At 40.0% G+C, this 71,658-nt stretch overlaps 5 protein-coding genes and 1 pseudogene across 8 annotated transcripts in view; all 6 read left to right on the forward strand.

Moving 5' to 3' along the window:
• Positions 1-5,618: 5,618 nt before the first annotated feature.
• Positions 5,619-7,954, forward strand: LOC132144717 (GTPase IMAP family member 5-like). The gene is made up of 4 exons (XM_059555308.1): positions 5,619-5,717; positions 5,830-5,889; positions 6,071-6,465; positions 7,772-7,954. The coding sequence occupies exons 1-4, from the start codon at positions 5,696-5,698 to the stop codon at positions 7,952-7,954; spliced, it is 660 nt and encodes a 219-aa protein (XP_059411291.1). The 5' UTR covers positions 5,619-5,695.
• A 12,116-nt stretch (positions 7,955-20,070) lies between these two features.
• On the forward strand, positions 20,071-23,335 carry LOC132144804 (trichohyalin-like). The gene is made up of 3 exons (XM_059555400.1): positions 20,071-20,176; positions 21,551-23,190; positions 23,303-23,335. Exons 1-3 carry the CDS (start codon positions 20,071-20,073, stop codon positions 23,333-23,335), a joined length of 1,779 nt encoding a protein of 592 aa, XP_059411383.1.
• Positions 23,336-23,352: 17 nt separating this feature from the next.
• On the forward strand, positions 23,353-25,050 carry LOC132144895 (golgin subfamily A member 6-like protein 24). The gene is made up of 3 exons (XM_059555494.1): positions 23,353-23,550; positions 23,611-24,471; positions 24,886-25,050. Exons 1-3 carry the CDS (start codon positions 23,353-23,355, stop codon positions 25,048-25,050), a joined length of 1,224 nt encoding a protein of 407 aa, XP_059411477.1.
• Positions 25,051-25,072: 22 nt separating this feature from the next.
• On the forward strand, positions 25,073-53,307 carry LOC132144962 (interferon-induced very large GTPase 1-like; annotated as a pseudogene).
• Positions 53,308-56,988: 3,681 nt separating this feature from the next.
• LOC132145024 (GTPase IMAP family member 4-like) lies at positions 56,989-57,789 on the forward strand. The gene has a single exon (XM_059555758.1). The coding sequence runs from the start codon at positions 56,989-56,991 to the stop codon at positions 57,787-57,789; it is 801 nt and encodes a 266-aa protein (XP_059411741.1).
• Positions 57,790-60,009: 2,220 nt separating this feature from the next.
• LOC132155357 (sterol regulatory element-binding protein 2-like) overlaps positions 60,010-71,658 on the forward strand; it is an 11,992-nt gene continuing 343 nt past the window's right edge. For 2 of the 4 annotated variants that reach the window (XM_059564281.1, XM_059564255.1), the window contains exons 1-20: positions 60,011-60,222; positions 64,081-64,295; positions 65,452-65,590; positions 65,658-65,803; positions 65,884-66,036; positions 66,878-67,153; positions 67,225-67,339; positions 67,966-68,117; positions 68,654-68,852; positions 68,941-69,116; positions 69,197-69,446; positions 69,720-69,886; positions 69,966-70,137; positions 70,212-70,317; positions 70,467-70,576; positions 70,649-70,781; positions 70,858-71,020; positions 71,145-71,321; positions 71,400-71,496; positions 71,620-71,658. The exon at positions 71,620-71,658 is cut by the window's right edge. In XM_059564281.1, the coding sequence (XP_059420264.1) occupies positions 60,144-60,222; positions 64,081-64,295; positions 65,452-65,590; positions 65,658-65,803; positions 65,884-66,036; positions 66,878-67,153; positions 67,225-67,339; positions 67,966-68,117; positions 68,654-68,852; positions 68,941-69,116; positions 69,197-69,446; positions 69,720-69,886; positions 69,966-70,137; positions 70,212-70,317; positions 70,467-70,576; positions 70,649-70,781; positions 70,858-71,020; positions 71,145-71,321; positions 71,400-71,496; positions 71,620-71,658 (3,064 nt within the window). In that variant the 5' untranslated portion in view covers positions 60,011-60,143. Of the gene's footprint in view, positions 60,223-64,080; positions 64,296-65,451; positions 65,591-65,657; positions 65,804-65,883; positions 66,037-66,877; positions 67,154-67,224; positions 67,340-67,965; positions 68,118-68,653; positions 68,853-68,940; positions 69,117-69,196; positions 69,447-69,719; positions 69,887-69,965; positions 70,138-70,211; positions 70,318-70,466; positions 70,577-70,648; positions 70,782-70,857; positions 71,021-71,144; positions 71,322-71,399; positions 71,497-71,619 lie in introns of all 4 variants that reach the window. The other 2 variants (XM_059564353.1, XM_059564322.1) reach the window with 2 other exon arrangements.

A 71,658-nucleotide genomic window follows, 5' to 3' on the forward strand; every position in this document is an offset into this window, starting at 1 on the left:
CTTACAAAATACTTACAGTATAAATGATTTGTAATTTTACAACCCCTTTATTCCCCAAATGTTGCACATTATTCCCCTGTACTGTGAGTAAACCCCTGTTTGCGTACGCTGAATGTTGCGGGTTGTAATCTAAAGCGTTACCAAAGATGGAAAAGAAGCCCTTCAGGATCTGTCTCTCTGATTGTTTGTGTAGAACAAGGCTCCAGACGGGGACGTGCGCGTGCGCGTGCGCGTCATTCATGCTCTTTCGCTTTCGAAACCATCAAGGCGTTGGAGAGACACTGCACAGATCGGGTAAGATCCAGCTTTACTAATTAATCAACCTTTCAAATATCCACCAGAATCTAACCACGTCTCTTATTAAATTCTGTTTCAGAACTGACTTGAAATCGCAACCCTGAGAAGGTAATATTTAATTTAGAAATGTGTTTTTAATAGAATATCTTTAATCATTATTATTTTATTTTCTTAGGTAAAGAGTTTTTAATTTCGTTATTCAAATGTGTAGCCTTTTATTGGCAATGGCAATGAAAATGAGTCAGTTATAGAAATTGCCATAAAAAAAAAATCGCTTTAGTCATAAAAAATGCTGATTCAAAAATTGTCAAATATATATCATATGTATGTCATATAGCTTACATAGATGTGTGTGTGTGTGTGTGTGTGTGTGTGTGTGTGCGTGTGTGTATGTCTGTGGGTGTGTGCGTGTATGTCTGAATGTTACTTTTTACTCCAGAATTATTATATGTGTCGTTATCTTATATGAAAATGTTATTATTTCCCCTCCTCCAGATAATATTAATATATAATATATAACATAATAGGCTACATATTTGAAGCTATTACTTGGTTATGTTACATTGTGCCCCACCCTATGGGGCATGTTGTCACATTTCACAAACTAAAAATGAAAAACAAACAAAGTGTCAGGTTGTAACGCCTATCTGAAGTGGAACTCATTCTGTAAAGTAGAGACTGTGTAACCCGTTATGGAGGACGATTATTGCATGATAGAATGACTTTGTGACTTTTGTTTTTTATTATTCGTCATTATTTCGTACAGTAGTCAGTACTATTGTTTGTCAAGGTTGATTTCAGATAATGTCTGATTATTGGTTTTGTGTTGTTGTTTTAAATGAAAGAATGAGTTTGTGCAGCCGCTCCTCACTGAAGCTCTCAGACACTGCACACATCCATCCATCTGTAACTCGAGACATGCACATGCAGGCGGCTGCAGTGAGGGAGGAGTGAAATAAACACAGACAAGACCAACAGTTCTGACCTCTCGAAGTAGAACAGATACCCACGAGATCAAAGGCAGATATCGCATTACTCACGCTCACGTGCTGTGTTGCTAAGAAACATGATATCATTTCAGTTCTGTTGCTTTTATATGAACATACATACGATGAAAAAGACACTCAAAGTGCTTGCTATTTAATTCTATACGAAAGCTGTATTTATATTCTACTTTTACTTTAATACAAACATATATTTTAGATTTTTATAGAAATATGCCAACAATCACATCTCACACAGAAAGCACTGTCAAAGTGTTTGGGAATATACATGCTGAATTTAAGACAGCATCACTGTTGTCTGAACCAATGAGTAAATAACAATGTTTTATACTTTGAATAATTGTGTAAGTAGTGAAACAACACACACAGGGCAAAAGTGTGTGATTGTGCAGTCAAGCGCTGTTGCTCTCCACCGACTGCGCTGACTAAAAGCATGATGGGTAATGGCTGACTGACCACACAGCTTAATGCTATAGCGTTGTGTTTAATCATACTTTTAGGGTGGACAAATTTCAGATGGGGGATGAGAAATTAGCCAAGATTGAGGTAGAGAAGCTTCTAAACACTTATAGACAGCGTTTATTTGTGGTTTTAAAGAATAAAAGATTCTGCACCAAATTTGACTTTTGGGGGATGAATAATTTTGACAATGAATGTTTATAGCCAATTTTATTTTTTTACTTTTTTATTAATCAACGTACGTTCCCAGAATTATTTACAGGTACATCTCAAAAATTTTGAATATCATGGACGAGGTCTTTATTTTTGTTTGTAATTTTATTAAAAACAGCAAACTTTCTTATATTCTTGATTCATTGCACACAAACTGAAATATTGCACTTTTTTTATCTGATGGTTATGACTTACAGCTTATGAAGATTAAAAATTCAGTATCTCAAGAAATTAGAATATTCCATTTTGGGCTTGATTAGTTTGAAGTATTATGAGTATAAATACTGGGTACCTCTTGAACTAGTTTAGAACATGCAACCACAATTATGGGAAAGACTGGTGACCTGACAGCTGTCCAGAAGACGATCATCAACATCCTCTACAAGGAGAGAAAGACACAGAAGGTCATTGCTGGAAGGACTGGCTGTTCACAGAGTGCTGTATCAAATTATAGTAATAGAAAGTTGACTGGAAGAACAAGGTGTTGTAGGAAAATGTGCACAAGAGGAAGAAGCACGGAAAGCATGTAAGGAGGTAGAGAGCAGTTGATTTAAAAGCTTCTTTGAACAACAAATGACAAAAATATAAACATCACAGGAAAGAAATACTGAACTTAACAAGGCCTTCTTTAAAATGATCTACATGGACTGTGAGCCTCTCTCCAAAGGGAAAAGAGAAGGGATGCGATATTGTGTGCACATTGCACAGCCTGGCTACATCCCACCTTGCTACAACACAAACCGTGACACAGTTGAGTTGAGTGCTCTGCTGAAGCACTGCAATGGACTCTCAGTGGCCATTGATATTTGGACAAGCCAACAGGGTAACAGTTTTCTGAGTATTGTGGTCAGTTTTCTAATGAAAACTTTAAAGGTTTTACTGTTCTGCAGAGCTGTGAACACATCCAGGGACACCACACAGCGAAGCACATTTATGAAAAATACGAGGAGGTCCTGAGACGCTGGAATGTCCAGCATGGTGTGATCAGAGTAGTTACTGCCAGTAATATGCTGAAAGCTTTCAATCTGCCTGGGTTCAATGAATTTGAGGATATGCTGGACCGAGATGTCAAGGACGAGGAGACAGATGTTGAGGATGATGCTCCAGATGATGATGCACTCCTTCAAGGCTTGGTGAAAGTACTCACACCATTTGCTGAACTGACAGACAGCTTACCAAAGAAACTGGGAAACCTGGCGATGATCCTGCCGGCAGTCGCAGAAATACACAGAATGATGGCTGATGTCTCCAGTCCACTGGAAACAGCTGCATTTGCAGAAACTCTAGTGGAGAACTTTTCAAATCGTTATAAAAGGTTTTATGATGGTTTCATGAAAGGCAAGTAATTCACTATACAAAGCCACATTCGGAAATTAACCATGGTTTCATTATTATAAAAGTGTAATAACAATGGTTTAAATAAAAAAAAAATAGTAAAACATTGATTATTGTATTAACACTGATGAGGATTATAAATAATAATAATCAAATAATTAAAAAAGGTACAATGATGGTGTACACTAACATTGTTTTGTTCTTGTAGGTTCAAGGCAAACAGACTGAGATCAGAGAGTTGTTAGTTCCTCAAACACAACTTCTCTGCAGCGTGATTAAAAAAGTAGCATTCTCTCTCCTTCTCACTGACCCTTAATGAAAGAAAGAAAAAGTCGTCAATGTTCCAGTCTTACGTAACTGAGACAAATTCATCTGCAGCACTAGAAGTAAAAGGAGAAATCGAACAATACCTCATAATAGCAAGAATGAACCACGATGTGACGTTCTTCGCTTCTGGAAGGACAACTCTGTTATACTGCCCCAACTTTCACACATTGCAAGACGCATATTTAGCATCCCCAGCAGCACGGCCAGCATAGAAAGGGTGTTTTCTGTTGTTGACCTGATGTCCAACACTAATCGCCTGTGGTTGACACCTGCCACTCTACTTCTGAAAGTGAATGCAACGACGGACTCCAACTGCGACGCTGGAATCCGTTACCATGGGTGCATAAAAATATATGAAATGCATACGCACTGCAGACGGAGTATGTGTGGAACAGGCGTAATGCAATGTGGAAATAGTTTACTGTAGGAGTTCTTCCAGTCTCAAGTAGCCTTAGCTAATGCAGAAGATGCCGGTCCAAGCACTGAGGTAGCGCAGGTGAAGAGTTGTCAAACTACTATGTTTGAGTGCAACCGAGGCAAGCCCGTCAGCACAGCTCTATCACTACTAACAAGTACATCTTATTGAACATAATATATTTTCATCACCAATTATTATAGTAGAACAGCTTTCTCAAGCATTTTGTGATGCATTTTGGAAACAGGAGATGAGCCCCTGGTCTAATGCGCCACCTGGCTTGAGAAACCCGTTCATTATTTGGGTAGCACACATATTCTGAATGCCTTCGGCAGATTTCAAATTAGCCATTTGAGCCATACAATGCAGTTTTCTTTTCACTGCCTTCTTTGATCATATTTACCAAGGGTGCCAATAATTCTGACCACAACTGTATACACACACACAGACACACACATACACACACACACACACACACATACAATATGAGTCAACGATAAGATGCGCAAGTCAAAAAATTTAAAGTGCGGCTAGCCTTGACTGTGTATTTTCTAAAAGAGGCTGGCTTGACCACAGGCAGACCACAACAAGATTACCCCAACAAAACAAAAAATAACTATGTTTTTGCTGTTGTTGTTGTTGTTACAAATCTATGGAAACACATACATTATGTTCCCTATTATTCCATAATACAGTGATTCTTCCCTATAAGGGGTCAAGTGGAGCCAAACCATGTCAGCAACATGTCCCCACAGCATAACAGAGTGACAAGATAATCCAAATTGTCTTTTATTTGTCACCCATCTGTATATACATATGGGTGTATATACATGGGTGTACATACATATGTTAATGTTCATTAGATTCACTAGCTTATGTTTGTATTTTGCAGGAAGTCCTGGTTTCCATCTACCCAACAGTATGTCCGTTCAATGATTTGACATTTTTTAATAAAAGAACTGTTAACTTTTTTAATTTATTTTTTTAGTCATGGAAGCTTAAAGTTTTCAGAACACAAAGTTTGATATGCTTTTCTCCAATGGCAGGGGCGTCCAAAACTATTGCTAAAAAGGCCACTGACCTGCAGAGTTTAACTCCAAACCTTATTAAACACAACTGAACCAAAGTCATCAAGGTCTTCAGATGCACTAGAAAATTCCCAGGCACCCTCCAGGAGCAGGATTTGACACCCACTTCCTATGCTGAATTTTTAAGTGCCATAACCGAGAATTTATCTATCTGTGTGTGTGTGTGTGTGTGTGTTTCAGTGAGTGATCTGAGGATTGTTCTAGAGGGACTACATAAACACCTCGAGTGTACATTATTTTTCTAATAATTCAATGGCCAGTCATCAATTGTTCCTTATTCACATAATTCAGAGAGTGTCTTATTTCTGTCATTTATGAGAGTGTGTTCAGTGTGAATCAAACCTGTGACTCACAGCAGTTTTGCAGGACGATCTTCATGATCTATAGATTCCCAACAGAAAACTGAACAAACTACAGACAGAAGAGTGAAGGAGCTTCACATAGTCTGTATGAATGAACATGAAAATACCTACAATTTCTTACAGGACGATGAAGAGAGACGTCAGGAGTCAGAGAAGAAGATCAGATGAAGACTGAAGAAAGAAACGAATATCAACATGTCCACCACAGATACCAGAGGTGAAAATCACAGTCAAATCAGAGATTCCAATTATTCTTCAGTCCATTCTTTCAAGAGAATTGATGATTTGATGAGAGTCAAATATAAATGTAAGACTTCTGTTTCATACAGTGATTGTTTCCCACAATCCTCCTCGCAGGAGAAAAAAGAGCAAAAGCCCACCTCCTCTGAGTAAGTCTTTAAACAGATGAACAGATACTTGAAGTGATGAAGAATGTGTGGAAACTGTGAACAGTTTATTAACCTTCAAAACTTGACTTAAACTCAACCTCATATACCTCTTACTGGTGCATTCTATTTTATTTTTACTTCTGTGATGTTCTGTGATCATGAAGTGTTACGTGTGTTTCAGTGAGTGATCTGAGGATTGCTCTTCTGGGGAAGAGTGTGTCTGAAAACAGTCTGGTGGGGAACTTCATCTTAGGACGAGCAGCGTTTGACAGTAAAGCTCCTCCAGATGTTGTAGAGAGAGTCGGAGGAAGACTGAAGGACAGACACCTGATCATCATCAACAGTCCTCAGCTGCTTCAGAGGAACATCTCAGATCATCAGATCACACACACAGTGAGAGAGTGTGTGTTTCTGTCTGATCCAGGACCTCATGTCTTCATACTAGCACTGCAGTATAAAGACTTCACTAAGAAGGACTTGAGTAGAGTGAAACAAGTGCTGAAAGAATTCAATGAGCATGCAATTAAACGCACCATAGTGCTCACAACTGACAAAGCGACACATAGAGGAGCATCTGTGAAAGCTAATGAATTCATTCAACAATTAACTGCAGAATGTGGAGGAGGACATGTTCAGCATAACAATGATAAAAAAAATTGCTGCTCTGAGATTTTTAAAAGAATAAAGAAGTTACTGAAAGAACAAGAAATACATGATGAATATCTCAGATGTGAGACATTGAAGAAAAAGTTTTGCTCAACAGTTGACAGAGAATACAATGGATCGGTGCATTCTGAAGTCAAAGAGAAAAAAGAGGAACAAAGCGGTGAGATTCCCAGCACTGTTAGGTCTCCATCATTGTGTTTGTCTTATATATAGTGAGCTCAAAAGATAGTAGACACTTATGTCACAATTAAAATAAAAAAATGCATTAAATAGCAAAATATAATAATAATAATAACAATAATATGTAAGAAAATTTACATTTCTAAATCATGTAATAATAATGTTAAATTATTATTAATAGTGTTATTATTATTATTTACAAGACAGTGAGTGACTCAACGAAAATCATGTCTTATATCACAGTACAAGTAATTTTATATAATCTCAACATGTCACAGAAAAGTTTAAATTACTGGAGGTTTAAATATTGAAGTCTAAATATTTAGTTTATATTACTGATTGTATACTGTGTGTGTGTGTATGGGTGTATACACACACACACACACACACACACACGAACACACAGGTACATCTCAATAAATTAGAATGTTGCGGAAAAGTTAATTTATTTCAGTAACTCAACTCAAATTGTGAAACTCGTGTATTAAATTCAGTGCTCAAAGACTGAAGTAGCCCAGGTTTTCTTTCAGTCGGTCACTCTCGACGCCACGTCGATAGACCAATCTACTTCGTGTGTAAACTAAACAAGCCAATGCACATTAGCATGCAATTATTGCATTCAGCTGCTGCTGATCACAGAGTGAGTATAAGAAGGTGCAATGCATACCAGCTTTTCGCTTCTGAGCCGAGCGTTAGTATCGTTCTGTTCAACTGTGCCTGCTGTGAACTGAGTTCAGCACGCTCTCAGAATCTTTGTGTGTTGGTGAGACGGCGCTTCAGTGGCAGTTGTTCCTGTGTTGAGTGGATTGCACACTTCAGGCTGCACTACCCCTGTTGTGTTGCAAGTGGCCAAGCCACCTCAGCACAAAAATTTCCTAAAGAGCAAATTTCTCTAAAGGAGCTTCACGGTTGCGTCTTTGTAAAGATGACAGATCATCCTTATTAGGATGCAGTTTCACCCGTGCGTTTCTGGGTGTGGTCATTACCTGGCAACGGATGATGTCTCGATCGCTGCCTCACGTGTCTGGGCATCGAGCATGTGGAGGTGGCCTTCGTGGATGAGTCATGTTCCCACTGCGGGAAGATGACTATCTCAGAAAAGCGAACCAGACTCTGCTACCTTCAGGGGGCAGAGTCCTGTTGCCGCTGCCATGATCTGGGGCTGGTTCTGGCGGCCGACAGACGAGAACCACTTCCGGCAGTAGCATGGGTGGTTTGAGGATTACCCCCGACCAGATGTTGATCTCAGCATCGGAGGGAGTGCTCTCTGATGAAGATTTGTCCGCACTGCCGCCCTCTGGGATGGTGGCAAAGCCTGAGTCAGATCAAGAGATGACAGCTATGCTCTCCTGGGTCGCTGAGATGGTGGGGCTCGAGTGGGGTCCTCCACCGTGTCTCAAGTCATCCAGGCTGTATGATCGGGTCTAACCTGCGGTGCATATGTGGCTTGTGTCGGATACCTGCTATAATAGCAGCAACAGTCACAAATGTTTATAGAACAAGCAGGAACCAAGTGTGCCTGTAGCTTTCTCTATTTCAGTTTTATCATGTGCTAGAAAGTCTAAGGCCTTCTCAAGCTGAAGGGCAAACTCATCTAATCTGCGGCCTATTATGCATCAAACTAAGATTGATTTAAAGACACAAAGCACTGCCATCAAGTTAGCGTCTTTAAACATTCGCTCACTAAAAAATAAATCATTTCTAATCAATGACTTTATAACCACAAACAATCTGGATTTTAAGTTTCTAAACGAAACATGGTTAGAAGACAGCTGCAGTGCAACAGTCCTCAATGAAGCAGCCCCTCCTAACTTTAATTTCATGAGTGTCTGCAGGACTTTTAGGAGAGGTGGAGGTGTAGCTGCTCTATTTAAAGATATCTATCAATGCAAGCAAGTGTCATTTGGTCAGTATTTATCTTTTGAATATCTAGGGATTGTGCTGAAAGGTGCTCCACGCATTCTGTTTATTATTATTTACAGGCCTCCAAAACACTCTCCAGCCTTTGTTGAAGAGGTCACAGAAATGTTATCAAATATTTCCTCAGAGTTTGACTGTTTTGCTATTGCAGGGGATTTTAATATTTACATAGATAATGCAGAAAACAAAACTACAAAAGAAATGATAACGATTATAAAAAAATTTGACTTGACTCAGCATGTGCATGGACCCAAACACAGGTGGACACACTCTAGATCTAATCATCAGTAGGGGTCTAAACATTTCATCCATTGTTATTAAGGACGTAGCACTATCTGATCACTTCTGTATTTTCTTTGATATATTGATCTCTGCTACCACTGAATCTAGATCAGTCTCTGTCAGAAGCAGATGCATTAACGAGAACAAAAGTGTACTACTTATGGAGGCTATATCTTTAACACCAAGCATCTCTGCAGACTGTTGATATTCTCCTTGATTCTTTCAACTCAAAAGTTAAGAATGTTATTGATGATATTGCTCCAATAATAGTCAGTAAGAAAACAAACAGACAGAAATCAGTATGGAGAAGATCAACAGCAGTTCAGACTATGAAAAGCCGAGTGGATGTGGTGGAAGACAAAACTTGAAATTCACTATAGCATCTATAAAGACAGCCTTGATGCTTTTAACGTGAAACTAGCCACAGCTAGACCAAATTTCTTCTCAAACCTTATAAACAGTAACTTAAATAACACTCACACTCTTTTTGCCACTGTTGAGAGACTGACAAACCCCCCCCAAGTCAGATTCCCAGTGAAATGCTCTCAGACAGCAAATGCAATGAGTTTGCTTCTGTCAGGATGGACTCGGAACACAGATGGTTGGTGAATTCAGAACAGTGTTTATTTTAAAAGGTACAAGTGCTCTGCGAATTTTCAGTTCTTTGAGTGCACGATGAAACTCCGTTCTTAAAGTTCATGCTGTATGGTAATCACATGGATTGGGATATCACATAGATGAGTCCGCTCTGAACATGGATGTCAAAGCCACAGTCACTGATCGCTCACTAATGTTCTCTTCCTTCTTAGAAGCCAAAGTCAGTACCAGCTCGGGATAATCACAGGAGACTACAGCGACCATCGAATCACTTGACGTTCCACGGAGATCCGAGGTCCTGGGAACAGCAGAACAAGGACACAGTTTAGCGTAACACAAAGGTGAGTATACGTTACGTCTGGCTTGCAGGAGCTTAGGAGACAACTTCTAGGAGACTGTTCCTGTTGGAGGCTTGACTGGGAACTGAGGTACGGGTGAGTGCTTTTATAGTGTCATTGATTGGCTCTGTGATGTGGGGCAGGTGTGGCTGGTTAATAATCAGGGGATTGTGAGCGTTGGTGATTGGTGGAGACTGGGCTTGCCAGATCCCTGACACTACCCCCTCTCCAGGGTCCAGGCCAGCGGACCTAACTCTCTGACGCTGTGGGGGTCTGCCTCTGGGTCGTGGAGTGGGTTTTTTGGGATGCTGAGTATGAAAGTCTGTGTGCAGGTTGGGGTTGAGGATATCTTGATGAGGTACCCAATGATGATACGTGACAGGGTTAATTTGTCGTTCAATGGGAAAAGGTCCAATGTACCTAGGGCTGAGCTTTCTGCAGGGTTGTCTCAATTGGATCTCTCGGGTGGAGAGCCACACCAGCTGGCCAAGTTGGTATGTGGGTTTCAGCCTTCGGTGAGTATCGGCAAAGCTCTGGTGATGATTCACGGCCTGTTGGAGATGCTGGTGGGCCTGGTCCCAAACCCTCTCACGGTTTTCGAACCAGGTATTAACAGTAAGGACTTCTGAGGGCTCACCTGACCAGGGAAACAGCGGAGGTTGATAACCTAGGATACATTGAAATGGGTTAGGTTAGTGGATGATTGACGGAGAGAATTTTGAGGGTATTCGGCCCAGATGAGGTTATGGTTCCAAAGATTTTGGTTCTGATGGTAAAATGTCCGTAAGAAGCAACTGATGTCCTGAATTTTGTATTCAGTTTGTCCATTTGCCTGGGGAATATAGCCTGAAGTGAGACTGACAGTGACATTGAGTAACGAGAAGAATGCCCGGAAAATGAATTGTGGTCCTCAATCAGACACGAGGTCTTCTGGGATTCCAAAGTTCCGAAACACGTTCATAAGGAGTTCAGCAGTCTCAAAGGCTGTGGGAAGAGCTCATAATGTGATTAGTTTGCAAGCCTTGGGAAATCTGTCAATGGCTACTAAGATACATGTCTTGTCATCAGAAACAGGGAGGTCAGTGACAAAATCTACCCCGATGTGAGACTAAGGACGCTGTGGAACTAAGGTAAGGGAACTAACTTTCCTGTGGGTAGCTGTCGTGGAACTTTGGTCATGACATAGAGAACACATCCCCGGATTAACTCTTGGACGTCCTCGATCATTCTTGGCCACCAGTACTTGCGCTGCAAAGAAGTAAGAGTTTTATTAACACCGGGGTGACCTGTTCCCACTGAGGAATGTACCTGGGAGATTAGAGCCTTGCGATGATCCTCGGATACAAAAACCTTACCAGGTGGGCATGCGGGTGGAATGGGCTGCTGCTGAGCTTGCTCGCAAAGCATAAGATGGGCTCTGGCTCCTCAGCGGTTCCCTCCAGGGCGTGGAGACGAGACAGAGTATCAGCTCTGGTGTTCTTTGATCCTGGACGATAAGCGATCTGAAAGTGAACTCTGGTGAAGAATAAAGCCCACCTGGCTTGAGGATGTTGAGTCTCTTGGCATCCTTTAGATATTGGAGGTTCTTATGATCCGTCAGCACAAGAAACGGTTGTCGGGCCCCCTCCAGCCAGTGTCTCCACTCTTCTAACGCAAGTTTTACTGCCAGGAGTTCTCAGTTGCCTATATCGTAGTTTCTCTCCGCAGGAGACAGCTTCCTGGAGAAAAAGGCACAGGGCATAGGCTTAGCTATATTCTCTGAATATTGGGCGTCCACCTCAACTATGACTTTTTTCTCGGGATCTGGATGTTGTAGCAGGGGTGCTGTGGTAAATGCATCCTTCAGAGCTTGGAAGGCTTTTTCAGCTTTGCGGGTCCATTGGAGAATTTTGGGTTTCCCTTTTAAGAGAGAGGTAAGGGGTGCAGTAATCATACTGTATTGGTTAATAAATTTGCGGTAGAAGTTAGCGAAACCCAAAAACCTTAGTAACTCCTTGATGGTCTTGGGTGTTGGCCACGATGTAATGGCTCGAGTCTTCCCATCATCCATCTTCACCCCTTCCTTGTAGATTGTGTACCCTAGGAAGAATCTACTAAATGGATTCTTGGTGAAAGACACTTCTCAGCTTTAACAAAAAGAGAGTATTTACATCCCGTGGTAACTAGGATTTACACAAGCTCCCGTCTGGATCCAGAACACCTGAGAAGAGATGATGCTGACCCTCAGAGGACCCCAGATGATCCTAACCTTGAATCAACAAACAGAACTAACAATTATTGCTACATGTGTGACTGCATCATATAATAACTATTAATTAATAATATTGATAGTTCATCGTCTAGCTGAATACGTCTTGTATTATTATTATTTTTTTTTTTTTCTAAAATCCTGTCAAACGTGCACAAACTACTAGGTACTACTAAATATTGTAGAAACATAATTTTCTGTAAAGTTGCTTTGTAACGATTTGTATTGTAAAAAGCGCTATACAAATAAACTTGAATTGAATTGAATTGAAGTATTTTTTGAGACGTTGGAGTACTTGGGCAACATTATACTGGTGGTCCTTTTCAATTGGTGAGTAAATGAGGATGTCATCTATATAAACGAGAGCAAAATGGTTCAGGTACTCACAGAGGACTTCATCCATGAAGCACTGGAAGACAGATGGGGCATTTACTAGACCATACGGCATCACCAAGTATTCGTAGTGTCCAGCAGGGGTGATAAAAGCCATTTTCCACTCATCCCCCTCTCTAATCCTGACCAGGTTGTATGCACTCCGTAAGTCCAGTTTGGTTAAGATACGGGCATCCTGGAGCTGTTCGAGGAAAGATGGGATAAGTGGAAGAGGATAGCTGAACTTTACCATTATTTTATTTAAGGCTCTGTAGTCGATGCATGGTCTCAACCCTCCATCCTTCTTTGTAACAAAGAAGAAACTAGCCGCTGCTGGGGACGTGGATGGCCCTTGTCTTAGGGCTTCTTCCACATATTCTTTCATTGCCTTCTGTTCAGGGATGGAGAGGGAGTAAATTGCCCCTTAGGAACGGTCTCTCCTGGAACCAGATTGATAGCGCAATCCCATGGACGATGTGGCATAAGCTTGGAGGCTGCTAAGTGGATGTAAACATCTGCAAAGGAGGCATAACAAGATGGAACATTGACAGACTGGTTTTCCTTGGGACTTTCAATGGACATGGAATTTACTGGCATAGCAACAGGCTAGTTATGAACATAGGGCATGGGATGACTTACTTGGGCTTTCTGACAGTTACAACCCCACTTAAGTATTTTTCCTGTGGTCCAATCTGTGAAGGGCTGGTGCTGAATCAGCCAAGGGCGGCCCATTATCAGTTCTTCACGGCTATTTGTAAGTATGAGTGGAGTGAATAATTCTTGGTGTTCAGGTTCAACACTGAGAGTAATTGGTGCAATCTGAGATGTTACATACCCCTTGATTCCTTCTCCTGTGACTGCGTAGATGGAATAGGGTGTTGAAGTTCTAGTCCTTTGGAGCCGATGAGTTTTAACGAATTTCCCTGAAATGAAATTTACAGCTGATCCGGAGTCAACAATGGCAGGAGCCTCGACATTGAGACCTCTAAACTTCAAATTCACAGAGATGGTTTGTGGGGTTGAAACAGAGGATTGAGGAAGGACCGAACTCACCACTAAACGTGGAAGATGAGATGGACAGGTGCGTATGAAATGGTCTACTTTCCCGCAGAACAGGCACAATCTTTGCTCTCTACGACGATTTCGTTCCTCTGGAGATAATTGTTGGGAATCTACTTACATCTCTTCTGGGGGTGGCCCAGGAGTTTTCTCAGGTACATTTTGGTGAGGAACATTATCCACTGGGTGTGCTTCTCGTTAGCAGGACTGGGACCTTAGGTGAACCCGAAGAGCTTGCTGCATGAATTTTTCCAATCCCAGATTGTCATCATATATGTCGACAGTGAGTAGGGCCTTTTCATTCCATCCACTTGCTGCGGCGACCCAAGTGCGAAACCCAAGGGAATACTCTGAGATGGTCCTTTTTCCCTGTTGCAGATTTAATAGCTGATCGCTGACCGAAGAATCCCCCACTGGATGTCCAAAAATTTCCATAAAATGGCCAATGAAATTCTGTAAGGAGGAGGTGATTGTGGATTATTGGAACCATAGTGCTTTGGCCCATCTCAGTGCTGGTCCAGACAATTGCTGTATGATAAAAGAGATCTTGATCTTTCCGTAGCGTACTGGTGTGCGTGCTGCTCGAGAGCAAGTGAACATTGTAGCAGGAACCCATTGTAATCTTCCTCCCTACCGGAGAAGGGCACTGGTTGGGATATCGAGCTTGCCATATACACCAACGTGGGAGTGGGACTAGCAGAAGCACTGTCCTCCAGCTGCGCTGAAATCATCCTTGTTGTTGTTAGGTCAAGCCTTCTGTCAGGATGGACTTGGAACACAGATGGTTGGTGAATTCAGAATAGTGTTTATTTTAAAAGGTACAAGTGCTCGGTGAATTTTCAATTCTTTTAGTGCACGGTGAAACTCCGTTCTTAAAGTGCGGGCTGTATGGTTTACACATAGATGAGTCCACTCGGCACAAGGATGTCAAAGCCACAGTCACTGATCGCTCACTAATGTTCTCTTCCTTCTTAGAAGCCAAAGACAGTACCAGCTCGGGATAATCACAGGAGACTACAGCGACCGTCGAATCACTTGACGTTCCACGGGGATCCGGTGATCCGCGATCCTGGGAACAGGTACAGGTGAGTGCTTTTATAATGTCGTTGATTGGCTCGGTGATGCGGGGCAGGTGTGGCTGTCAGGGGATTGTGAGCGTTGGTGATTGGTGGAGACCGGGCTTGCCAGATCCCTGACAGCTTCCTTCTTTTCTGAGAAGATTATCAATGTCAGGAAGGCGATTTGGACATCCTCAAGTAATGCAGAGGTCAGACAGATTCAGCCACAATATCAAAAAGATACTATGTCTATTTTTGAAGCAATTGATAGCAAAATTCTGGAAGACTGTTTAGAAGCAGATCTTTTAGAAGTGGTGAATGCCTCACTTCTTTTTGGGACATTTCCAAACTCCCTGAAAACTGCAGTTGTTAAGCCCTTCCTGAAAAAGAGCAATCTTGATCTTGATAACACCATTTTGAGCAATTTTAGACCAATATCTAATCTTCCTTTTATAGGCAAAATTATAGAAAAGGTAGTTTTTAACCAGCTGAACAAATATTTTAACTCAAATGGATACCTGGACAATTTTCAGTCTGGTTTTCGACTGCAACACAGCACAGCACAGAGACAGCACTCATTAAGATAATAAATGATATTTGCTTAAATTGTGATTCTGGCAAAATATCGGTGCTGGTATTGCTAGATCTCAGTGTTGCGTTTGACACTGTCGATCATAACATACTACAAGTGAGACTGGATAACTGGGTCGGGCTTTCTCGGATGGTACTCAAATGGTTCAGGTCATACTTAGAAGGGAGAGGCTATTATGTGAGTCTAGGAGAGCATAAGTCTAAGTGGATGTCCATGACATGCAGAGTCCCACAAGGGTTAATTCTTGCATCGCTCTTGTTTAGCCTGTATAAACTTCCACTAAGTCCAAAAATAACCAAATTGGCTATCACAGCTATACTGATGATACCCAGATTTACCTAGCCTTATCTTTAAATGACTACAGCCCCATTGATTCCCTCTGCCAATGCATTGATGAAATTAATAGATGGATGTGCCAGAACTTTCTTCAGTTAAACAATGAAGAAAAAAACTGAAGTCATTGCATTTGGAAACAAAGATGAAGTTTTCAAGATGAATGCATACCTTGACTCTAGGGGTCAAACAACTAAAAATCAAGTCAGGAATCTTGGTGTGATTCTAGAGATAGACCTTAGTTTCAGTAGTCATGTCAACGCAGTAACTAAATCAGCATACTATTATTTAAAAAACATTTCAAGAATTAGTTGTTTTGTTTCCAGTCAAGACTTGGAGAAACTTGTTCATGCCTTCATCAGCAGCAGGGTGGACTATTGTAATGGGCTCCTCACCGGCCTTCCCAAAAAGACCATTAGACAGCTGCCGCTCATCCAGAACGCTGCTGCCAGGATTCTGACTAGAACCAGAAAATCTGAGCATATCACACCAGTCCTTAGTAAAGTACTTTTAATCGTATATAAGTCACCAAATGACCTAGGACCGAAATATATTGCAGATATGCTCACTGAATATAAACCTAACAGACCACTCAGATCATTAGGTTCGAGTCAGTTAGAAATACCAAGGGTTCACACAGAACAAGGGGAGTCCTCATTTAGTTACTATGCCGCCCGCAGTTGGAATCAAGTTCCAGAAGATATCAGATGTGCTAAAACTCATCTGTTTAGCTGTGCATTTCTTGAATGAGCACTGTGCAATGTCCGAACTGATTGCACTGTATTTTCACAGTTTTTTTTAATGTAAAATAATTTTCTGTTTCTAAGTGTTTTTAAATTCACTTTATATTAGTACATTGTTAAATCATTTTAAAAGTTTAAAAATCACTAATTTTATTTTTGTTATTTTTTTTTTTCATGATTATTTTCTTATATGTAAAGCACTTTGAATTACCATTTTCTACGAAATGTGCTATATAAATAAATGTGCCTTGCCTTGCGGGGAAGCTGCTTCCACCTTACATGCCATGGCGTTATTGCAGGTGCACCAGGCTCAGGCACTGAACGACCTACACAAGGGAGGTCACGATCCAGCGGTTCTGGAAGAACTCTAAACTGGCACCGACCTTGCGCTTCGAGCGATGAAGGTCACCGTGAGTTCGCTGGGTTGTGTGATGTCCACATTAGTGGTCCAGGAGCGCCAGGTGGAGAATCTGGAAATCTCGATGAGAGAGCAGTTTTCTCACTCTCTGAGTCCCTGGGGGGCACGGAGAGCTGTGGACGGCCAAGCACCGGACCTCACTCATTCTCCTCCTTCGCCAGATGGCAGCAGTGGGCAGTTTGAGAGCGTAAACAAAGGCCCTACTTAGGAACCCTCTTCCAACCTGTGGAACCAGGTGAGCTTTGCACCCCACACTCGCACAACACTCCGGCCTTCTCACAAGCAGCCCGAGTTGGGTCCCCATCTCGGTTACATATGGTAACCCTCGTTCCCTGAAGGAAGGAACGGAGATGTCATGTAATGTCGCTATGGTTGCTGTACCACCTCTGAGCTGCCGGGTCTCCGGCTCCTCGGCTAAAACCTGGTATGCATTGCACCTGCTACCTTCTTATACCTATGATGTGATCAGCGGCAGCTGGATGAAATAATTGCATGCCAATGTGTATTGGCTCGTTTAGTTTACATCTACTTACAAGTAGATTGGTATATCGAAGCAATATCCCATTCTCGTTGGTCACCGATGTGTCTCCGTTCCCTCCTTCAGGGAATGAGGGTTACCATACGTAACTGAGATGTTTCTTTGACAGTGGCCTTCAGCTCATCTGCATTGTTTAGTCTTTCTCTTTCTCTTGACAATAGCCCATAGATTTTCTCTGGGGTTCAGGTCTGGTGAGTTTGCTGGCCAGTCAAGCACAGCAACACCATGGTCATTTAACCAATTTTTGGTGCTTGTGGGCAGTGTGGGCAGGTGCCAAATCCTGCTGGAAAATGAAATCAGCATCTTCAAAAAAGCTGGTCAGCAGAAGTAAGCATGAAGTGCTCCAAGATTTCTTGTTAAACGGGTGCAGTGACTTTGGTTTTCAAAAAAACACAATGGACCAACACCGGCAGATGACACTGCACCCCAAATCATCAAAGACTGTGGAAACTTAACACTGGACTTCAAGCAACTTGGGCTATGAGCTTCTCTGTCCTTCCTCCAGACTCTAGGACCTAGGTCTCCAAATGAAATACAAAACTCGCTTTCATCTGAAAAGAGGACTTTGGACCACTGGGCAACAGTCCAGTTCTTCTCCTTAGCCCAGGTAAGATGCCTCTGGCGTTGTCTCTGGTTCAGCAAATTCCTTGACACGTCTGTGTGTGGTATTGATGCCTTGACCCCAAGCTGCGGTTCCCTCAGTTGGTTGTGCATCTTCCACACTTTTTGCTTGCACTCAAATTTCTGTTAACATGCTTGGATACAGCACTCTGTGAACAGCCAGCTTCTTTGGCAATGAATGTTCGTGTCTTACCCTCCTTGTGAAGGGTGTCAATGATTGTCTTCTGGACAACTGTCAGATCGGCAGTCTTCCCCATGATTGTGTAGCCTAGTGAACCAAAACTGAGAGACCATTTTGAAGGCTCAGGAAACCTTTGCAGGTGTGTTAAGTTGATTAGCTGATTGGCATGTCAGCATATTCTAATTTGTTTAACCAAATTGGTGGATTTTTGTTAAATGTGAGCCAAAATCATCACAATTAAAAGAACCAAAGACTTAAACTACTTCAATCTATGTGCATTGAATTTATTTAAAACACATTTTACAATCACACACACACACACACACACACATATATGTATGTACATATATATATATATACATGTATGGTCATCAAAGCTTGGTAAACACAACACAAAGATCTACTTTTAATTTCACCAAGCTGATTGCTCACAGTAAACCACAGTCATCATGTTTTTAGGCCATTTCATGCTTGATTGTGACTAGACATAAAACAGTGACATAAAACAGTGGTTGAATTTAATTTATTTTCTTTTTAATTTTAATTTTTTGAGATATTGGAAGAAAGTACCCCTGATATATATGATATATACAGGGTTGGGAGAGTTCGTTTTAAAATTTATTCTGTTACAGTTACAAAATACTTAATTAAAAATGTATTCAGTAGCATAATCCAAGAACTACGATAAGAAAGTAATGTAATCTGATTAATTTTGGATTTTGTCAAGTCACATAAGTAAAACAAACAAACAAACAAAAAACAATATCAGAGTTGTTTTATAATTGTATTTAATTATGACTTAACACCCCCCTCCCGAAGGTGTGAACTCACGCCACATAACATCCTGCTCTGGAGGTACCTCAGAGCAGACCTGGGTCTCCAGATCGCCCACCCTGCTCCCCATTGGATGTACCCATTCGTGTGCAATGGTGGATCTGGGGACTCAGAAAACCATGGCTGGAGTCTTACACCCTTCAAAAAATTGCACCTTAGAAATGTTATGTTTATTGTCCTCCACCAACTGCTAGATTAAATTTACGGCCCTGGTCGTACCTGCAAATGTTCAAGTTGGTTGAGTATAGCACTTTGTTGAGTATAGCAGGATTTACAATCTTGTTTTGACCTCAATGATTGGAGTGTTTTTGAAGCTGCTACCACTGATCTGGACGAACTCACAGAGACTGTAACATCCTATATTAGTTTCTGTGAGGATATATGCATTCCTACCAGGACTTATTTAACATTCAACAATGATAAGCCATGGTTTACAGTAAAACTCAGACATCTTCGTCGGGCCAAAGAGGATGCCTACAGAAATGGGGACAGAGGATCTCATACCCTAGCTAACCCAGAACTGGCTTGTCCACTTTGCAGCCCCCAACACCCACCACAAAACAAACTGATACAGTATGTGTCATTGGGCTAAAATCAAATTACAACTAAATAATGTTACCTAAACTTACACAGCTTTAGCCTACATCAAAACATGTTGGAAACGCTTGTGTACATTGGACATCTCGTTACAATCTAGTGTTTACGAAAGAGTCACAGTTAATTACTTTGTCATTTTGGTCAAGAAGTGTCTGCTAAATGCAATGTAATTACAACACGCTAAAACGCATGTGAAGAAACTTACTTTGGCCAGTACAACGCTGTTTTCACCACCTGGAGGCTTGTAGATAGACCCAGCCACAGCAGAAAGCCTCGTTACATTCCAAAGTCTTGTGGCTTTTAAACTCCTGCATTGTGTAGTAACGTACACCAAAAAAAGATAATTCACAATGTCCATATATGTGCATGGAGGTATGGTCCAGGTCTCTGTGCCATTCGGTTGCAGTAAAAGCTCGTATGGGTCTATATTTTGGATGCCTGAGAGCTTCTCCAAATACCGCTGTTTTATTCCTGTAATGTCCCTTTTCTTTCGCCTTATCTTTTTGCATTGCTTTACTTTTTTCCTTTTCTTTCTCATATTTGTAGACCCATCTCTGTCTTGCCGTTACAATAAATAAATGTGCAAAAATTAAAGCACTCTGGAATGTCGTGCCTCCGTGAGGTTCTGAAGGCGTTGCCCCTGGCAACCGATAGCGTCTCCTACCGTCATGGCCGACTGGCTCAGACCCCGCCCAAATCAACCCGAATCGGCACGTGACTCCTCACTGTCAATAGGTTCACTTTTAGTATAAATTCAAGTCCAAACTAAAAGCATAGATGTAAACCAGTTATAAAGTATACTTTTATATACTAGAAAGTGAGTATTGAAAGTGTATTCAAAGTGAGTATTGAAACAGTTACACGTTGTTAAATTGTTAAGTATTAAAATTGTCCCATTCTACATCGCTGCCACCACAAGTTTTCTCAGTCCTCCTAAAGTGTTCACAGCCATGGGAAGAAAAGGCACAACAGACACAAAATCTGAATATACCTTCACTTCAAATCTTTATTGTTTTACACTGAGTATATATAGGATAAAAAAATGGTGGTACCATCTTTTCAACCAATTGGATATAGATTACATACCTGTTGCATATATGCCTGAGGTATGTATATATATTCAGCAAACGCTGGACATATATCGAATAATATTGGCGTGGAACATTTCAACTTTCAGTAAAGGACAAACTAAACCCTGAAACCTGGGCCTAAAAGGGTCCCCCACCTTTCTTCACCGATTCAGCTCTATGTATCATCTGCGCATGCACGTATACATTGAGGTAAAGAGATACAAAACTAGAGAATAGAGAGAGAGAACACAGGTGGGAGGAGGGAGAAAAACAAGGAGAAAGAAAGAGAGGGCAGGAGTAAGAAGACAACAACACTCACATCCAACCTTAAAAGGAAACATCTGTGGGGAGGAGCGAGTAATAAGGGAGGAGGGATTGCAAAGAGGCAAACTCACAATAATATCTGACAGGGATCATGATATAATCTAACACAAGTATACTTAAAAATATACTTGAACTTTACTTAAGTATAATTAATAAATTAAACTTGAAGTATACTACTTCTTGGTAAGGGTATATCTAATGTTACAGACCTGATGTCGATTAGTTGTTAGATGTTCTCCCAGATGAAGCTTTTCAAAATAATTTGCTTTTTCAGCCCTTTGTTGCCCCCATGACAACTTTTTTTTTTAGACCTGTAGCAGGCATCAAATTTAAAATGAGCTCATTTAGTGGATAAAAGTGTACAATTTCTTAGTTTAAGTTGTGAATAAAATATTCTGGTTTTATTAACTGTGTTTCTATTTGGTATCACTCCCCAATTTTTCTATCATTATTTTTTTTTTAATGAGCTCAGGTTGGAATATTTCCCTGTTATGTTTCTTGTGTTGGTGAATAATTTTCTTGACACAAAATATTGCATTTATAGTGTTAATTTAAGATATTGACATAATACTACATACCTATGCAAAAGGAAAGAAACACAACAATTTAAAGTTGGAATTGTATTATACATATATTAACAATTTTCCATGTGTGTGTTTTCTTTTTTTCTTTTTTTTTTTACAATTTTAGTTTCAAAAGAAAACACAGATGATATGAGGATTGTTCTGCTGGGAAAAACTGGAGTTGGGAAAAGTGCAACTGGAAACACAATCTTAGGAAGAAAAGCATTTACAGCACAAACATCTCAAGAACTCAAATCTATTACTAAAGAAAGTCAGAGAGAATCATGTGAAATCAACAGTCGACGTGTCACTGTGATCGACACTTCAGGACTGTTTGATACTGAACTCAGTAATGAGGAGATCCAGAGAGAAATCACTCACTGTGTCTCCATGATCCTGCCTGGACCACATGTGTTTCTCTTACTGGTTCCACTGGGACAATTCACTAAAGAAGAAGAAACATCAGTGAAGATCATCCAAGAGACCTTCGGTGAAAACTCATTAATGTTCACCATGGTGCTCTTCACCCGAGGAGACTCTCTGAAGAAGAAGACCATCGACCAGTGTTTGGGAAAACCTGGATCTCCTCTGATGAAGCTGATCGAAGCGTGTGGAAACAGATATCATGTGTTCAATAATAATCAGCCTGAAGACCGAACACAGGTGACTGATCTACTGCAGAAGATAGACGACATGCTGAAAGAGAACGGAGCGAGTTTCTACTCATGTAAGATGTTCAGAGAGATGGAGAGAGAGAAACAAGAACTACAGATCAAGATCCTGATGGACAGAGTCACAGAAAGAGAGGAGGAGATGGAGAAACTGAACAGAGAAAGAGAGCAAGAGATGGAGAAACTGAATAGAGAAAGAGAGGAAGAGATGAAGCAACTGAACAGAGAAAGAGAGGAAGAGACGGAGAAACTGAAGAGAGAAAGAGAGGAAAAGATGGAGAAACTGAACAGAGAAAGAGAGCAAGAGATGAAGCAACTGAACAGAGAAAGAGAGAAAGAGATGGAGAAACTGAAGAAAGAAAGAGAGCAAGAGATGAATAAACTGAACAGAGAAAGAGAGCAAGAGATGGAGAAACTGAAGAGAGAGAGAGAGGAAGAGATGGAGAAACTGAAGAGAGAGAGAGAGGAAGAGATGGAGAAACTGAACAGAGAAAGAGAGGAAGAGATGGAGAAACTGAAGAGAGAAAGAGAGGAAGAGATGGAGAAACTGAACAGAGAAAGAGAGGAAGAGATGATGAAACATGAAGAAGAGAAAAAGAGAGTGAAGAGAGAAAGAGAGGAAGAGATGAAGAAACTGAACAGGGAAAGAGAGGAAGAGATGGAGAAACTGAACAGAGAAAGAGAGGAAGAGATGGAGAAACTGAACAGAGAAAGAGAGGAAGAGATGATGAAACATGAAGAAGAGAAAAAGAGAGTGAAGAGAGAAAGAGAGGAAGAGATGAAGAAACTGAACAGGGAAAGAGAGGAAGAGATGGAGAAACACGAAGAAGAGAAAGAGAGAATGAACAGAGAAAGAGAGGAAGAGATGAAGAAACATGAAGAGGAGAAAGAGAGAATGAAGAGAGAAAGAGAGGAAGAGAGGAAGAAACACGAAGAAGAGAAAGAGAGAATGAACAGAGAAAGAGAGGAAGAGATGAAGAAACTAGAAGAAGATAAAGAAAGAATGAAGAGAGAAAGAGAGGAAGAGATGGAGAAATTGAACAGAAAAAGAGAGGAAGATATGAAGAAACACAGAATGAAGATGAACATGGACAGAGTCAGAAAAAGAGAGGAAGAGATGAATCTAGAAGAAGAGAAAGAGAGAATGAAGAGAGAAAGAGAGAATGAAGAGATACAGAAACACAGAATGAAGATGATGATGAACAGAGTCAGAAAAAGAGAGAAAGAGACGAAGAAACTAGAAGAAGAGAAAGAGAGAATGAACAGAGAAAGAGAAGAAGAGATTAAGAAACACGAAGAGGAGAAAGAGAGAATGAACAGAGAACGAGAGGAAGAGATGAAGAAACAGGAAGAGGAGAAAGAGAGAGTGAACAAAGAACGAGAGGAAGATATGAAGAAACACGAACAGGAGAAAGATAGAATGAACAGAGAACGAGAGGAAGAGATGAAGAAACACGTAGAGGAGAAAGAGAGAATGAAAAGAGAAAAGGAGGAAGAGATGAAGAAACACGAAGAGGAGAAAGAGAGAATGAACACAGAAAAGGAGGAAAAGATGAAGAAACACCAAATGGAGAAAGAGAGAGTGAACAGAGAAAAGGAGGAAGAGATGAAGAAACACGAAGAGGAGAAAGAGAGAATGAACAGAGAACGAGAGGAAGAGATGAAGAAACACGAAGAGGAGAAAGAGAGAATGATCAGAGAAAGAGAGGAAGAGATGAAGAAACACGAAGAGGAGAAAGAGAGAATGAACAGAGAACGAGAGGAAGAGATGAAGAAACACGAAGAGGAGAAAGAGAGAATGATCAGAGAACGAGGGGAAGAGATGAAGAAACACCAAGAAGAGAAAGAGAGAGTGAACAGAGAAAGAGAGGAAGAGATGAAGAAACACGAAGAGAAGAAAGAGAGAATGATCAGAGAACGAGGGGAAGAGATGAAGAAACACCAAGAAGAGAAAGAGAGAGTGAACAGAGAAAGAGAGGAAGAGATGAAGAAACACGAAGGAGAGAAAGATAGAATGAACAGAGAAAGAGAGGAAGAGATGAAGAAACACGAAGAGGAGAAAGAGAGAATGATCAGAGAAAGAGAGGAAGAGATTAAGAAACACGAAGAGGAGAAAGAGAGAATGAAAAGAGAAAGAGAGGAAGAGATGAAGAAACACGAAGAGGAGAAAGAGAGAATGAAAAGAGAAAGAGAGGAAGAGATGAAGAAACACGAAGAAGAGAAAGAGAGAATGAACAGAGAAAGAGAGGAAGAGTTGGAGGAACTGAACAGAGAAAGAGAAGAAGAGATGAAGAATCTAGAAGATGAGAAAGAGAGAATGAACAGAGAAATAGAGGAAGAGATGAAGAAACACAGAATGAAGATGATGATGAACAGAGTCAGAGAAAGAGAGGAAGAGATGAAGAAACATGAAGAGGAGAAAGAGAGAATGAACAGAGAACGAGAAGAAGAGAAGAAGAAACATGAAGAGAAAGAGAGAATGAACAGAAAAAGAGAAGAAGAGAAGAAGAAATATGAAGAAGAGAAAGAGAGAATGAACAGAAAAAGAGAGGAAGAGATGAAGAAACATGAAGAGAAAGAGAGAATGAACAGAGAACGAGAGGAAGAGATGAAGAAACACGAAGAGGAGAAAGAGAGAATGAACAGACAACGAGAGAAAGAGATGAATAAACATGAAGGAGAGAAAGAGAGAATGAACAGAGAACGAGGGGAAGAGATGAAGAAACATGAAGAGGAGAAAGAGAGAATGAACAGAGAAAGAGAAGAAGAGATGAAGAAACATGAAGAAGAGAAAGAGAGAATGAACAGACAACGAGAGAAAGAGATGAATAAACATGAAGAAGAGAAAGAGAGAATGAACAAAGAAAGAGAGGAAGAGATGAAGAAACATGAAGAAGAGAAAGACGGAATGAAGATGATGATGGACAGAGTCAGACAAACAGAGGAAGAAGCATGAAGAAGAGAAAGAGAGAGTGAAGATGATGCTGAAGGTGAGTCTACAGAGAAACGCGGAGGTCTATTAGGGCCTCTTTTATAAAGTGTGTGTACACACAGATTTGATCTTAGAGTGTGTTATGCTGAAATCCACGCCAGCGCTCATATTTATAGAAACAGTTTTTGACGTGGAAAAGTGCTTAGCTTCGCGTCAGGGTTTGAGCAGATGTACACTCTCTTTCATGTCAGAGTACCGCAGGTGTTTGGAAATATAAGCTGTTCTTGCGGCTCACTGTTCTAAATTAAAGAATTTGGACGATGACTTGTCATCTTTTATATCATAATGCCATTAACTAGGAGTTGTTTACAAGACAGAGAGCTGAAACCATTCAGTTTGTGAAAGTTCAAGATCATTTTAGGCAGCTGCCTATATGAAAATAAAACATCTAACCCTAAAAAAATTCTAACAAAAGGTTCCTCAGCTGTTTTTTGTAGTATTACGTGTCCTTAATAACATAATAAAGGTTTACCAAAGTTTGACCAGTAGAAAGGTATAATTTTCAAGATGGTGCACAAGATGGGCAGGGAGCCCTTAAAATATCCTAACTCCATTATTTGACTTAGTCAAGTAATCTTGGTGTCTAACCCCATGTTTTCTGGGTCTATGAATTCATTTGACTTGTCTAAATTGCACTGACATGATTAAATACTTATGAAATACATGGTTTTGTGTGAATAATGTAAGGTTTTATCATTGTTTGGGGTGAACCAGAGATGTAAACAATTTAGCCTATGTCATGTAACTCCTACTTAGTACCTGTTTTTTTGCTAAAACACAGACTTTACATTCGATGTAAAAGTTATTGCACCCAAAAGTAATTTAAATTGGAGTTGTATAACTTTGATCATAACTTTGATCATAAACAACCCTGTATTAGCCCGAACAGAGGCCTGTGTGTGAAACCTCTAAAATGGTCACTCATTTCGATTTTAATAAAGTAATACATATGTAATGCATCCTCTATAGATGTTTTAAGTATAAAGGTGGCATTATACTAAATGATGTTCTCGTTAACAAGGTTCTGGAGGAGTGCATCAGATACTTAGCCTAATCAACACAGGTGGACCACAATCTAGTAATCAATCCCAGAGTATAAATATCGCTGACTTACCTCTATCCATTGACGGTTAATCAGCATTCGATTCGCTCTGTCTGTCTTCCTATCACAAACCCAATCTTCCAATGAAGAGATCTGTGCCGGGGATTTTTCAGATCTGCTACTTTTTCCGGGCCCACAATCACTCCTACCTCGCCAAACATGGCCGCCGAACACCATTAAGCATTATCGCGACAGCTGCTCTTCTCGCAAAGCCACAGGTTGTGGCCAATAGACCGTGCAAAGCCCCGGACCTGAGCTCACCTCGCTCCTGCTTAAGACCGGGCTCTCCTCGAGCGCTGGATCGCAGCAGCAGCAGGCATTCAACCAGCCTGGGCCGCACCCCAGTTCTCACCGCAGCAAGTCTCTCTCGCTTCCCGTCGCGGCTCAGCCTTTTCACCACGGATTTTCCGGCCTCCTCTAGCGGCGCAGACCGCCTGTCGTAAATCAATACATTCTTCAGGTGAAGACGCTAACGCAGGTTTCGCGGCTAAAGTTGTTAAACGACATCATGACGTAATTCTGTCGGGTGACGATGCCATTTAACCACGAAGTCAAGGCATTTTTTCAAGGCAAGCCATCCACGCCGAAATGTCTGAAGACATTACATTTGCCCTACCTTGCATGTTTAAACCTCACTGAGATGATACAGACATAAGTTACATGCAATTATTCTGGCAGGACCAATTTATTTAGGTAAGGCAAGTTTATTATATAGCACATTTCGTACACAATGGTAATTCAAAGTGCTTTACATAAAACAAAAGTAAAATAATTATGATGGAAAATAATAATATAATAAATAAATAAAACAAGCAATATTTAAACTTTTAAAATGATTTAAAAAAATGTACTTATTTAAAATGAATTAAAAAACTGTTAGAAACAGAAAATGATTTTGCCAAAAAAAAAAAGTGCAATCAATACGCATACCATACCTCAGCTAATGATATATGTAAGAGTGAACTTTTGAAACCCAACAAAACTAATTTCACAACTTTCTACTTAAAAAAAGAAAAGTTCTTTATTTTTTTGTAATTTAATTCAATAAAGTAAACTTTTGTATATTCTAGATTCATTGCACACAAACAGAAATATTTCATGAATTTTTTGTTTTAATTCTGTTTGTTACAAATTACGACTTATTCAGCTTAGGAAAATAATAAAAAAATCAGTATCTCAAAAAATTAGAATATTCCATTTTGAGCTTGATTAGTTTTATTAATTTTGAGTAGAAATAATGGGTACCTCCTGGGCTAGTTGAGAACATGCAACCACAATTATGGGAAAGACTACTGACTTGACAGTTGTCCTGAAGAAAATAATCAACATCCTCCACAAGGAGAGTAAGACACAAAAGGTCATTGCTGAAAGGGCTGCCTGTTCACAGAGTGCTGTATCAAAATATATTTATAGAAAGTTGACTGGAAGGAAAAAGTGTGGTAGGAAAAGGTGCACAAGCAACAGGGATGTCCACAGACTTGAAAAGATTGTCAGGAAAAGCAGATTCAAGAACTTGGGAGAGCTTCACAAGGAGTGGACTGAAGCCGGAGTCAGCGCATCAAGAGTCACCATGCTCAGACATCTTCAAGAAAAGGACTACAGCTGTCACATTCCTAAAACCATGCCACTCCTAAACCAGAAAAAAACCATCAGAAGCATTTCACCTGAGGTAAGGAGGAAAAGTGGTGGTGTTGGCACAGTGGATAAGACACATGCCTTTGGTGTGAGAGACGCGGGTTCGAATCCACTGTGAGACACCAATGTGTCCTTGAGCAAGACACTTAACCCCTAGTTGCTCCAGAGGCGTGCAACCTCTGACATGTATAGCAATTGTAAGTCGCTTTGGATAAAAGCATCAGATAAATAAATGTAAAAGACCTGGACTGTGGCTCACAGCCCTCTTTTCAGATGAAAGTAAATTTAGCATTTAATTTGGAAATCAAGGTCTGGTGTTTGGAGGAAGACTGGAGAGGCACAGAATCCAAAGTCCAGTGTGAAGTTTCTGAAGTCAGAGATGATTTGAGTGCCGTGACGTCTGTTGGTGTTGGTTCATTATGTTTTATCAAGTCCAAAGTCAATGCAGCCATCTACCAGGATATGTAGCACTTTATGCTTCCATCTGCTGACAAGCTTAATGGAGATGCAGATTTAATTTTGCAGCAGGAATTTAGCACCTATGTCAGGGATCTAGGAGGGAGGACCCAATTGCGCTGTAAGGTAATAAGGTTTCATTGACAAAACAGACTGATACAAGAGGGTAGTGAAGTGAACAATAGATACCACAACAGGAAAACAGTAAACATGAACAGCTAGGGGAGGCCACTGGGAAGGCTTCAGGAAACAACTGGCAGAATACTTGGCAACAGAGGGGGCAGCAAAACCAGGCTGATGGAGAAGACCACACAAGGCACCATAGAGTAGAGCTCAGACACTTCTTGACCACTGACTCTGAAACAGACCAAGTCCAAGGTAGGTAGAATCAGGGCAGGACACACAGGGACGAGTCAGGAACTCGAACACAAGACTAGACAGGACAAAGCTCCACAAAAACACAAATTAAACTCAAGACAAGGAAAGATATAAGCCAATAAACTAATAAAAGGTTAAGTAACAAAATAAGATCAATAAAATAAAATAATTCAACCAACTTAGAGAATAATCAAACAAAGCCAAGAATCAAGACTAGAAAAACTAAATAAATATTACAAATAAAAGCCAAAAGCAAGAACAAACAAATTACTAAAATAAGGAGCAAGACAAAAACATAGAACAACAAGGACTAGACAAGGGCACAAGACCAAACAGAAAAGGAGACAAGGGCACAAGACAAACCAGAAAAGGAGACACGGGCACACGACCAACCAGACAAGGAGACATTTTCAGCCACATCCACAGACAGAGACAGAGACAGAGACAGAGGGGCTGAGAATGACCATGAACCAGCAAACAAAAAACGGTTAGGGGCACTATAAATAGGGAGGACAATACATGAGGGATAGGTGAGCACAATAAGACTAACCAGGCTAACAAGAGGGTGTGGTAAAAAACAAGTAGGAGGGCTAAAGGAGTGCAAAACCCTGACAACCTACCCACAGTGCCAAAACCACTTCCAAGTGATTTGCTGACCATGATATTACTTTGCTTGATTGGCTAGCCAACTCGCCTGACCTGAACCTCACAGAGAATCTATGGGGTATTGTGAAGAGGAAGATAAGTAACATCTAAAAAAAAATACAGAGGAGCTGAAGGCCGCTATCAAAGCAACCTGCAGTGGCACAGACAGTAATTGCAAAAGGAGCCCCAACCAAGTATTGAGTGCATAATTAAACCTACTTTGGATATTTTGAACATTTCTGTTTTGTAAAACTTTTTTGATTGATCTTTGAGAAAATATTATAATTTTTTGAGACACTGAAGATGTAAGTCGTAACCATCAGAACTCAAACAAACAAAAAAAAACACTTTAAATATTTCAGTTTGTGTGTAATGAATCTAGAATATAAAAAAGTTAACTTTTTTTATTATAACAACAGCTTCAGAGAGTCTGTAATATGATGATGAACTGAGATAATTGCTGCAATGCAGAGTCATGCAGAAATAGTTGATTAGTAAAACAACAAGTCTTTGATTATTTTGGCGTTTGCGTTTTTCCCATTTTTTATACTCATGACTGAATGGAAGAACAATAAATATTTTAAATGATTTGTTTTAGTTTATTGTATTGTCTTTAAAACAGGGAGAAAACAAGGACATAGTAACTGCAGAAGTGAGAGCTGAAAGAACAGAGCACCTGTTTCACAGACTTCATATAGATCAAAGACTGAGAGCCACAGATGTTCTTCAGATAACTGAGCATTCATTACAGTCTCATTAGTCTTGTGCTGAAGAAGAGCTGATTCAGACTTACATTCAGAAACTACTGATGATGAACTACAGAGCAAGATACATTACAAATAAAGAGATCAGTGAACCACATCACACACAACAAAGAGACAGTGACTCATCTGAAGATGAGAGTGATATTTTTGAAAGCATGTATTTGTCTAATGAAGGAACCAGTCAGTGTGATCTCATTCACCCGATGGATGTCCAGATGGCTGTGTTTCATTGTGCTGATGGTCTCCTGAAGCAGCTGATGGTCACTAAACTGTCTCAGTGTCAGTTCGCTCTTCCTCTGCTTGTTCCTCATCCATTCACACAACAGATTGAGTTTCCTCTCTGGACATTCAGACAAATCAACAAGAGCTGGTACATGAAAAACACCAACAATGAACACAAGCTCCAATGGTGTTCTTCTTCAGGTTTGGCTCTGTGTCTTCATCCAAGTCTCAGCTTATGAACCGTCAGAGTCCTGATGGATGGAGTGGTGGAGATCTCCTGGTTCTGTCCTTCTGGATCAGATGATGATAACTTCACTGAGTGTGTAGCGTTCTGTAATCTACACGGTGATGCAGAAGAACATGAGAAACAGCTGCAGATCCTCACGGACAAGAGCTCAGTCAATGTTGTTCTTCTGCCATGACTTCACAGGAATGGTAGACACGCTGAAAAGATACAAAACCTGTACAGAGACAGAAAGCCACTCATTTGTCTCTTTACTGAGGATGAGTCAACCATCATTGAGACACGGAAAGGAAAATACAAGATTGGACTGAAAAACAGAAATCAGCCAGAAGTATCTGAAGAACTCAGAAGAGCTATAAATGATTGTCTATCAGAATCATCTTCCACTTTCAGACTTGAAGATGTGTCCAAACACTCAGATGTCAGAGTAGATGAGGAAGATGATGATGACTGCAGGAGAGGAAGAGTAGCAGCACAGCAGATGATGAGTTTACTGGAGAAGAAAGATCTGACGAAAGTCAAAGAATTATTTCTGCCTCATCAGGGGAAACTGTGGCATCAGTGGAATCAGAAGAACAGAGAACTACATCAACCTCGAGGAGATGAGATAGAAACTGACATCAGTAGAAAACAAACAGAAATGAAGAAACTCCGTCAACAGCAGCATGAATCAGACATCAGTGAGTTTATGAAGATCTTTTTAAAAGAAATTAACTCACATTATAATCATGAGAATATTTTTTTCCTGGATGAATGTACATCAGGTGATCTTTTTGCTACATCAAAAGTATAATGAGAAGTGGTCACGAGTAAGAAATCTGGAGGAGAATCATGATAAATCTGAACAACTCAAAGCTGCACAAGCAGAACTTGAGAGAATTTCTGAGGATCTCCAAGTTGCAGACTTTGGTTTGGAGCACATCATGAGGGAGATCGGTCAGATCTATGAATCATGTGAATCTGTGAAGAAGAACAAGAAAGACCTGCAGGTTCACTTCTCTTCTCTCGCAGCAGAGATGATGATCTCTGGATCTCCACTGGAGCTGATGGATGGAGATGCTGCTCATGTTCCTGTGATCTGGATCTCTGCTGTTCTAGATCAACTCGTCCAGAAACTGGGAGACCAGAGATTCTTTGTACTGTCAGTTTTAGGGCTTCGAGGCTCTGGGAAATCCACCATGATGAACACCATGTTTGGAGTCCAGTCTGCTGTCAGTGCTGGCAGATGCACCAGAGGAGCTTTCATGCATCTGATCGGAGTCTCAGATGAGATGAAAACACAGATGAGGTTTGATTATATTCTGGTTGTTGATACTGTGGGTCTTCATGCTCCAGAACTGTCTGGAAGATCATCATGACAATGAACTGGCCACATTTGTTGTTGGTCTTGGAAATTTGACATTGATCAATATCTTTGGAGAAAACCCATCGGAGATGCAGGACGTTCTTCAGATTGTTGTTCAGGCCTTCATGAGGATGAAGAAGGTCAGATTGAATCCCAGCTGTGTGTTTGTGCATCAGAACGTGTCAGACGTCACAGCTGTTGAGAGAAACATGGAGAGAAGGAGACGACTGCAGGAGACACTGGATGAGATGACAAGACTCGCTGCTGAAGAGGAAGACATTGATGCTGACTGTTTCAGTGGCGTCATTAGATTTGATGTTCAGGAGGTTGTGATATATTCCTCATCTCTGGGAGGGAAACCCACCGATGGCTCCAACAAACCCAAAATACTGTAAGAACATTCAAGAACTGAAGAAGACTATTATGTCTCATGTCTCAAAATCACATTCAATAAGACTGAAAGACTTAAACTATCGTATTAAAGGTCTCTGGGAGACTTCACTGAATGAACAATTCATCTTCAGCTTCAGAAATACCCTGGAGACTTCATCTTACAGGAAACTGGAGACAGAATACATGAAGTGGTCCTGGAGTCTTCACAGAGACATGATGGAATCTGAGAACAAACTACACAACAAAATAGAAAATGAAGTGATTAATGAGATTGAAGAAACTGATCTTGACATAGAACTGAAGAAGATGAGTGAAGAAGTGGAGAAATCATTGTCTGAATTCTTTGAGAAAGACAGAGATAAATATATACTGATTCAGTGGAAAACATCATTTGAAATCAAAATCAGAGATCTTCATGAAAATATTGTGAGCGAAACACAGAAGAAATTAAATGAGATTCTTCAGCAGCGAGACCTGAAGAAAAAGATTGATGCTCGGAGAATACATCACGAAAACACTCTCTATGAAAAGAGCAAAGAACTCGCCTTAAAACTCAGAGACAGAACAAATGATGAAGAAACACTGAAGAAAGAGATGTGTTCTGGGAATAGTGTGTGAAGAAGATCATCAGAGACACTCCTCTTATCAGAGACATTTATATGATGAGAGACGTGAGAGAAATACTCAGAGACATCTATGAAAGTGTTCCTGAAGATCACTGGACAGAGAGCAGGGATATACATTCAACAAATCACAGATTACATCAGAGCAAGAGTAATCGAACATGAGGAAGAACAAGTGAAATATGTGTTCAAGAATGACTTCTTCATGGATTTGGTTCTGTCCATCTTTGAGAGAGCAAAGATCACTGACCAACACACACTGTTCAGAGAATTCAATGATCCTGTTCTCTATTTGAAGAAGAAGAGAGAAGGGTACTATAGTATTTTCCAGAAATACTGTCATGGAGCCGCATCAGCTGCTAAGCTTGGAGAGATCATCTGTCAGAAACTGAAAGAGCCGATTGAACAGAGCATCTATAAGAAGACTGTCAGAGATCTGACGGATGAAATGAGATCAAACTGTGAATCACTGAATGGAAACAGATCACATCTGGAGAAGCACATCCTGAAGAGACTGGCAGAAGAGGAGGATTTCAACAAATACATGAACTACATTCATAAACCCAGAGATCACTTCAAGAGTTTCATCAGAGGTGAAGTCAGACAGTACATCACTGATAAGTTCAGTGTCAGTGTTTTACCCAAGAGGAAGGAGAACATTGAACTCCTGCAGCAGAAGATCATGAGAGCAGCTCATCAATCTACTGAACGTGTTCAAGAGAACAGAGGAGATGAACCTACTGAACATGTTCAAGAGAACAGAGGAGATGAATCTACTGAACATGTGCAAGAGAACAGAGATGAATCTACTGAACATGTGCAAGAGAACAGAGGAGATGAACCTACTGAACGTGTTCAAGAGAACAGAGATGAATCTACTGAACGTGTTCAAGAGAACAGAGATTAATCTACTGAACGTGTTCAAGAGAACAGAGGAGATGAATCTACCGAACGTGTTCAAGAGAGTAGAGACGAATCTACTGAACGTGTTCAAGAGAACAGAGATGAATCTACTGAAGATATTCAAGAGAACAGAGATGAATCTACTGAACATGTGCAAGAGAAAAGAGGAGATGAACCTACTGAACGTGTTCAAGAGAACAGAGATGAATCTACTGAACGTGTTCAAGAGAACAGAGATGAATCTACTGAACGTGTTCAAGAGAACAGAGATGAATCTACTGAATGTGTTCAAGAGAATAGAGATGAATCTACTGAACGTGTTCAAGAGAACAGAGGAGATGAATCTACTGAACATGTTCAAGAGAAAAGAGATGAATCTACTGAATGTGTTCAAGAGAACAGAGATGAATCTACTGAACGTGTTAAAGAGAACAGAGATGAATCTACTGAATGTGTTCAAGAGAACAGAGGAGATGAATCTACTGAACGTGTTCAAGAGAACAGAGGAGATTAATTCTCCTGAACGTGTTCAAGAGAACAGAGGAGATGAATCTACTGAACGTGTTCAAGAGAACAGAGGAGATGAATCTACTGAACGTGTTCAAGAGAACAGAGATGAATCTACTGAACATGTTCAAGAGAAGAGAGGAGATGAATCTACTGAACGTGTTCAAGAGAACAGAGGAGATGAATCTACTGAACGTGTTCAAGAGAACAGAGGAGATGAATCTACTGAACGTGTTCAAGAGAACAGAGGAGATGAATCTACTGAATGTGTTCAAGAGAACAGAGATGAATCTACTGAATGTGTTCAAGAGAACAGAGATGAATCTACTGAAAATGTTCAAGAGAACAGAGATAAATCTACTGAACGTGTTCAAGAGAACAGAGAAGATGAATCTACTGAACGTGTTCAAGAGAACAGAAATGAATCTACTGAACGTGTTCAAGAGAACAGAGATGAATCTACTGAACGTGTTCAAGAGAACAGAGATGAATCTACTGAACGTGTTCAAGAGAACAGAGATGAATCTACTGAATGTGTTCAAGAGAATAGAGATGAATCTACTGAACGTGTTCAAGAGAACAGAGGAGATGAATCTACTGAACATGTTCAAGAGAAAAGAGATGAATCTACTGAATGTGTTCAAGAGAACAGAGATGAATCTACTGAACGTGTTAAAGAGAACAGAGATGAATCTACTGAATGTGTTCAAGAGAACAGAGGAGATTAATTCTCCTGAACGTGTTCAAGAGAACAGGGGAGATGAATCTACTGAACGTGTTCAAGAGAACAGAGGAGATGAATCTACTGAACGTGTTCAAGAGAACAGAGATGAATCTACTGAACATGTTCAAGAGAAGAGAGGAGATGAATCTACTGAACGTGTTCAAGAGAAAAGAGGAGATGAATCTACTGAACGTGTTCAAGAGAACAGAGGAGATAAATCTACTGAATGTGTTCAAGAGAACAGAGATGAATCTACTGAATGTGTTCAAGAGAACAGAGATGAATCTACTGAAAATGTTCAAGAGAACAGAGATAAATCTACTGAACGTGTTCAAGAGAACAGAGAAGATGAATCTACTGAACGTGTTCAAGAGAACAGAAATGAATCTACTGAACGTGTTCAAGAGAACAGAGATGAATCTACTGAACGTGTTCAAGAGAACAGAGATGAATCTACTGAAGATGTTCAAGAGAACAGACATGAATCTACTGAACGTGTTCAAGAGAACAGAGGAGATGAATCTACTGAACGTGTTCAAGAGAACAGAGATGAATCTAATGAACGTGTTCAAGAGAACAGAGCAGATGAATCTACTGAACGTGTTCAAGAGAACAAAGGAGATGAATCTACTGAACGTGTTCAAGAGAACAGAGATGAATCTACTGAACATATTCAAGAGATTAGAGATCAATCTACTGAACATGTTCAAGAGAACAGAGGAGATGAACCTACTGAATATGTTCAAGAGAACAGAGATGAATCTACTGAACGTGTTCAAGAGAACAGAGATGAATCTACTGACATGTTCAAGAGAACAAAGATTAATCTACTGAACGTGTTCAAGAGAACAGAGGAGATAAATCTACTGAATGTGTTCAAGAAAACAGAGGAGATAAATCTACTGAATGTGTTCAAGAGAACAGAGATGAATCTACTGAACGTGTTCAAGAGAACAGAGATGAATCTACTGAATGTGTTCAAGAGAACAGAGATGAATCTGCTGAACGTGTTCAAGAGAACAGAGGATATGAATCTATTGAACGTGTTCAAGAGAACAGAGATGAATCTACTGAACATGTTCAAGAGAAGAGAGGAGATGAATCTACTGAACGTGTTCAAGAGAAAAGAGGAGATGAATCTACTGAACGTGTTCAAGAGAACAGAGGAGATAAATCTACTGAATGTGTTCAAGAGAACAGAGATGAATCTACTGAATGTGTTCAAGAGAACAGAGATGAATCTACTGAAAATGTTCAAGAGAACAGAGATAAATCTACTGAACGTGTTCAAGAGAACAGAGAAGATGAATCTACTGAACGTGTTCAAGAGAACAGAAATGAATCTACTGAACGTGTTCAAGAGAACAGAGATGAATCTACTGAACGTGTTCAAGAGAACAGAGATGAATCTACTGAAGATGTTCAAGAGAACAGACATGAATCTACTGAACGTGTTCAAGAGAACAGAGGAGATGAATCTACTGAACGTGTTCAAGAGAACAGAGATGAATCTAATGAACGTGTTCAAGAGAACAGAGCAGATGAATCTACTGAACGTGTTCAAGAGAACAAAGGAGATGAATCTACTGAACGTGTTCAAGAGAACAGAGATGAATCTACTGAACATATTCAAGAGATTAGAGATCAATCTACTGAACATGTTCAAGAGAACAGAGGAGATGAACCTACTGAATATGTTCAAGAGAACAGAGATGAATCTACTGAACGTGTTCAAGAGAACAGAGATGAATCTACTGACATGTTCAAGAGAACAAAGATTAATCTACTGAACGTGTTCAAGAGAACAGAGGAGATAAATATACTGAATGTGTTCAAGAAAACAGAGGAGATAAATCTACTGAATGTGTTCAAGAGAACAGAGATGAATCTACTGAACGTGTTCAAGAGAACAGAGATGAATCTACTGAATGTGTTCAAGAGAACAGAGATGAATCTGCTGAACGTGTTCAAGAGAACAGAGGATATGAATCTATTGAACGTGTTCAAGAGAACAGAGATGAATCTACTGAACGTGTTCAAGAGAACAGAGTAGATGAATCTACTGAACGTGTTCAAGAGAACAGAGATGAATCTACTGAACGTGTTCAAGAGAAGAGAGGAGATTAATTCTCCTGAACGTGTTCAAGAGAACAGAGGAGATGAATCTACTGAACGTGTTCAAGAGAACAGAGGAGATGAATCTATTGAACGTGTTCAAGAGAACAGAGATGAATCTACTGAACATGTTTAAGAGAACAGAGATGAATCTACTGAAGATGTTCAAGAGAACAGAGATAAATCTACTGAACGTGTTCAAGAGAACAGAGAAGATGAATCTACTGAACGTGTTCAGGAGAACAGAGGAGATGAACCTACTGAATGTGTTCAAGAGAACAGAGATGAATCTACTGAACGTGTTCAAGAGAACAGAGATGAATCTACTGACATGTTCAAGAGAACAGAGATTAATCTACTGAACGTGTTCAAGAGAACAGAGGAGATAAATCTACTGAATGTGTTCAAGAGAACAGAGATGAATCTACTGAATGTGTTCAAGAGATTAGAGATGAATCTACTGAACGTGTTCAAGAGAACAGAGGAGATGAACCTACTGAATGTGTTCAAGAGAACAGAGATGAATCTACTGAACGTGTTCAAGAGAACAGAGATGAATCTACTGACATGTTCAAGAGAACAGAGATTAATCTACTGAACGTGTTCAAGAGAACAGAGGAGATAAATCTACTGAATGTGTTCAAGAGAACAGAGGAGATAAATCTACTGAATGTGTTCAAGAGAACAGAGATGAATCTACTGAACGTGTTCAAGAGAACAGAGATGAATCTGCTGAACGTGTTCAAGAGAACAGAGGATATGAATCTATTGAACGTGTTCAAGAGAACAGAGATGAATCTACTGAACGTGTTCAAGAGAACAGAGTAGATGAATCTACTGAACGTGTTCAAGAGAACAGAGTAGATGAATCTACTGAACGTGTTCAAGAGAACAGAGGAGATAAATCTACTGAATGTGTTCAAGAGAACAGAGATGAATCTACTGAATGTGTTCAAGAGATTAGAGATGAATCTACTGAACATGTTCAAGAGAACAGAGGAGATGAATCTACTGAACGTGTTCAAGAGAACATATATGAATCTACTAAACATGTTCAAGAGAACAGAGATGAATCTAATGAACGTGTTCAAGAGAACAGAGATGAATCTACTGAACGTGTTCAAGAGAACAGAGGAGATGAATCTACTGAACGTGTTCAAGAGAACAGAGATGAATCTACTGAACGTGTTCACGAGAACAGAGATGAATCTACTGAACGTGTTCAAGAGAACAGAGATGAATCTACTAAACGTGTTCAAGAGAACAGAGGAGATGAATCTACTGAACGTGTTCAAGAGAACAGATATGAATCTACTGAACGTGTTCAAGAGAACAGAGATGAATCTACTGAACGTGTTCAAGAGAACAGAGATGAATCTGCTGAATGTGTTCAAGAGAACAGAGGAGATGAATCTACTGAACGTGTTCAAGAGAACAGAGGAGATGAATCTACTGAACGTGTCCAAGAGAACAGAGGAGATGAATCTACTGAACGTGTTCAAGAGAACAGAGATGAATCTACTGAACGTGTTCAAGAGAACAGAGAGGAATCTACTTAACGTGTTCAAGAGAACAGAGAAGATGAATCTACTGAACGTGTTCAAGAGAACAGAGGAGATGAATCTACTGAACGTGTTCAAGAGAACAGAGATGAATCTACTGAACGTGTTCAAGAGAACAGAGATGAATCTACTGAACGTGTTCAAGAGAACAGAGATGAATCTACTGAACGTGTTCAAGAGAACAGAGGAGATGAATCTACTGAACGTGTTCAAGAGAACAGAGGAGATGTATCTACTGAACATGTTCAAGAGAACAGAGATGAATCTACTGAACATGTTCAAGAGAACAGAGATGAATCTACTGAAGATGTTCAAGAGAACAGAGATAAATCTACTGAACGTGTTCAAGAGAACAGAGAAGATGAATCTACTGAACGTGTTCAAGAGAACAGAGGAGATGAACCTACTGAATGTGTTCAAGAGAACAGAGATGAATCTACTGAACGTGTTCAAGAGAACAGAGATGAATCTACTGACATGTTCAAGAGAACAGAGATAAATCTACTGAACGTGTTCAAGAGAACAGAGAAGATGAATCTACTGAACGTGTTCAATAGAACAGAGGAGATAAATCTACTGAATGTGTTCAAGAGAACAGAGATGAATCTACTGAACGTGTTCAAGAGAACAGAGATGAATCTACTGAATGTGTTCAAGAGATTAGAGATGAATCTACTGAACATGTTCAAGAGAACAGAGGAGATGAACCTACTGAATGTGTTCAAGAGAACAGAGATGAATCTACTGAACGTGTTCAAGAGAACAGAGATGAATCTACTGACATGTTCAAGAGAACAGAGATTAATCTACTGAACGTGTTCAAGAGAACAGAGGAGATAAATCTACTGAATGTGTTCAAGAGAACAGAGATGAATCTACTGAACGTGTTCAAGAGAACAGAGATGAATCTACTGAATGTGTTCAAGAGAACAGAGATGAATCTGCTGAACCTGTTCAAGAGAACAGAGGATATGAATCTATTGAACGTGTTCAAGAGAACAGAGATGAATCTACTGAACGTGTTCAAGAGAACAGAGTAGATGAATCTACTGAACGTGTTCAAGAGAACAGAGATGAATCTACTGAACGTGTTCAAGAGAAGAGAGGAGATGAATCTACTGAACGTGTTCAAGAGAACAGAGGAGATGAATCTACTGAACGTGTTCAAGAGAACAGAAATGAATCTACTGAACATGTTCAAGAGAACAGAGATGAATCTACTGAACGTCTTCAAGAGAACAGAGGAGATGAATCTACTGAACGTGTTCAAGAAAACAGAGGAGATGAATCTACTGAACGTGTTCAAGAGAACAGAGATGTATCTACTGAATGTGTTCAAGAGAACAAAGGAGATGAATTTAGTGAATGTGTTCAAGAGAACAGAGATGAATCTACTGAAGATGTTCAAGAGAACAGAGATGAATCTACTGAACGTGTTCAAGAGAACCGAGATGAATCTACTGAACGTGTTCAAGAGAACAGAGGAGATGAATCTACTGAACATGTTCAAGAGAACAGAGGAGATGAATCTACTGAACCTGTTCAAGAGAACAGAGATGAATCTACTGAACGTGTTCAAGAGAATAGAGATGAATCTACTGAACGTTTTCAAGAGAACAGAGTAGATGAATCTACTGAACGTGTTCAAGAGAACAGAGATGAATCTACTGAACGTGTTCAAGAGAACAGATATGAATCTACTGAACATGTTCAAGAGAACAGAGATGAATCTACTGAACGTGTTCAAGAGAACAGAGATGAATCTACTTAACGTGTTCAAGAGAACAGAGATGAATCTACTGAACGTGTTCAAGAGAACAGAGGAGATGAATCTACTGAACGTGTTCAAGAGAACAGAGGAGATGAATCTACTGAACGTGTTCAAGAGAACAGAGATGAATCTACTGAACGTGTTCAAGAGAACAGAGATGAATCTACTGAACGTGTTCAAGAGAACAGAGGAGATGAATCTACTGAACGTGTTCAAGAGAACAGAGGAGATGTATCTACTGAACATGTTCAAGAGAACAGAGATGAATCTACTGAAAGTGTTCAAGAGAACAGAGATGAATCTACTGAACGTGTTCAAGAGAACAGAGGAGATGAATCTACTGAACGTGTTCAAGAGAACAGAGGAGATGAATCTACTGAACGTGTTCAAGAGAACAGAGATGAATCTACTGAACGTGTTCAAGAGAACAGAGATGAATCTACTGAACGTGTTGAAGAGAACAGAGATGAATCTACTGAACGTGTTCAAGAGAACAGAGGAGATGAATCTACTGAACGTGTTCAAGAGAACAGAGATGAATCTACTGAACGTGTTCAAGAGAACAGAGATGAATCTACTGAAGATGTTCAAGAGAACAAAGATGAATCTACTGAACATGTTCAAGAGAACAGAGATTAATCGACTGAAGATGTTCAAGAGAACAGAGATGAATCTACTGAACATGTTCAAGAGAACAGAGATTAATCGACTGAAGATGTTCAAGAGAACAGAGATTAATCGACTGAAGATGTTCAAGAGAACAGAGATGAATCTACTGAACGTGTTCAAGACTGAAGGTGTTCAAGAGAACAGAGATGAATCTACTGAACGTGTTCAAGAGAACAGAGATGAATCTACTGAAGGTGTTCAAGAGAACAGAGATGAATCTACTGAAGATGTTCAAGAGAACAGAGATGAATCTACTGAAGATGTTCAAGAGAAGAGAGATGAATCTACTGAACGTGTTCAAGAGAACAGAGATGAATCTACTGAACGTGTTCAAGAGAACAGAGATGAATCTACTGAACGTGTTCAAGAGAACAGAGATGAATCTTCTGAAGATGTTCAAGAGAACAGAGATGAATCTACTGAACATGTTCAAGAGAACAGAGATGAATCTACTGAACGTGTTCAAGAGAACAGACATGAATCTACTGAACATGTTCAAGAGAACAGAGATGAATCTACTGAACGTGTTCAAGAGAACAGAGGAGATGAATCTACTGAACGTGTTCAAGAGAACAGAGGAGATGTATCTACTGAACGTGTTCAAGAGAACAGAGATGAATCTACTGAACGTGTTCAAGAGAACAGAGATGGATCTACTGAACGTGTTGAAGAGAACAGAGATGAATCTACTGAACGTGTTCAAGAGAACAGAGGAGATGAATCTACTGAACGTGTTCAAGAGAACAGAGATGAATCTACTGAACGTGTTCAAGAGAACAGAGATGAATCTACTGAAGATGTTCAAGAGAACAAAGATGAATCTACTGAACATGTTCAAGAGAACAGAGATTAATCGACTGAAGATGTTCAAGAGAACAGAGATGAATCTACTGAACATGTTCAAGAGAACAGAGATTAATCGACTGAAGATGTTCAAGAGAACAGAGATTAATCGACTGAAGATGTTCAAGAGAACAGAGATTAATCGACTGAAGATGTTCAAGAGAACAGAGATGAATCTACTGAACGTGTTCAAGACTGAACGTGTTCAAGAGAACAGAGATGAATCTACTGAACGTGTTCAAGAGAACAGAGATGAATCTACTGAAGGTGTTCAAGAGAACAGAGATGAATCTACTGAAGATGTTCAAGAGAACAGAGATGAATCTACTGAAGATGTTCAAGAGAAGAGAGATGAATCTACTGAACGTGTTCAAGAGAACAGAGATGAATCTACTGAACGTGTTCAAGAGAACAGAGATGAATCTACTGAACGTGTTCAAGAGAACAGAGATGAATCTTCTGAAGATGTTCAAGAGAACAGAGATGAATCTACTGAACATGTTCAAGAGAACAGAGATGAATCTACTGAACGTGTTCAAGAGAACAGACATGAATCTACTGAACATGTTCAAGAGAACAGAGATGAATCTACTGAACGTGTCCAAGAGAACAGAGATGAATCTACTGAAGATGTTCAAGAGAACAGAGATGAATCTACTGAAGATGTTCAAGAGAACAGAGATAAATCTACTGAAGATGTTCAAGAGAACAGAGATGAATCTACTGAAGATGTTCAAGAGAACAGAGATGAATCTACTGAACGTGTTCAAAAGAAAACAGAGATGAATCTACTGAAGATGTTCAAGAGAACAGAGATGAATCTACTGAACGTGTTCAAGAGAACAGAGATGAATCTACTGAACGTGTTCAAGAGAACAGAGATGAATCTACTGAAGATGCTCAAGAGAACAGAGATGAATCTACTGAACGTGTTCAAGAGAACAGAGATGAATCTACTGAAGATGGTGAAGAGAACAGAGATGAATCTACTGAACATGTTCAAGAGAACAGAGATTAATCGACTGAAGATGTTCAAGAGAACAGAGATGAATCTACTGAACGTGTTCAAGAGAACAGAGATGAATCTACTGAACATGTTCAAGAGAACAGAGATTAATCGACTGAAGATGTTCAAGAGAACAGAGATGAATCTACTGAACGTTTTCAAGAGAACAGAGATGAATCTACTGAACGTGTTCAAGAGAACAGAGATGAATCTACTGAACGTGTTCAAGAGAACAGAGATGAATCTACTGAACGTGTTCAAGAGAACAGAGATAAATCTACTGAAGATGTTCAAGAGAACAGAGATGAATCTACTGAACATGTTCAAGAGAACAGAGATGAATCTACTGAACATGTTCAAGAGAACAGAGATGAATCTACTGAACGTGTTCAAGAGAACAGAGATGAATCTACTGAAGATGTTCAAGAGAACAGAGATCAATCTACTGAAGATGTTCAAGAGAACAGAGATAAATCTACTGAAGATGTTCAAGAGAACAGAGATGAATCTACTGAAGATGTTCAAGAGAACAGAGATGAATCTACTGAACGTGTCCAAGAGAACAGAGATGAATCTACTGAACGTGTTCAAGAGAACAGAGATGAATCTACTGAAGATGTTCAAGAGAACAGAGATGAATCTACTGAACGTGTTCAAGAGAACAGAGATGAATCTACTGAACGTGTTCAAGAGAACAGAGATGAATCTACTGAACATATTCAAGAGAACAGAGATTAATCGACTGAAGATGTTCAAGAGAACAGAGATGAATCTACTGAACATGTTCAAGAGAACAGAGATTAATCGACTGAACGTGTTCAAGACTGAACGTGTTCAAGAGAACAGAGATGAATCTACTGAAGATGTTCAAGAGAACAGAGATGAATCTACTGAACGTGTTCAAGAGAACAGAGATGAATCTACTGAAGATGTTCAAGAGAACAGAGATGAATCTACTGAACGTGTTCAAGAGAACAGAGATGAATCTACTGAACGTGTTCAAGAGAACAGAGATGAATCTACTGAACGTGTTCAAGAGAACAGAGATAAATCTACTGAAGATGTTCAAGAGAACAGAGATGAATCTACTGAAGGTGTTCAAGAGAACAGAGATGAATCTACTGAAGATGTTCAAGAGAACAGAGATGAATCTACTGAAGATGTTCAAGAGAACAGAGATGAATCTACTGAACGTGTTCAAGAGAACAGAGATGAATCTACTGAACGTGTTCAAGAGAACAGAGATGAATCTACTGAACGTGTTCAAGAGAACAGAGATAAATCTACTGAACATGTTCAAGAGAACAGAGATTAATCGACTGAAGATGTTCAAGAGAACAGAGATGAATCTACTGAACGTGTTCAAGAGAACAGAGATAAATCTACTGAAGATGTTCAAGAGAACAGAGATGAATCTACTGAACATGTTCAAGAGAACATAGATTAATCGACTGAAGATGTTCAAGACAACAGAGATGAATCTACTGAACATGTTCAAGAGAACAGAGATTAATCGACTGACATGTTCAAGAGAACAGAGATGAATCTACTGAACGTGTTCAAGAGAACAGAGATGAATCTACTGAAGGTGTTCAAGAGAACAGAGATGAATCTACTGAAGATGTTCAAGAGAACAGAGATGAATCTACTGAACGTGTTCAAGAGAACAGAGATGAATCTACTGAACGTGTTCAAGAGAACAGAGATGAATCTACTGAACGTGTTCAAGAGAACAGAGATGAATCTACTGAAGATGTTCAAGAGAACAGAGATGAATCTACTGAACATGTTCAAGAGAACAGAGATGAATCTACTGAACGTGTTCAAGAGAACAGAGATGAATCTACTGAACATGTTCAAGAGAACAGAGATGAATCTACTGAAGATGTTCAAGAGAACAGAGATAAATCTACTGAAGATGTTCAAGAGAACAGAGATGAATCTACTGAAGATGTTCAAGAGAACATAGATGAATCTACTGAACGTGTTCAAGAGAACAGAGATGAATCTACTGAAGATGTTCAAGAGAACAGAGATGAATCTACTGAAGATGTTCAAGAGAACAGAGATGAATCTACTGAACGTGTTCAAGAGAACAGAGATGAATCTACTGAACGTGTTCAAGAGAACAGAGATGAATCTACTGAACGTGTTCAAGAGAACAGAGATGAATCTACTGAAGATGTTCAAGAGAACAGAGATGAATCTACTGAACATGTTCAAGAGAACAGAGATGAATCTACTGAACGTGTTCAAGAGAACAGAGATGAATCTACTGAACATGTTCAAGAGAACAGAGATGAATCTACTGAAGATGTTCAAGAGAACAGAGATAAATCTGCTGAAGATGTTCAAGAGAACAGAGATGAATTTACTGAAGATGTTCAAGAGAACATAGATGAATCTACTGAACGTGTTCAAGAGAACAGAGATGAATCTACTGAAGATGTTCAAGAGAACAGAGATGAATCTACTGAAGATGTTCAAGAGAACACAGATGAATCTACTGAACGTGTTCAAGAGAACAGAGATGAATCTACTGAACGTGTTCAAGAGAACAGAGATGAATCTACTGAACGTGTTCAAGAGAACAGAGATGAATCTACTGAAGATGTTCAAGAGAACAGAGATGAATCTACTGAAGATGTTCAAGAGAACAGAGATGAATCTACTGAACATGTTCAAGAGAACAGAGATTAATCGACTGAAGATGTTCAAGAGAACAGAGATTAATCGACTGAAGATGTTCAAGAGAACAGAGATGAATCTACTGAACGTGTTCAAGACTGAAGGTGTTCAAGAGAACAGAGATGAATCTACTGAACGTGTTCAAGAGAACAGAGATGAATCTACTGAAGGTGTTCAAGAGAACAGAGATGAATCTACTGAAGATGTTCAAGAGAACAGAGATGAATCTACTGAAGATGTTCAAGAGAAGAGAGATGAATCTACTGAACGTGTTCAAGAGAACAGAGATGAATCTACTGAACGTGTTCAAGAGAACAGAGATGAATCTACTGAACGTGTTCAAGAGAACAGAGATGAATCTTCTGAAGATGTTCAAGAGAACAGAGATGAATCTACTGAACATGTTCAAGAGAACAGAGATGAATCTACTGAACGTGTTCAAGAGAACAGACATGAATCTACTGAACATGTTCAAGAGAACAGAGATGAATCTACTGAACGTGTTCAAGAGAACAGAGGAGATGAATCTACTGAACGTGTTCAAGAGAACAGAGGAGATGTATCTACTGAACGTGTTCAAGAGAACAGAGATGAATCTACTGAACGTGTTCAAGAGAACAGAGATGAATCTACTGAACGTGTTGAAGAGAACAGAGATGAATCTACTGAACGTGTTCAAGAGAACAGAGGAGATGAATCTACTGAACGTGTTCAAGAGAACAGAGATGAATCTACTGAACGTGTTCAAGAGAACAGAGATGAATCTACTGAAGATGTTCAAGAGAACAAAGATGAATCTACTGAACATGTTCAAGAGAACAGAGATTAATCGACTGAAGATGTTCAAGAGAACAGAGATGAATCTACTGAACATGTTCAAGAGAACAGAGATTAATCGACTGAAGATGTTCAAGAGAACAGAGATTAATCGACTGAAGATGTTCAAGAGAACAGAGATTAATCGACTGAAGATGTTCAAGAGAACAGAGATGAATCTACTGAACGTGTTCAAGACTGAACGTGTTCAAGAGAACAGAGATGAATCTACTGAACGTGTTCAAGAGAACAGAGATGAATCTACTGAAGGTGTTCAAGAGAACAGAGATGAATCTACTGAAGATGTTCAAGAGAACAGAGATGAATCTACTGAAGATGTTCAAGAGAAGAGAGATGAATCTACTGAACGTGTTCAAGAGAACAGAGATGAATCTACTGAACGTGTTCAAGAGAACAGAGATGAATCTACTGAACGTGTTCAAGAGAACAGAGATGAATCTTCTGAAGATGTTCAAGAGAACAGAGATGAATCTACTGAACATGTTCAAGAGAACAGAGATGAATCTACTGAACGTGTTCAAGAGAACAGACATGAATCTACTGAACATGTTCAAGAGAACAGAGATGAATCTACTGAACGTGTCCAAGAGAACAGAGATGAATCTACTGAAGATGTTCAAGAGAACAGAGATGAATCTACTGAAGATGTTCAAGAGAACAGAGATGAATCTACTGAACGTGTTCAAGAGAACAGAGATGAATCTACTGAAGATGTTCAAGAGAACAGAGATGAATCTACTGAACGTGTTCAAAAGAAAACAGAGATGAATCTACTGAAGATGTTCAAGAGAACAGAGATGAATCTACTGAACGTGTTCAAGAGAACAGAGATGAATCTACTGAACGTGTTCAAGAGAACAGAGATGAATCTACTGAAGATGCTCAAGAGAACAGAGATGAATCTACTGAACGTGTTCAAGAGAACAGAGATGAATCTACTGAAGATGGTGAAGAGAACAGAGATGAATCTACTGAACATGTTCAAGAGAACAGAGATTAATCGACTGAAGATGTTCAAGAGAACAGAGATGAATCTACTGAACGTGTTCAAGAGAACAGAGATGAATCTACTGAACATGTTCAAGAGAACAGAGATTAATCGACTGAAGATGTTCAAGAGAACAGAGATGAATCTACTGAACGTTTTCAAGAGAACAGAGATGAATCTACTGAACGTGTTCAAGAGAACAGAGATGAATCTACTGAACGTGTTCAAGAGAACAGAGATGAATCTAATGAACGTGTTCAAGAGAACAGAGATAAATCTACTGAAGATGTTCAAGAGAACAGAGATGAATCTACTGAACATGTTCAAGAGAACAGAGATGAATCTACTGAACATGTTCAAGAGAACAGAGATGAATCTACTGAACGTGTTCAAGAGAACAGAGATGAATCTACTGAAGATGTTCAAGAGAACAGAGATCAATCTACTGAAGATGTTCAAGAGAACAGAGATAAATCTACTGAAGATGTTCAAGAGAACAGAGATGAATCTACTGAAGATGTTCAAGAGAACAGAGATGAATCTACTGAACGTGTCCAAGAGAACAGAGATGAATCTACTGAACGTGTTCAAGAGAACAGAGATGAATCTACTGAAGATGTTCAAGAGAACAGAGATGAATCTACTGAACGTGTTCAAGAGAACAGAGATGAATCTACTGAACGTGTTCAAGAGAACAGAGATGAATCTACTGAAGATGTTCAAGAGAACAGAGATGAATCTACTGAACATATTCAAGAGAACAGAGATTAATCGACTGAAGATGTTCAAGAGAACAGAGATGAATCTACTGAACATGTTCAAGAGAACAGAGATTAATCGACTGAACGTGTTCAAGACTGAACGTGTTCAAGAGAACAGAGATGAATCTACTGAAGATGTTCAAGAGAACAGAGATGAATCTACTGAACGTGTTCAAGAGAACAGAGATGAATCTACTGAAGATGTTCAAGAGAACAGAGATGAATCTACTGAACGTGTTCAAGAGAACAGAGATGAATCTACTGAACGTGTTCAAGAGAACAGAGATGAATCTACTGAACGTGTTCAAGAGAACAGAGATAAATCTACTGAAGATGTTCAAGAGAACAGAGATGAATCTACTGAAGGTGTTCAAGAGAACAGAGATGAATCTACTGAAGATGTTCAAGAGAACAGAGATGAATCTACTGAAGATGTTCAAGAGAACAGAGATGAATCTACTGAACGTGTTCAAGAGAACAGAGATGAATCTACTGAACGTGTTCAAGAGAACAGAGATGAATCTACTGAACGTGTTCAAGAGAACAGAGATAAATCTACTGAACATGTTCAAGAGAACAGAGATTAATCGACTGAAGATGTTCAAGAGAACAGAGATGAATCTACTGAACGTGTTCAAGAGAACAGAGATAAATCTACTGAAGATGTTCAAGAGAACAGAGATGAATCTACTGAACATGTTCAAGAGAACATAGATTAATCGACTGAAGATGTTCAAGACAACAGAGATGAATCTACTGAACATGTTCAAGAGAACAGAGATGAATCTACTGAACGTGTTCAAGAGAACAGAGATTAATCTACTGAAGGTGTTCAAGAGAACAGAGATGAATCTACTGAAGATGTTCAAGAGAACAGAGATGAATCTACTGAACGTGTTCAAGAGAACAGAGATGAATCTACTGAACGTGTTCAAGAGAACAGAGATGAATCTACTGAACGTGTTCAAGAGAACAGAGATGAATCTACTGAAGATGTTCAAGAGAACAGAGATGAATCTACTGAACATGTTCAAGAGAACAGAGATGAATCTACTGAACGTGTTCAAGAGAACAGAGATGAATCTACTGAACATGTTCAAGAGAACAGAGATGAATCTACTGAAGATGTTCAAGAGAACAGAGATAAATCTACTGAAGATGTTCAAGAGAACAGAGATGAATCTACTGAAGATGTTCAAGAGAACATAGATGAATCTACTGAACGTGTTCAAGAGAACAGAGATGAATCTACTGAAGATGTTCAAGAGAACAGAGATGAATCTACTGAAGATGTTCAAGAGAACAGAGATGAATCTACTGAACGTGTTCAAGAGAACAGAGATGAATCTACTGAACGTGTTCAAGAGAACAGAGATGAATCTACTGAACGTGTTCAAGAGAACAGAGATGAATCTACTGAAGATGTTCAAGAGAACAGAGATGAATCTACTGAACATGTTCAAGAGAACAGAGATGAATCTACTGAACGTGTTCAAGAGAACAGAGATGAATCTACTGAACATGTTCAAGAGAACAGAGATGAATCTACTGAAGATGTTCAAGAGAACAGAGATAAATCTACTGAAGATGTTCAAGAGAACAGAGATGAATCTACTGAAGATGTTCAAGAGAACATAGATGAATCTACTGAACGTGTTCAAGAGAACAGAGATGAATCTACTGAAGATGTTCAAGAGAACAGAGATGAATCTACTGAAGATGTTCAAGAGAACAGAGATGAATCTACTGAACGTGTTCAAGAGAACAGAGATGAATCTACTGAACGTGTTCAAGAGAACAGAGATGAATCTACTGAACGTGTTCAAGAGAACAGAGATGAATCTACTGAAGATGTTCAAGAGAACAGAGATGAATCTACTGAAGATGTTCAAGAGAACAGAGATGAATCTACTGAAGATGTTCAAGAGAACAGAGATGAATCTACTGAACGTGTTCAAGAGAACAGAGATGAATCTACTGAACGTGTTCAAGAGAACAGAGATGAATCTACTGAACGTGTTCAAGAGAACAGAGATGAATCTACTGAAGATGTTCAAGAGAACAGAGATGAATCTACTGAACGTGTTCAAGAGAACAGAGATGAATCTACTGAACGTGTTCAAGAGAACAGAGATGAATCTACTGAAGATGTTCAAGAGAACAGAGATGAATCTACTGAAGATGTTCAAGAGAACAGAGATGAATCTACTGATCATGTTCAAGAGAAAAAAGAAAGAGAGAAGAAAAGAAAGAGTTTCACTCAGCAGATCTCAGATGATCTGATCTTCTCTGAGAAACACCAATGGAGTCAAACATGATGATGTTGAGGATTTCAGCTTCCTAGAAGAAGACTTAAATGGTGTTGTTTTGCGTTATAAGTTTATATATTTTAAAGATATTTCTTCAAACTCTTAAAAGCATCTGTTTTTCTGTATGTTATCCATTCCTCTGGTATCTCTCCATTCCACTCGAATGTTTTGTCATAGTGTTTCTCCAGATCTCTCTGGAATCTGCACACAAACCACTTCCAGTAGATCTGTTCAGAGAGATCAGGAGTGATGCTCACTCTGTGGAGAGGAGGACTGTGATCTCCAGGATGGTCTTCTATGATGTTTGTGCAGATGGTTTTACAGAACGGACACTGAACCCAACAGCACTGACAGAAGATCAAGATAAAGAGAGAACTTCCTGCTATAATTTCTAAGATCAGCAGCAGATTCAACACAGAGTCATTTGATAAAAAGCTGGACTATAAATTAAGACCAGATGAGATTCTGATAGATCTCTTCTGTCAGTGCTGTTGGGTTCAGTGTCCGTTCTGTAAAACCATCTGCACAAACATCATAGAAGACCATCCTGGAGATCACAGTCCTCCTCTCCACAGAGTGAGCATCACTCCTGATCTCTCTGAACAGATCTACTGGAAGTGGTTTGTGTGCAGATTCCAGAGAGATCTGGAGAAACACTATGACAAAACATTCGAGTGGAATGGAGAGATACCAGAGGAATGGATAACATACAGAAAAACAGATGCTTTTAAGAGTTTGAAGAAATATCTTTAAAATATATAAACTTATAACGCAAAACAACACCATTTAAGACACTTAATTACAGTACAATATAAATGTGCTATTCCAAGGGAAAAAAGATGTAGTTCCTTCGATCTGTTTTATGTAAGAAATTATAGCTAGGAATGTATTTATAATAAATCAGATTTTATTCACTACATCTGGCAAACCTCAACACTCAACATCATTTTGTGAAGTAATGGAGAGTCTGCGCTGTAATAGATTTCACATACAAATATTAACAACAAATAAACACTATTCACCAAATTATAAATAACATTTTATTTATTAAAATGTAAAGCATTTTAACATTACAGCTTATTTAAATTACAACTGCACCATATCTAATAATCTTCAAATAAATCATGTAATCTTATTTGGCTGGTATTACATTGTGTTTTCCAGGAATAATTTCCGATCTGAAGTGTTTCTATATTATATTATACAGTAATGTTTGCATCACATGATCAGTTGTGTGTCTGTTGATTGTGTGAACATCAGCTGCGTTCACATTTTCTTAATAAAGGCTTCTCCAACATTCAGCCCAAATACAATACATTACAAATACATTTGAATTAATTTACTAGAAGACAAAATAAAATACAATTATGAGTTTTGAGCTTACAGTATTAGATGTTTAGATATGCTTAGGGACTTATGTAAAAAAAAATTGCAATTGTTATATACTACTGGACCAACATAATTTGGCTTTATTTGAATCTGCACAGAACATCATCTGTGTGCATCTGTTATGGCCGTCAGTGCATGAAACAAGAGAAATATAGTAGTTAGTTCACTCTACTGGACTTAAGAAACAGTAAATAATAACCCTGCATGCTGGACTCGCCGAGGGACTATCATAGGAATATTTACTTTAAAAACAATGCTTCATAGTCTTTTAAATCTCATGAAACTTGTTTGAGAGAAATCAAACTAATCTATAATTTAAAAAAAAAAACTTTGTCTATAAAAATATAAAGCTCTTTGATATGAATATTGCAATAATGCACTCAGTGAACCAGGAAACTAGCGATTTATGTGACATACTGATTGGGGAAGATGTCTTCTACTTTTACTTCCAGGAGATAACATGATAAGATTTACAATGGTTTTATTGTAGTAAGAGTGTATAAAGTGTTATTTATTTTGTCGTATTTAATACAAATCTATGGTAAAACAATGGTTAGTGTAGCAAAACCAGGCTAATTTGTGGTTATCATTGTTTAACTATAGGCCTATTAACCATATTTAATCTGTGCTTGAATTATGAATAGTACTTCTGACAGCGAGATGTGGCGCCGTCTGCTGGACTTCAAACACCAACAACAGACTGAGAAACTTCGATCAGTAAAACTCTCTGTATCAATAACATACTCTGTCACTAGTTCAGCCTCAAAGCCTAGTGAGCTTCATCACCCCTACATATACAGCTCAGATCTGACTGGTTTATTAATATGAGAAACATCATCTGTGATCCAGTCACACAAACAACCTTCATTCACTGAATACTTCCCAAAACAGACTGCTTTTATCTGTGTGAGTAAATCAAGTCTGCTTTATTTCTATAGCACTTTACAGAGAAGAGTCACTGTAGTTAACAAACTATAAAGTAACAATGATAGTGTTTCCTTCAAAATGTGAATATGACAATGACCTTTATGTCACGCAGAGCTGTGCTGTAAGATGTAACTTATGCTAGAAATGTTGTTTTTAAGAGTAAAACAGCTGTGAAATCCCCATGAGTAAAAAATAGGGCAGTTTTTTTTTTTTTTACTTAATCACGAAGAACCATATAGAGTTAAAGATTAGTTTAAACATGAAGATTAAGAGAGCTTGTGTCTCGTCTGTATTCTCAAACATCATTCATCTGTTTCAGCTCTTAAATGTGCTTCAGTCAAACTCAGCTCAAATCACACTCAGCTGTTTTCTGAATCCTCTCTCTGCTCTCAGAACACATCTGAACACAGAATGATACATCACATCAAAGTGTATATTTAGACTTCCGGTTATGGCGATGTGCTGACAAGAGGCACGAGTTGGCCCCGCTGTTTTTTTTTTTCTGAGTTTTCTTGAATTTTACCCGTTCCATTTAAATTTCGTCCACGATTTGTTTTAAAAGTGAATTTTGTTTGTGATGTCGCCCAAACCAGCAAAGCAGAAGCTGAAAAAGCATCAGATATTCCGTCGGATTCTGAGGGCCTTGAAGAAGGTTCGCGTGTTACATATGGCGAAGAAAACTCGCCACCGAGTTATGGAGATCAAGCTAACGGCTTTCACACTGACACAAGTAATATTCTCCAAGCAATACATTCAGTGAGAGTTGACATGACTTCTCTAAAAAACTAAAACTAAAACTAAAAAGTATCTTCTGCTCTGTACGGGTTTAACGGTACAGGTATTTTTTACCAAACATTTTCGAACAAATGAACTTAATCAGTCAGCATTATCATCTTAATCTCTAGCTTTCAAATTCTATCTTCAGTTTTATGATATTTAAAGAGGAAATGTGTTTAAACTGCTCTTTAATGTGTAGTGAACCGATGGTCTCTTTCTCTTTACTACTTTGTTGTTTATTCACTAGTTTCCTGTTACTCTGAAACACTCAAAAAAAAAAAAAAAGTAGTCTCACAGAGGCATGATTTAACACTTAACATGATCCAGCACTGTCTGTAATGCAATGTGAATCGCGTATTAAACGCGTCTTCTTCATTGCTGTTCGCTGGAAGCAGGCGCCAGTTTTTTTTTTTTTTTAATTATAAGAACAACATTTCAGTCTCTCCAGTTCACATTCATTATAATAGTAAAAATACAATACGTTAAAGGTTGAAAAAAAAAAAAAAAAAATCAAGTTACCACTAAAGAAAAATAAATTAGTGACAGATTTGTATCCCATGACAAAAATAGTTCTAGTGACATATTATCCATTAAACATTTCTGAATGAATGTTCATTACTGATATGCATTTCTTGTTTGTAATTAATTTAAGAGACTTAAAATAAAAATACACCTCTATCAAAAACAACTTAAATGATAGTGAAGAATTCTGGAATTTACATTTATGGATATGAAACTTGCCTAACAAAATATAAAGGTTTATAATAGTACATAGTTTCTTTTCTTTGTATTCAAAATAAGTGATGTTCTTCCCCTCAATGTTGACTTTGTGTTTTGTTTTACATAATATATAATTCTCAAGTTCTTTCCAAAATGCATTACTGTATGAACAACCATAAAACAAATGGGTTACATTTTCAAGTTCATTTTTACAAAAAGTACATTTTTTATCAATATCAAGAAATCTTGAAATGTACATCTTAGATGGGTATATGTTGTGTAGTATTTTTAGATGTAATTCTCTAATTTTATTTGTGACACAAAATTTAAAAGGAACAAGCCATGCTTTCTGCCAATTAATATTCCTAAAAAATAGCATTCCAAAAAAATTTCCCTCTAGGTATTATTTTTTTTGGCATTGTAGAAACATTCTCTGATATGTTTATTAGTACATTTTTTGCTTAGAATGTCAATACGTTTATGTAAAGAATGTTAGGAGTAGTGCGTTGTACATTTTGCTCTACATAGCTTTTCATTAATTCTAATATTCCACCGGGAATAGAGTTAATTAACTGAGCTAAATTCTTTAAATTTTACAGGGAAAGTTTTCTGTGTAAGAAAGTCTTCATAGCTAAGAAGTTAACCATTAGGGCTAAATAAGTCTTTTAAATAAATTATATTTTTATCTATCCAGTTTTGTAAATACAATGATTTGTTCTTTTTAATAATACACTCATTGTTCCAAATGAGGAAGCAGGCGCCAGTTCTGCGCTCAAACTCTCACTGATGACGCTTGGTCTTCCGCGCATGCGCGAGTCTGAACCGAAAGCAGAACAATAACAGAACCAGCTAAACTCAGCAGAAACTCCGTCAGTGTGGATCTGACAGCAGCATCATGTCTGGAAACTCTTTTCCAGGTGTGTGCACATCAGTAAATCACTCAGCTGTTACGCTGTGCGTGTTTTTGTCTGTCAGCTTGATGTTTGTTTACATCTAAAACAGATAAGCTTTATTAGCTGTCTGTTTGTTAACTTGACAACATGAGTTCATGATTATGAAAAATTACATTATAGAAAACATCCTGTCACACAAAAACTGTCTGGGAATAGTAGTTTATGATGTATATGGGTTTTAATAATCGATCAAACGTTACCTAAAATAACCAAACATCAACTGTATTCTACATATACTGATCTGTTGATGAGATCTGCGGTCAGTTATTTCTGCTTTATGAGCTTTTAGACAGAAAACGACATTGAACACACATTTTAGCAAAAGTGCTTAAATTAAATATTATTCGTTTACATACACACGTATATACACAGTATATGTGCACACATTATGTAAACAAAAACTTTTATTAAGGATCCGATTAATCCCGATTAATTATCAATTAATTAACAGCGTGTAAAACGTGCCCAAATATAAAGCTCTCTCTGAAGTATTGTATTTAAATGAACAAATTCACAGAAAAATTATGTCAGAATAGCCTCGTAAGTATCCTACAGCAGACATAGCCATCTGAACGCGCTGTATCAGTGCATTCTCTTAAAGTGAAAGCACTTTCTTTATATTAATCTAACAGCAGCAACAAAGAAGTCACTCACTGCTCCTGATTGAATAGCTTTTGTAACTTTAATAGAGTAATCTTGTTTTACTTTTGATTACTTTATTCAATTTCTGTTCCTAAAAACTAATGTTAGACCTACCTACTCTATTGTTTTTATTTTTGCTGTTGATTGTAGTTAGATTATTCTTATTTTCTTTATTTCTATTTGACAGTATAGTTATTGCCAAAACATAGCACATACCAAACCTTAAGTAAGTTGAAGCGTTCCACCCCTAATAAATATACACAAATATATATTTGTATTTGTTTTCAATATCTATTTATTTTACAAGACATAAAAAAAAACTTAATGTATGCTTGTCCTTTATATTATACATAAAAGCCAATTTATATGATAGTATATAGCAAACATTTCTGTAAAAGAGAAAAAAAAAAGGTCCAATATTATTTCTATATAATAATATATTAATAATATTTTTAAGCCCCGTATTTTATTTTTTTGGCAGGTTGTCTGATTCTGTTTATTATGAGTGTTATCAAATGACATTTATTATCAGTTTTGTGATAAGATTATGAACCTGCAGCTTGTTATCGGTCAAGGTAACAGCATATTCAAGGTGAGAATAATATATTTTCCTAAAATAATAGTTTTATTTTATTGTAAATCTTAAAAGGCACAAACCAGATTGAATGTAGTGCGTGGTATACATTTCTTTGAAAATAAATCATTTATAAAATATAAATATAATCAATAAATACATTTTATTCATGAATTTTTTTATAATTATTTATGCATTTTTACTTCTTTTAATACATTTTTTTTGTTTTAATCCTTATTTTCTGTTAAGACAAGTATTTATAGTTTGTGTGTGTGTGTGTGTGAGTGTGTTGTGTATTTCATTAGTCCAGTTCCTTTGAAGTGCAACATTAAAAAAAAAATTTTTTTTTTTTAAAGATAATTTATTTTTTAATTGTTTGAAAGACCCAAGATAGGTTTATTACATTCTTCGGCATGTTCAAATAAAGATAATGATGAAGTGCACTCTGGTTCTGATTCTAGATCAGTGGAATGGAGAAGAGGCGTTTGGATCCGAGGAGAAGGAAGAGCACGACAGAACGGAACTGAGACTTGTTCTGATTGGCCGCACTGGCTCAGGCAAGAGCGCGACAGGAAACACCATCCTAGGACGACGTCACTTCCTGTCCGCACTGAGGGCCGGTTCGGTGACACACGTGTGCGAATGCGGCCGCATGTACGAAGAGTCCTGTGGGACGACAAAGAACATCCTCATTGTAGACATGCCAGGATTCGGAGACACCCGACTTGATGAGACTAGCGTTCACGATGAAATCGCGGAATGCATTACGCTCACGGCTCCCGGGCCACACGCCTTCCTGCTGGTGATCCCGCTAGGACGATACACAGCAGACATAGATCAGGCCGTCGCGCAAATGCTGTGCATGTTCAGCGAAGAGGCGCTTCGCCACACGGTGGTGGTATTCACACGCGAAGAGGAGCTGGACGACGATGGCATCGAGAGTTTCCACGAATCAGCTCCGGAGCAACTGAAGATCCTCCTGCGCGACTGTGGCAGACGCTACTGCGTCTTCAACAACCAAGTGCCGGAAAACCGCAGGCAAGTGAACACGCTGCTAACGATGGTGGATAGCATGGGCGGAGCTTGTTTCAACAACAGCGTGTTCACACTGATCGGGCAATACGTGATGAGCAGCGGCGGCGCAGTCGCAGCAGACACCAAGCCCTGCGATCAGCACTCAGTCGTGTATGAAGTGAAGTCGCGCTCTCGGGGAAAGTTCTGGAGCGTGTGAAAGTGCTAGTCGCGGCGGGAGCCACCGGGATGGCAGTAGGAGCTGTTTTCGGAGCCGCAGTTCCTTTGTAAATTGCGGTGGGAGCCTCCATGATGGGCGGCGGATCGGTGGCAGGAAGCGTAATAGTAGTTGCGGCAACCAGTAACAGCGACAGGCGACAGGCAGCATTTTGGGAGGATCGGTGGGAGCGCTAGCAGGCGCAGATGCCACAGGAACGAGAGAAGCAGCGCTAGAAGCTATGCAACAGGTGGGCGTGGTCGGCGCTGCAGTGGTGGGCGTGGCTGCAGGAGTGGGTGTCGCTGTAGGGGCGGGGTCAGCGTTGGGGGCGGTGCTACAGGGAGGAGCAATAACTGCTAGTGAAACGGTTGCATCAAATGCGGTGGTGGCTGTGGGTAACGCCAGCGTGGGAACAACTGCGCACATCCTGAGCACCGTTGGTGAGATCGGAAGAGCGGCGACAGGAATCACGCTGGTCGGAGGACTGGTGATCCGAGTGGTGAAAGAGAAAGTTCGGTCCGCTACAGGAAACAGCTACACTGAACGCAACTCCTACGAGATTCACTGGAACAAGTGAGCGATGCAGACACAGCGTTTGCTCACTGATGTTTACGACTGTGCTGCATTGCGTTACGAGCACTGTGAGAAGTTATACAGAGCAGCATCAGCTCTAATTTTTACTGCAGTGAGTGGATTACTAAACATTTATTAAACAAAGTTTATTTGATGTGTTTGGAATTTTTTACCAGTTTTTATTTGTTAATAGAAACCTGCGCAGTCGTATTCAGTTATGAAGCTCATTTACACTTTAACATGCTGTTTACTGAACAAATGTGCTCTTTAATCTGACCTGCTCAGTATTGCTGTGTGTTTAAATGGATCCTGACGTGTGTGTGACGATTGAGTTTGGACTGGTTAAGTGAGATCAAAACGTGAGTTTCACTCAACACTGGTTGTTTGTTTTCTGAAGCTGTTGAACAAAAATAAACACATATGAATTATTCCAGACTTGTTTTGATTTATAACACAGCACCTCAGTCTCATATTTGCTATTATTTCATTAACCAAAGTCATAAGTATGTTTAATGTGACAATATTGTGAGATTTACATTAGATATTTAACTACAAAGGAAACACAAAGTAATTATTTTTTTCATTATTACATAAAATTACAGTTATATTTCACATGTATAAAGAATACCGTTACAATAGCAGTTTAACTTAAATGGTTAAACATTAAAAAAAAACATTTCAAGTTATACATTTATATTCACATTCATATATTATTATATTATATGTTAAGTAATAAAAATAGTTTATTTTACTCTCAGAAACGCAGGAATCATCTGCTTTTCCCCCTTAGCTGTATTTTATTAAGCCAATCATGTTTTTTACATATTTCGTTTAGAGATATTTTGATGTATTTTTAAGATAAACACATTTTATATTTCCTGACACATAAGTCTACAAAGCAGTTTTGAAAGGACTATGTTTAGTAGGGTTATTATGCAATTATAACACAGAAAACAGCAGAAGCCAAGTTATAGTATACATTCTTTAAAAATAGGTTATCCATTACTAATATGAAAGGTATATATAAAATATAAAAAGATCTTCCAAATGTCATTCACGTCCTGTTGAAGGACTTTTATTTTTTGCATTGTAGGTTATCAAATTGACATTATGTTTAATGATTAATTGTCAAGGTTAAGGTTAAGGAAATAAAAGCATGCAGGGAATAGCATATTTAAAATAGGAACTTGTGTGTCATAGCTTTTCCTAATCTGACAATTTACTACAAAAAAAAAGTCAGTTTGACAGCATAACAATACAAACTTCGCAGGAGTATACTTTAAACAGCAGTCAACATTTGAAGTGGATCAAAACCTAAAACAACACCCGTTCTTGTCTTAGGACAGCTTCAAATGTTGACTAAAGATGATTATGATGATGATTATATTACTTCAACAACAAAGACGCTCTTCTTCAGTCATATTTACATATTCATTTGACCGCTCACCGCCTCTCATTAAATATTCATTAGCAGTGTCCATTCAATCGGAGCGGCCTGGGCGGGGTTTAACTCGGAGGGGCGGGTCAAATGCGAAAGAGCGAAGCGCCTCTGCTCTTCGACGTACAATCAGGCCACGCTCAAGCGAGCTTTCTGATTGGTCAACAGCGCCTGATATTCCGAATGCCGTCGCCGAGCCAGAGCCAATCAGAGGAGCGAGCGCTTCTAGCGAATGACGTCAAAGCCGGAGTATAAGATGGCTCCGTTCGGTCGGTAAGCGAGCGCTCGAGAGTCATCGGAACCGAGCGAACCGAGTCCGTGATCCCGAGAGGCGAGCAGCGCGAGGATGGACGCCGCCGAGTTCATGGAGACCATGGACCCGAGCCTGTCCGAGCTGGGCGAGTTCACGCTGGGGGACATCGACGGTGAGCGAGGAAGATGAGGAGGAGGAGGATGCTCATGAACAAATAAACAACACCGATGCGCTGATCCTGCAGATCAATGAGCGTGTTCGATCAGATCAGATCAGAGATCGCTATTATTATGTGCTCAGCTGTCTGTAGAAACAAGCCTTATAAACTCATAATACATTGCTATTGTGAATATTTACTCATAATGCATTGCTATTGTGAATATTAACTCATAATACATTCAGCATCCAGCTTCAGCTTATATAGTTTAGTTTAGTTATAGTTAGAGAAACTAGAGTAGGTTTAGTGTGGACTGATTGTCATGATGACACACTTGTGTCCGCTAGTATGCGATTCATCACCGGTATTAATTATAAGTGTGTCAGTTTGAACATCACTGTAATTAATTAAGGAATGTAGCGTAATAACGTCGATGTTGTTATTGTTTTTGTTGTTATTAATGTGTCTTTATTGTTGTTATTAGTGCTATTTAGTGGAATTGTTGTTAGCGTGTTATTGGTGGTTGCTTTATTGTTTTTTTTTAGTAGTGTTATTGGTGTTTGTTATTGTTAGTCTGAGTGTTGTTGTTCTTAGTGTTTTAGTAGTGTTATTTGTGCTGTTATTGATGTTATTGTTAGTGTGGCTGTTGCTGTTATTGGTGTTTTTAGTGGTGTAATTGGTGTTTGTTATTGTTGTTATTGGTGTTTTAGTAGTTTTTCTGATGTTAGTCTGAGATTTGTTGTTATTAGTATTTTTTAGTAGTGTTATTTGTGCTGTTATTGATGTTCTTGTTAGTCTGGCTGTTCTTGTTATTGGTGTTTTAGTAGTGTCATTGGTGTTAGTCTGAGATTTGTTGTTATTGATATTTTTTGTAGTGTTATTTGTGCTGTTATTGATGTTATTGTTAGTGTGGCTGTTGTTGTTATTGGTATTTTTTGTAGTGTTATTTGTGCTGTTATTGATGTTATTGTTAGTGTGGCTGTTGTTGTTATTGGTGTTTTTAGTAGTGTAATTGGTGTTTGTTATTGTTAGTCTGAGTGTTGTTGTTCTTAGTGTTTTAGTAGTGTTATTGGTGTTAGTCTGAGAGTAGTTGTTATTGGTGCTGTTATTGATGTTCTTGTTAGTCTGGCTGTTGCTGTTATTGGTGTTTTTAGTAGTGTAATTGGTGTTTGTTATTGTTGTTATTGGTGTTTGTAGTAGTTTTTCTGGTGTTAGTCTGAGATTTGTTGTTATTGGTATTTTTTGTAGTGTTATTTGTGCTGTTATTGATGTTATTGTTAGTGTGGCTGTTGTTGTTATTGGTGTTTTTAGTAGTGTAATTGGTGTTTGTTATTGTTAGTCTGAGTGTTGTTGTTCTTAGTGTTTTAGTAGTGTTATTGGTGTTAGTCTGAGAGTAGTTGTTATTGGTGCTGTTATTGATGTTCTTGTTAGTGTGGCTGTTGCTGTTATTGGTGTTTTTAGTAGTGTAATTGGTGTTTGTTATTGTTGTTATTGGTGTTTGTAGTAGTTTTTCTGGTGTTAGTCTGAGATTTGTTGTTATTGGTATTTTTTGTAGTGTTATTTGTGCTGTTATTGATGTTATTGTTAGTGTGGCTGTTGTTGTTATTGGTGTTTTTAGTAGTGTAATTAGTGTTTGTTATTGTTAGTCTGAGTGTTGTTGTTCTTAGTGTTTTAGTAGTGTTATTGGTGTTAGTCTGAGAGTAGTTGTTATTGGTGCTGTTATTGATGTTCTTGTTAGTGTGGCTGTTGCTGTTATTGGTGTTTTTAGTAGTGTAATTGGTGTTTGTTATTGTTGTTATTGGTGTTTGTAGTAGTTTTTCTGGTGTTAGTCTGAGATTTGTTGTTATTGGTATTTTTTGTAGTGTTATTTGTGCTGTTATTGATGTTATTGTTAGTGTGGCTGTTGTTGTTATTGGTGTTTTTAGTAGTGTAATTAGTGTTTGTTATTGTTAGTCTGAGTGTTGTTGTTCTTAGTGTTTTAGTAGTGTTATTGGTGTTAGTCTGAGAGTAGTTGTTATTGGTGCTGTTATTGATGTTCTTGTTAGTGTGGCTGTTGCTGTTATTGGTGTTTTTAGTAGTGTTATTGGTGTTTGTCTGGGTGTAGTTGTTACTGGTGCTGTTATTGATGTTCTTGTTAGTCTGGCTGTTGCTGTTATTGGTGTTTTTAGTAGTGTAATTGGTGTTTGTTATTGTTGTTATTGGTGTTTGTAGTAGTTTTTCTGGTGTTAGTCTGAGATTTGTTGTTATTGGTATTTTTTTGTAGTGTTATTTGTGCTGTTATTGATGTTCTTGTTAGTCTGGCTGTTGTTGTTATTGGTGTTTTTAGTAGTGTAATTGGTGTTTGTTATTGTTAGTCCGAGTGTTGCTGTTATTGGTGTTTTTAGTAGTTTTTCTGGTGTTAGTCTGAGATTTGTTGTTATTGGTATTTTTTTGTAGTGTTATTTGTGCTGTTATTGATGTTCTTGTTAGTCTGGCTGTTGTTGTTATTGGTGTTTTTAGTAATGTAATTGGTGTATGTTATTGTTAGTCCGAGTGTTGCTGTTATTGGTGTTTTTAGTAGTTTTTCTGGTGTTAGTCTGAGATTTGTTGTTATTGGTATTTTTTAGTAGTGTTATTTGTGCTGTTATAAATGTTATTGTTAGTGTGGCTGTTGCTGTTATTGGTGTTTTTAGTAGTGTCGTTGGTGTTTGTCTGGGTGTAGTTGTTATTGGTGTTAATAGTATTATTGTTGTTATTGTCAGTCATACAGCAGCTCAAACACATGCTGATGGTCCGTCAGTCATCAGATGAAATCTCTATCATTCAAACAAACACACACCAGAGTGCTGTGACCAATCTGTGAATCATCAGTCAATGAAGCTGCACTGATCCGTTCTGTGTCTCATAGTGATCTTCTCTGTCCACACATGAGAGCTACAGACAGACAGTTAGTCTAGTGATGTCCATCCCACCAAGTGTTTATAAATAGTCATGTGGGATTCTCCTGCTCCTGCAGGACTGAGAGTCTGGTGTTGATCTGTAGCAGTGTGATTCTGGATCTCCAACAGTGAAGAGCACGTTACATAACGAGCATTAGCTGCTCATCATTGTCTGAAACTGATCTGCATTATTCAGTCGTATCTCAATCATGTTTAGATGTGGTTTCCTGCTGTTTCGTGGTGAAATAGGTCACTGTCATGGCATTACTGGTAGGTTTTGTCCGGTGCGAGTAGAGACCGGTTTATTCTGCCACAGGTGTGACTGTATCAGTTATTATTACTGTAATAACACCATAAACCAGTGAAACTGACACACCGCTGTCTGATACAAGTGTGTGTTATCAGTCTTTATCTCTCAGTTCTGACCTTCTTCTTATTATCAAAGGTCAGGGTCAGTATTCGGTTGACCTTTTACTAAGCCCAACCCCTTTCAAATGTATACAGCGTCCTGTAATGATAAACTGGTTGTCTGTGAGTGTGATTATCAGTGGTTTGTGATGTGACGTGATGAACACTGATTGCTGCTGTTTTGAAGGTCAGTTTGTTTGATTGACCCTGACGGGATCTGCTCATCAACAAACACACCGCTGTACGCTTACTTTTCTTTTTTGGAGTGCTTATTCAGTCAAAAATTTAGGAGCACCATCATTTTATAAAAAAAAAAATCACTTTATAAAAACTCAGCCTTTCCATTATGAGGCGATGGCAATTTGTTTTTACTTTTGTAATGGCATTTTTACAAATTTATTTGAAGTGTCATATTTCTGTGAAATTAAAAAAAGAATTATAATATAAAATTCTAATTAAAATGACAGAATAAGAACAGGAGTTATTAATATCGGTGATATTCAGACATCTATCTTCACATCTGTGTGTGTTTGTGTGTGTAATTCAGAGATGCTGCAGTTCGTCAGTAATCAGGTGGATTTCCCGGATCTCTTTGAGGATCAGATGGGGGGCGGTGCCGTGGCTCTTGTGAGGCCCCTCCCACAGACTGCTCCCAGCACCATACTCACGCCCATACAGACCAGCAGCCAGAAGCAGATGCAGACGCAAACACAGACACGCACACCACCGCTGCTACAGCCACGACCACAGCCCATCACACAGGTAAGCTTAACCACACCCCTCACTCTCTGACCAAACCCTGTCACTCTCTGACCACACCCTCTTACACTCTGACCACACCCTCTTACTCTCTGACCACACCATCTCACTTTCTGACCAAACCCTCTTACACTCTAAACACAGGTCGTTACACACGACTGCAGCCCATCACCCGGGTGAACCTGATCACACCCCCTCACTCTCTGACCAAACCCTCTTACTCTCTGACCACACCCTCTCACTCTCTGACCAAACCCTCTTACACTCCGACCACACCCCGTCACTCTCTGACCAAACCCTTTTACACTCTGACCACACCCTCTCACTCTGACCACACCCTCTTACACTCCGACCACACCCCCTCACTCTCTGACCAAACCCTTTAACGCTCTGACCACACCCTCTCACTCTGACCACACCCTCTTACACTCTGACCACACCCCGTCACTCTCTGACCACAACCTTTTACACTCTGACCACACCCTTTTACACTCTGACCACACCCTCTCACTCTCTGACCAAACCCTCTTACACTCCGACCACACCCCCTCACTCTCTGACCACACCCTTTTACACTCTGACCACACCCTCTTACACTCTAAACACAGGTCGTTACACATGACTGCAGCCCATCACCTGGATGAACCTGGCCACACCCCTCACTCTCTGACCAAACCCTCTTACACTCTAAACACAGGGCGTTACACACGACTGCAGCCCATCACCCGGGTGAACCTGACCACACCCTCTCACTCTCTGACCAAACCCTCTTACACTCTGACCACACCCTTTTACACTCTGACCACACCCTCTCACTATCTGACCACACCCCTCACTCTCTGACCAAACCCTCTTACACTCTAAACACAGGTCGTTACACATGACTGCAGCCCATCACCCGGGTGAACCTGATCACACCCCCTCACTCTCTGACCAAACCCTCTTACTCTCTGACCACACCCTCTCACTCTCTGACCAAACCCTCTTACACTCTAAACACAGGGCGTTACACACGACTGCAGCCCATCACCCGGGTGAACCTGACCACACCCTCTCACTCTCTGACCACACCTCATTTTTTATCTGGATTCTGTGACGTCGCCTGTGTTTGGTTTGACTCGGTCACTCCTCACGCCGTGCTCTGATTGGCCGGCAGCAGCAGGTGCAGACGCAGACGTTCCCCATGCAGACACTGGCGCAGCCGCAGACGGTGATGATCACGCCGACCCCCACGCCGACACACCGATTCATTCAGAACCAGGTGATCTGCCAGCAGAACCCCAGCGCCGGCTTCCAGGGTGAGACTCACACACACTATACACGCGCACACACACTCACTCACTCACACAGCTGTGTCTTTCTCAGTCCTACAGCCGCAGATGCAGAGCATCATGACATCACCACAGGTCCAGCAGATGACCATCCAGCACCAGCGACTGCTGACTCCGTCCGGTCAGACCTTCCAGACACTGTCCACTGCGCCGGTCCACACCATATCACAGCAGGTGCCTGTACATCTCACACACACGCAGACTGTTGTTACTGTGCTGTATGATGTCATGTGTGACTCTGCGCTCTGATTGGTCGACAGGTGCTGCTGCATCAGCCGCAGATCCTGAAGACAGACTCTCTGGTTCTGACCACGCTCAAACCGGACGGGACGCAGGTGCTGTCGACCGTCCAGAACACACCGGGGATCACCACGCTCACGGCACCCATCCAAACCACCTCGCTGCAGGTCCCCGTACGTCTCACACACACACACACACACTGACAGAACTATCACAGAGCAGTTTCATTAACTAATGCAGGAGAGGTGGGAAAAATTTGTAATTTTCTGACAAATGTTAATCTGAAAGAGATTGTTAAAGATTTAAAATAATATTAAATAATGGTATGTCATTTTACTCAAGGAGGTTTGTTTTTATGATTATTTTTAAAACAGCCTTTGCAACTTATGTTTTTTAAAATAAATTTATTTTAAATTAACATTTTACTATTAAATTTCATTAAATGTCTGGATGTTTAGATACATAGATCTATCAATGATTTAAAATATTTCTGCAAAAGGTTTAGATTTTCTAATAATAATTTCATATTTTTAGATATGTGTATATTTTAATTATTACACATAAGTTTATTAAAGTTATATCATAATGATAATTTTAATTTCTGCTCTATTTGCTATGAAATTAGCCTTTGCTGCTAATATGGTGTTAAATAAGAAATTATTATATTTTTCTTCTTCTTATTATTATTATTGTATTTAAAGAATATTAATTTAAAACATATTAAAAATCAATGTAAGTATAAAAATATATATATGTATAATTAATATCTTATTAGTATATTTATAAACATTTGTATCTTAAAATACCTTTATAAGAAATTAACTTTTTATTTAATTTTGCTGATAATTTGTTGTAAAATCAGACATACTCATGCAGAAAATATTTCTGCATTTTAATTAAAATATATTTATATATATTTGTTTTACTATTTTTATCCTTCCATCCATCTAAATCCCTTTCATGTCAGAATATTGTTTTGTTTATGGTTCTGAATATCTTCGCTCTCTTTCACAGACATTGATGAGCAGCAACATTCTGACCACCGTTCCCATGGTGATGGGAGGCAGAGACAAGCTGCCAATCAAACAGCTCTCCTCAGGCACCGCCCACACAGGGGGCGGGGCCAGGGTGGGCGTGGAACAGGGCGTGTCCATTACCGCGGGAATGGGAGGAGTCGTGAAGGAGGGCGAGAAACGGACGACACACAACATCATCGAGAAACGCTACCGATCGTCCATCAACGACAAGATCCTGGAGCTGCGCGACCTCGTGATGGGCAGCGACGCCAATGTGAGTGCGCCGCACTGCATGCTGGGATGTGTGAGGTGACGCTCTGACGGGCTGTTTGATGTGATTGACAGATGCACAAGTCTGGGATTCTGCGTAAAACCATCGACTACATCAAATACCTGCAGCAGGTGAACCACAAGCTCCGGCAGGAGAACCTGACGCTCAAGATGTCCAATCACAAGAACAGTGAGAGTCACATCACATCCCCCGCTTTGAGGCTTCTCCCCAAATTCAGCTTTGTTTGTTTCTTAAATTCACTGTTTAATTGTACTTTGAGGAACTGTAATTTATTACAATTTTAACAATAGTAAGTCCCTAGGAAATCATATTTTTTCCCCTCCAAATTCCTTTTTCTGAAATTCAAATTTACTTTTAGAAAGAAATCCAATTTCATTATAAAGGTAAATTCATCAAATTAAATAAATACAATTTTAATACTCATAAGATTCACAATGGATTCTGTGTTAATGATTTAATACAAATGTATTATTAAAAATGATGGATAACAAATGTATAAGACTGAACAATTTAATTAATATTCATCAAATCAAATGCTGAGTAATGAGAGCTGTAGTAATGAAATTAAAATGCATAAAAATCTTGGAATATTCCAAAATAGAAGATTTAAAATTTTTATTTTTATTATTATTTAATATTATTATACATGTAATATTAATGAATTTTTACTAAAATGCGTATTGCAATTTGACTGATTAATTTTACATTCCTACTTTTGCCATCTTAATTTATAAAATATTAATAAGTAATGTATAAAACGAATTCTCATTTGTGCATCTCATCTCTTCTCATAGAGTTGGTGTGTCTCTCTGATGATGTCGATCTGAAGCCAGAGATGGCCTTCATTTCTCCTCCTCCGTCAGATTCGGGCTCCAGCTCCCCCCCTCAGCTCTCGCCCTTCTGCATCGACTCGGAGCCGGGCAGCCCGCTACAGAAGCACGAGATGGTGAGAGACACAGACTCCGCCTCCTCACTTCATATTAAACTCAGAGCACAGACTCTGCCCCCTCACCATATTAAACTCAGAGCACAGACTCCGCCCCCTCACTTCATATTAAACTCAAGAGCACAGACTCCGCCCCCTCACTTCATATTAAACTCAGAGCACAGACTCCGCCCCCTCACTTCATATTAAACTCAAGAGCACAGACTCCGCCCCCTCACTTCATATTAAACTCAGAGCACAGACTCCGCCCCCTCAATTCATATTAAACTCAGAGCACAGACTCCGCCCCCTCACTTCATATTAAACTCAAGAGCACAGACTCCGCCCCCTCACTTCATATTAAACTCAGAGCACAGACTCCGCCCCCTCAATTCATATTAAACTCAGAGCACAGACTCCGCCCCCTCGCTTCATATTAAACTCAGAGCACAGACTCCTCCCCCTCGCTTTATAGTCTAACCAGAGCGCGGGTGTCCGTCTGATCAGCATTCGTGTGTGTGTGTGTGTGCGTGTGTGTGTGCGTGTGTGTGTTTCAGGTGAAGAGTGAGCCGGACCTGTCGTCGTCACTGGGAGTGCTGGACCGCTCGCGTCTGCTGCTCTGCACGCTCACCTTCCTCTGTGTGTCGCTCAACCCTCTTCCGTCTCTGCTGGGGTCCGAGGAGAGCGCCGGGCTAACGGCTGCACATGGATCCTCGCGCTCACTCTTCTCTCTGTCCGCGCAGACGCAGAGCTTCAGTGAGTCACGTGACCCGCTCACACAATCATCACACGACTGAGCGACCCGCTCTGACGCTAATATCACGTGTGTCCTTCCATCTGTCAGGGGCGTGGCTGTGGTGCGTGTTACCGTGGCTCCTGGTGTGGGTCCTGAGCGGAGTGGGCGTGGTCTGGGGGTGTGTCCGTGTGCTGTACCTGTGGGAGCCGGTCACACCCCTTCACTCGCCCACCTCAGTGCGCTTCTGGAGGCACAAGAAACAGGCTGACCTGCAGCTGTACCGGGTAAACACACACTCACACACACACACACACACAAGCACACTCTGTAGAGCTGATGATGATGTGTTGTGTGTGTGTCTCAGGGAGACTATGCCGCAGCCACGGTCAGTCTGCACACCTGTCTGTCCGTCTTGTCCAGAGTGCTGCCCTCCTCCACCTTTGACATCATCTGCTCGCTCTCCTGGAACCTGATTCGCTACTGCCTGAGGAAACCCGCCCCCCTGGGCTGGCTGGTGCGTCTGGTTGGAGGGAGACACGAGGGGGAGGAGTCACAGACCAGCTCACGCGACGCAGCACTGGTGTATCACCAACTCAACCAGCTGCAGCTCACAGGTGTGTGTGTGTGTGTGTGTTTGTTTGTTTGTTTGTGTGTGTGTGTGGGTCTGTGTGTGTGTGTTATGATATGAGTGTGTGTGTGTTTCAGGTAAGCTGGAGCGGCGGCCGCTCTGGGATGTGTGTGTGTGTGTGTGTGTGTTTGTATGTATGTGTTTGTGTTATAATGTGTGTGTCAGGTAAGCTGGAGCGGCGGCCGCTCTGGGGTGTGTGTGTGTGTGTTTGTTTGTCAGCATGTATGTGTTTGTGTTATAATGTGAGTGTGTGTTTCAGGTAAGCTGGATCAGCGGCCGCTCTGGGGTGTGTGTGTGTCTCTGAGCGCAGTGAATCTGAGCGAGAGCGCTGAGGGGAAGATGCCGGTCGCTCAGCGGATCCAGATCTTAGTGACAGCAGCCATCAGTCTGAGAGCAGCGCTGGGGAAACACTTCACCTGTCTGCCCGTGAGCACCACACACACACACACACACACACACACATGTAAACAGCACACACCCCCTCACACTGCTGTCTGTGCCTCAGGGTCACCTGCTGAGCTGCGCCGAGGCTCTGGCCTGTCAGTCAGACTCTAAGCTCCTCCCAGACTGCCTGCGCTGGATCTTCACGCCGCTGGGCCGCCAGTTCTTCCTGATCTGTGATTGGTCAGTGAGGGCGGAGAGCAGCGAGCAGATCTTCACGTCTCAGAGAGATGAAGGTAAGCCTGAGCGACCCATGGATGGCCGTCTGAGCATCAGGACGCAGGACTGACGTGTGTGTGTGTGTGTCTAGCGGATCCAATCGCACAGCTGCATCGCTGCTTCTGTGAGAAGCTCCTGGAGAGAGCCGTGCACACACTGATCGAGCCGCAGAGCAGCAAACGAGCAGAGGACGCTGGGTAAAACACACACACCTGTTCACATAAACACACGATGGGTAAAAACACTCAGGTTCCACAACTAACTACAACAGCAGGTGGAATTAAATAAATCGCAATTCTTCTGATTCTTAAATTGTACAAGTGTGTTCCTGTCATGTCTGCTTCAGTGAGTTCACAGGTGTTCTGGAGTTCCTGCAGCTGTTGAACAGCTGCACTGAAGACTCCGCCCCCTCCGACGCCCCATTCCCTGCGCTGGCCAATCAGAGCTCCACACCAGGTGTGTGTCACTGCCTCGGTGTGTGTGTTGATGCGTCCTCTCATGCTGACGTGTTGTCTCTTGTCTCTGCAGTCAGGGACCCCGTGTGCCGCTGGTGGGCGTCGGTGCTGAAGGCTGCGGTTCATTGGCTGCAGGGTGATGATGCGTCGGTGAGGTCACTGCTGGCGGAGGCGGAGCGGATGCCCAGAGCACTGCACACGCTGGAGTAAGTGTTCACCCGTCAGAGTGTGTGTTCATAGTCACGAACCTCCAATCTAACGCAGTGTGTGTGTGTGTGTCAGTCACCCGCTGCCGAGGGCCGTGCTAGCGCTGTGTAAGGCTGTGCAGATGAGTGTGTGTCCACAGAAGGGCGAGGGGGTCGTCAGCTGCCTCAGTCACTGCCAGCGCTCAAGTGCTCACCTGCACATCAGTGTGTGTCAGTCACACAACACCTGGCTGCACAAGGTACACACCTGTACTGCACCTGCACACACACACACACACACACACACACTGCACTCACACACACACACACACACACACACACTGGTGTTTCTCTTTGTCCAATCATCTTCTCTGACTCTCTCAGGGGGTGGAGCTTCTGGTGTGTGACCTCCTCCTGACTCTGAGGACCAGCCTATGGCAGCGTGGAGGCGGGTCTAACGGGGAGCCAGGCCCCGCCCCCGGATCACAGCTGGCTGGATTTCAGAGGGACCTGAGCTCTCTGCGGAAGCTGGGACAGGTCCACAGACAGGCCCAGCACAAGGTGACCTTTGACCCCGGCCTGCAGCTGACCTCTGCACTTGACCTCCACATGCTATTAACAGTCTGTGTATGATTTTAGCTGTTCCTGCACGAGACGACAGTCCGACTGATGGCAGGAGCCAGTCCCACACGCACACACCAGCTGCTGCGACACCGAACACACAAATACAGCACAGGTAAACACACACACACACACACACACATTCTCTCTCTCTAGCACACAGAGACACACACACACACACTCTATAGCTGCTGCTGTGTGTTCAGTATGATGTGCTGACGCTGTGTTTGCGCTGCAGACGGTGTCTGTGCTCCGGGCGAGCGTGAGAGGGCTAATG

The sequence above is a fragment of the Carassius carassius genome, chromosome 1, assembly GCF_963082965.1.
Source record: "Carassius carassius chromosome 1, fCarCar2.1, whole genome shotgun sequence".
Classification (NCBI taxonomy): Eukaryota; Metazoa; Chordata; class Actinopteri; order Cypriniformes; family Cyprinidae; genus Carassius; species Carassius carassius.

What these genes read in the sequence shown, in the direction of transcription:
- LOC132144717 (XM_059555308.1), top strand. Translation starts at nt 5,696, where the DNA reads ATGTCCACCACAGATACCAGAG. An exon ending in GTCCACCACAGATACCAGAG is followed by an intron (nt 5,718 to 5,829) that starts GTGAAAATCACA and finishes TGTTTCATACAG; the next exon opens with TGATTGTTTCCCACAATCCT. An exon ending in CAAAAGCCCACCTCCTCTGA is followed by an intron (nt 5,890 to 6,070) that starts GTAAGTCTTTAA and finishes CGTGTGTTTCAG; the next exon opens with TGAGTGATCTGAGGATTGCT.
- LOC132144804 (XM_059555400.1), top strand. Translation starts at nt 20,071, where the DNA reads ATGTCGTGCCTCCGTGAGGTTCTGAAGGCGTTGCCCCTGGCAACCGAT. An exon ending in GCCCAAATCAACCCGAATCG is followed by an intron (nt 20,177 to 21,550) that starts GCACGTGACTCC and finishes TTACAATTTTAG; the next exon opens with TTTCAAAAGAAAACACAGAT. An exon ending in TGAAGATGAACATGGACAGA is followed by an intron (nt 23,191 to 23,302) that starts GTCAGAAAAAGA and finishes TGATGAACAGAG; the next exon opens with TCAGAAAAAGAGAGAAAGAG.
- LOC132144895 (XM_059555494.1), top strand. Translation starts at nt 23,353, where the DNA reads ATGAACAGAGAAAGAGAAGAAGAGATTAAGAAACACGAAGAGGAGAAA. An exon ending in AGGAAGAGATGAAGAAACAC is followed by an intron (nt 23,551 to 23,610) that starts GTAGAGGAGAAA and finishes AAACACGAAGAG; the next exon opens with GAGAAAGAGAGAATGAACAC. An exon ending in TGAAGATGATGATGAACAGA is followed by an intron (nt 24,472 to 24,885) that starts GTCAGAGAAAGA and finishes CATGAAGAAGAG; the next exon opens with AAAGAGAGAATGAACAGACA.
- LOC132145024 (XM_059555758.1), top strand. Translation starts at nt 56,989, where the DNA reads ATGATGAAGTGCACTCTGGTTCTGATTCTAGATCAGTGGAATGGAGAA.